The 71,400-nt window shown below is 50.8% G+C and overlaps 1 protein-coding gene across 1 annotated transcript; it reads right to left on the reverse strand.

The window, feature by feature from the left end:
• Nucleotides 1-12,564: 12,564 nt before the first annotated feature.
• On the reverse strand, nucleotides 12,565-37,321 carry LOC125438526 (cytochrome P450 2C31-like). Its single transcript, XM_048506957.1, has 10 exons — nucleotides 37,296-37,321; nucleotides 35,796-35,904; nucleotides 34,331-34,493; nucleotides 31,931-32,080; nucleotides 24,156-24,316; nucleotides 21,910-22,086; nucleotides 19,216-19,357; nucleotides 17,359-17,546; nucleotides 15,166-15,307; nucleotides 12,565-13,452 (listed from the first exon to the last, which is right to left on the reverse strand). Exons 1-10 carry the CDS (start codon nucleotides 37,319-37,321, stop codon nucleotides 13,274-13,276), a joined length of 1,437 nt encoding a protein of 478 aa, XP_048362914.1. The 3' UTR covers nucleotides 12,565-13,273.
• Nucleotides 37,322-71,400: the final 34,079 nt, after the last annotated feature.

Here is a 71,400-nt window from a genome sequence, read left to right on the forward strand (position 1 = left end):
AGGAGTTTGTCAGCCAACTCTTTACGACTGAGAAAAGAGGGGTATCAATCCAAACTCCTCCTCCTCAGTGGCGCAGGAGGTTAAGAGCTCGTGTATCTAATTGGAGGAACCGGGTTTGATTCCCAGCTCTGTCGCCTGAGCCGTGGAGGCTTATCTGGCGGATTCAGATTAGCCTGTGCATTCCCACACATGCCAGCTGGGTGACCTTGGGCTAGTCACAGCTTCTCGGAGCTCTCTCAGCCCCACCTACCTCACAGGGTGTTTGTTGTGAGGGGGGAAGGGCAAGGAGCTTGTAAGCCCCTTTGAGTCTCCTGCAGGAGAGAAAGGGGGGATATAAATCCAAACTCCTACTCCTCCTCCTCCTCCTCCTCCTCTTCCTCCTCCTCCTCCTCCTCCTCTTCTTCTTCTTCTTCTTCTTCTTCTTCTTCTTCTTCTTCTTCTTCTTCTTCTTCTTCTTCTTCTTCTTCTTCTTCACCTGGACGTGTTTCTTGTAGTCTCCTAAGGTGTCCACATCATCTCCTTGTTTGCTTAGGCCAACTAGTCATGGAACATACAGCTAGGGTGGCATTGCTTGTGATTTTTCCAGACCAGCTGCTGCCCATATTTGTCATTCTTTGTGAAAAAACTGTCTAGAGTTGTTGTTGTTGTTGTTGATGGTGATGATGGTGATGATGGTGATGAGGAGGAGGAGGAGGAGGAGGAGGAGGTGGTGGTGGTGGTGGTAGAAGGAGGAGGAGGAGGAGGAGGAGGAGGAGGAGGAGGAGGAGGAGGTGGTGGTGGTGGTGGTAGAAGGAGGAGGAGGAGGAGGAGGAGGAGGAGGAGGAGGAGGAGGAGGTGGTGGTGGTGGTGGTGGTGGTGGTTTATAGACCGCCCTCCCTTGAGGGCTCAGGGTGGTGTACAACATATAAATAGAGCACATATATCAGATTAATTGGCAATGCCAATTGGCAATGCCAGGTCTGCCCATTCCTGGAGATTCCATCTTACTGAAACACACGTGGTACCAAATCGGCCGGTCACTTGTGATAGGGAACGGCATTCTTTAGATTTAGGTTTATAGACCTAAATCTAGGTTTATAGACCGCCCTCCCTTGAGGGCTCAGGGCGGTGTACAACATATAAATAGAGCACATATATCAGATTAATTGGCAATGCCAATTGGCAATGCCAGTTGGCAATCCCATTTCCTGGAGAGATTCCATCTTATTGAAACACACGTGGTACCAAATCGGTCGGTCACTTGTGATAGGGAACGGCATTCTTTAGATTTAGGTTTATAGACCTAAATCTAGGTTTATAGACCGCCCTCCCTTGAGGGCTCAGGGCGGTGTACAACATATAAATAGAGCACATATATCAGATTAATTGGCAATGCCAATTGGCAATGCCAGTTGGCAATCCCATTCCTGGAGATTCCATCTTATTGAAACACACGTGGTACCAAATCGGTCGGTCACTTGTGATAGGGAACGGCATTCTTTAGATTTAGGTTTATAGACCTAAATCTAGGTTTACTCTCGACTACTAACCCTCCTTGAGGGGAGCTCAGGCTGATTACAACATATAAATGAAACACATATCAGATTAATTAGCGTACCAATTGGCAATCTCAGTTAGCAGGTACCCTGGAATTCATCTTATTAGAGCCACATGTTCAAGTCGGTCACTTGTGATAGGGAACGGCATTCTTTAGATTTAGGTTTATAGACCTAAATCTAGGTTTATAGACCGCCCTCCCTTGAGGGCTCAGGGCGGTGTACAACATATAAATAGAGCACATATATCAGATTAATTGGCAATGCCAATTGGCAATGCCAGTTGGCAATCCCATTCCTGGAGATTCCATCTTATTGAAACACACGTGGTACCAAATCGGCCGGTCACTTGTGATAGGGAACGGCATTCTTTAGATTCAGGCTTCTTTCTTTTGACTTGTGACATGAATGTGAATTGAATCTACTTCAGTAAATGTAAGTTTTACCTTGAGTTTATTTATTGCACATCGTATTACACTTCTACGACTGTGCAACTTCTCTATATTAACTAATATACATCTGCCAATAGAGACTTCCTGGACCAGTTCATTCTAACGCTTGAACTCACGTCAGCATTTTAAATGTGTTAGTTATCTCAGAGATAAGCTCTGAGGCTGGGAATAGTGTTTCCAATTCCAGGTTGGGAAATACCTGAAGATTTTGCAGATAGAGCCTGAGAAGGTGTCAGAAGATTGCACCTGGCTGATTGAGATGCATTTCTGCCTCAATGTAATCACTACCAGATATAGGTAACCAGCCTGCTATATGTTACCACAGCTGTAATGGGACATTCTTGCCTTGATCTTTATTTTATGGCTTCACATGCTGAGTAGATAACTAGACTTACCCCTGACACTTTCTGGTCCCAAGGGAAATGGGATGTTTCTGTTGCTCTGTGGGGGCAGGAGGGCAGGTGGCTTTATTTCTATCTATCGCCGACCTTGGGGCACCTAAGCTCTGAAATAACTCTTTCTGTATAATTTGCCTTTCAGCATTTCATTAGCCTACCTTTCTATCTTTCTCTATTCTTGCTGTTGCTCTGTTTGTAAACTCTGCCTGTTATTTATCTATGTTTTAGGTCGTAAATCTCTGCCAATGGATATTTTTTAGTTATAGTTAAGTATTCAGTCTCTGCTTGCATTTTAAGCTGCGCTACTGGAAATTTTAAGTTATTGTTTTAACTTTTACTTTTGCATTCTCAGTTTATTGAGGAAGAAGAGGAAGAAGAGGAAGATGAGGAAGAAGAGGAGTTTGGATTTATATCCCCCCTTTCTCTCCTGCAGGAGACTCAAAAGCGCTTACAATCTCCTTGCCCTCCCCCCCTCACAACAAACACCCTGTGAGGTAGGTGGGGCGTGGGGCTGAGAGAGTTCCAAGAAGCTGTGACTAGCCCAAGGTCACCCAGCTGGCGTGTGTGGGAGTGCCCAGGCTAATCTGAATTCCCCAGATAAGCCTCCACAGCTCAGGCGGCAGAGCTGGGAATCAAACCCGGTTCCTCCAGATTAGATACACGAGCTCTTAACCTCCTACGCCACTGCTGCTCCAGCAGGTGCAGAACTCAATAAACATCAAAATATATTTTTCTAAGAACCTTTTTAGTTTTCAGTCATTTTTTGCATGCTTAATGACAAAATCCCAACCCACGTTTCTTTTGAAGGAGTGGCCGGAAGCAAGCTCATCCGTTACAGGGGGGGACTTCAATGGGGTATAATGTCACAGAATTCATATTCCAAAGTGCCCATTTTCTCCAGGGGAACTAGTCTCTGTTGCCAGGAGTTTTAATAGTGGGAAATATCCAGCTCCCACCAGGAGATTGGCAACCCTAGTTGGGAACCCTAGTTTTGTTTTGTTTGTTTGTTTGTTTCTTTGTTTTAAAAAAGCATTATCAAGTTTCCAGCTGTATTGGTCAGGCAGCATTCTTGCAAAACTGGCCTAGTACACTAGCCTAGCCTTTTTGGGTGATGAGTTAGCTTACTATCTGCAGAGATAGCTTTTTTTCTTCTTGTGAGAGCGTTCAAAAATCCCTCCCATTTCCTGTGATACGCACAACAACCCTGAGTGGGTGGATCACCTAAAAGGGAATAACATTCAGCTATGCCTTCCTGATCCCCAGCAGCAGAGGGCAGCACAGAGCTTGAGGGATATATCCTCTGTGCTATTACAGGCTTCTGTAATTCAGCAGGAGCTGCAGTGGCGTAGGAGGTTAAGAGCTCGTGTATCTAATCTGGAGGAACCAGGGTTTGATTCCTAGCTCTGCCGTCTGAGCTGTGGAGGCTTATCTGGGGGATTCTGATTAGCCTGTACACTCCCACACACACCAGCTGGGTGACCTTGGGCTAGTCACAGCTTCTCGGTGCTCTCTCAGCCCCACCTACCTCACAGGGTGTTTGTTGTGAGGGGGGAAGGGCAAGGAGATTGTAAGCCCCTTTGAGTCTCCTGCAGGAGAGAAAGGGGGGATATAAATCCAAACTCCTCCTCCTCCTCCTCCTCTTCTTCTTCTTCTTCTTCTTCTTCTTTTTCTATATACTGAGGGTTTTCATGGTCGGCAGAAGAACTGAAATCTCCTTCCATAACAAAGGGAATGTGCTGCCCCCTGCTGGTTCAGAATCCTTCCTACAACTGTAGCTTTTCGTTCCCGCTGATAACTTTAATTTCCAGCTATTTATTTATTTTCTTTCCTTTATACCTCTCCAACACCAATCCTATGAGGTGCATTAGACTACGAAAGTTTGAGACTCGGGATGAGTGGAGATTCAATTCCGGAATCTCTTCAGTTCTGAACAAAATTCAAGTCTAGCAGCTCCTTAAAGACCAATAAAGTGTCTGAGGATTCAGCTTTCACAAGTCAAAGCTCAATTCGTCAGTGGGCTTTGACTCACAAGCCTGATACCCTTGGAAATCTTGTGAGTCTTTAAGGTGCATTCTAAAAAGATCTGAACTTCCTAAAGAGAAATGATAAGACCAGGGGCATGATGCCCATTGGGCAAGGTGGGCAGCTGCCCAGGGCATCACCTTCTGGGGGGCACCAAAAATGCAGGGTTTGTTTGGGGATATTTTTAGTGGTTTTCCGTTTTTGGCCTGCAGGGGGTGCATTTTTAGACATATTGCCACCAGAATTCCAGCATATCATCAGGAGACTGTCCTTATGCTACCCCCCAAGTTTGGTGAAGTTTGGTTCAGGGAGTCCAAAGCTATGGACTCCCAAAGGGGGTGCCCCCATCCCCCATTGTTTCCAATGGGAGCTAAGGAGATGGGGACTACCCTTTTGATGGTCCATAACTTTGTCCCCACTGAACCAAACTGCACCAAACTTGGGGGGTAGCATAAGGACAGTCTCCTGATGACACGCTGAAATTTTGGTGGTGATATGTCTAAAAATACACTCCCTGCCGGCACCAATGACCTGGTGCAAAAAAAAATTTGGTCGTGGTGGGGTGGCCGCCCATGGGGGGGGCATCCAACTCAGGTTTTACCCAGGGCTCCAGTTTGCCTCGTTACATCCCTGGATAAGACTCCTATTTTGGGGTACTGTGGAGAGACAGCTGCGATATTTGGCGTGAATTCATATTAAGATTTAATAAAGAGCGCACATCTTGTGAAGTTGGGAATATAAATAGGCTGGCCAACTCAGGGTTAGGAAATTGCTGGACATTGGGGGGTGGGGGCTGGGAAGAGCAGGTATTGGGGCGGGGGGAGACCCCAGGGGGGTATAATCCCATAGAGGGAACCTTCTAAAACAGTCATTTTTCTCCAGTGGAATTGATCTCTGTAGTCTGGAAATCAGTTGTATTTACAAGAGCTCTCCAGGTCTGACATGGATGAGAATTACATTTAGCCTAGAAGTCCCAACATTCCTCTGGTTTCAAGGTCCCCCATAAACAGTGTGTTTTAGGCCCTTTGATGCAAACCACTGCTCTCTGTGTGTTTCCTACCTCTGAGGCAAATCTGAGACAGCATGGCATAGTGGTTAAGAGGGGTGGACTCTAATCTGGAGAACTGGATTTGATTCCTCCACACGAGCAGCAGATTCTAATCTGGTGAACTAGGTTTGTTTCCCTGCTCCTCTGCATGAAGCCTGCTGGGTGACCTTGGCCCAGTCAAGTTCTCTCAGAACTCTCTCAGCCCCACCTACCTCACAAGATATCTGCTGTGGGGAGAGGAAGGGAAAGGAGCTTGTAAGCTGCCGTGAATCTTCTTAGAGGGGAGAAAGGCAGAGTATAGATCCAAACCCATCCAAAACCCACGGTTATGGAACCACGTCCCAGGAGCAGCAGTGGCGTAGGAGGTTAAGAGCTCGTGTATCTAATCTGGAGGAACCAGGTTTGATTCTCCGCTCTGCCACCTGAGCTGTGGAGGCTTATCTGGGGGATTCAGATTAGCCTGTACACTCCCACACACGCCAACTGGGTGACCTTGGGCTAGTCACAGCTTCTCGGAGCTCTCTCAGCCCCACCCACCTCACAGGGTGTTTGTTGTGAGGGGGGAAGGGCAAGGAGATTGTAAGCCCCTTTGAGTCTCCTGCAGGAGAGAAAGGGGGGATATAAATCCAAACTCTTCTTCTTCTTCTTCTTCTTCAGGAGGCAGATAAAGACAGTTTGATTCATGGTGATATTTGATTAGTTCTTCTGTCTGTTATAGGGTTGGTCTTCAACATACAGGCTTCAACATACAGGCTTACACTTTAACACATTTTAAAAATTCTGAAGCTCTGAAGAAGAAAGGATGAGACTCTCATTTTGGAATACATTAAGGGACAGATATATGACACGATATTTGTTATGACATTAATTAAAACCTTTGGGTTTAAAAGGAGAACATGTATTTTGAAGTTTGGGGTATAAATACGGTGGGCCAGCTCAGGGTTAGAAAATACCTGTAGATTAGGGGGGCAGAGGCTGGGGAAAAGAGGGTTTGAGGAGAGACCCCAATGAGCTGCAACGTCATAGAGCCTACCTTCCAAAGCAGCCATTTTACTCCAGGGAAGCTTATCTTTATTACCTGGAGATCAGTCATAAATCCAGAAGATCCCCACCTAGATCTTGGGAACCCTAGCCAACAGTTTATAATTACTGATCACAACTAATGAGTTTTATGTAGTTTATTGTATTTTATTATTATGTACTTTGCAAGCCACCTTGAATTCCGGTAAGGCAGAAAGGTGGCTAATACATGTTTTAAATAAATAAATAATCATCAATAACAATGATGAAGGACATATTAAGGAAAGAAATTCTGTGTACAGTACTGAACCCTGCATTGAATGAGTGGCTTATAGTACCATCAAGTCCAGAGGGCTAAATTTGTCCAGCTACACCAAGGAGCTTCGGATATCTGTTAATCACCTTTTTCCCCCGTCCCAAATTCTTTAATCCAGGTATTCCTTGGCGTGCAATGCTATAATTCTCTCACCAGGTGTACAATGCTATAATTCATAGGTGTCAAACTCACGGCCCTCCAGATGTTCATGAACTACAATTCCCATCAGTCCCTCCCAACATGAGCATTGGCTATACTGGCAAGGGCTGATGGGAATTGTAGTTCATGAACATCTGGAGGGCCGCGAGTTTGATGCCTGTGCTAAAATTCAAATTACTTCTAACCTGGTTTCTCAACGGACTGATCTACATTTTCCGGACAACTTACGACAAACAATATATGAATCTGAACTATTGCAGCATCAAGAACATTATCGCCTGTTTGAATAACAGCAGCCGCAATGGAGTTCATGAAAGGATGAACAAAAAATAGGTTCCTCGAGCGAGCAATTAAAAACATGGTGCAATGCATCAGCAGCAACCATCAGGGTTACACGAGCACAGTGTTAAAGAGGTATACAGACAGCCACAGCAAGCGCTTAAAAGTTAGCCTGTCTCAAGGCAATGTTCAAACACAAGACTCAACATGATCAGACAACGTCTTAAGCCCACAAACACAAGGCTTACATCTCCATTTAAAGGGGCGGACGGCTCTTTGGAGCCTGCACGGGCTTGCATAGGGACATTTATTTACCCACCCATCTAGTTCAACCCAGTGGTGGGATCCAAAAATTTTAGTAACAGGTTCCCATGGTGGTGGGATTCAAACTGTGGCATAGCGCCAATGGGGCTGGGCGGGGCACGACGTGGGCGGGGCCAGGCATTCCGGGGGCGGGGGCATTCTTGGGCGGGGCTGTGGCAAGGACGCAGCCGCTGCGCCGGTCCTTGGGCGGGAAACGAATGCACGCAGGCGCAGGCTGCCACGCACGCCGGTGCACCTCCTGCTAGACTGCTTCAAGTTCTGCGTGCTACTGCTGAGAGGAGGGGCGCAACTAAGGCAAAAATCACGTGGCAAAATCACCCATTAGTAACCCTCTCTCGGCACACACAAATAATTAGTAACCTACTCTCGGGAACCTGTGAGAAACTGCTGGATCCCACCTCTGGTCCAACCCCCTGCCAACACAGGAACTATAATTATAATATTCTTGGCAAGGAGGGCTCCAACCATAATTAAAAACCTTCAGCAATGAAAAATCCATCACCTCGTGAAGAAAACTGTTCCAGTGGTAAACACGTCTCTCCTTCGGAAGTTCTTCCTCAAATTCAGACAAAACCTCCTTTGCTGCAGTTTATACCGATTAGTCTGAGTCCTGTCACCCAACATGACTGAAAAAAATATCTGTCCTCATCTATTGTTAGAAGGATTTGTAATAGGTTGACTGCCCGGACTCAAAGGGTGCTTATCAATGGCTCATCTTCATCCTGGAGAGAAGTGACTAGTGGGGTGCCACAGGGTTCTGTCCTGGGCCCAGTGCTATTCAATATTTTCATCAATTACTTGGATGATGGAATAGAGGGCATGCTAATCAAATTTCCAGATACACCAAATTAGGAGGCCTAGCTAATACCCCAGAGGACAGTGTAGCAAAATGCAAAGTGATGCACATAGGGGAAAAAAATCCAAACTTCACATACACGCTACAGGGGTCAGTGGTTTCAGTCACAGACCAGGAAAGGGATTTGGGCGTCTTAGTTGATAGTTCCATGGGAATGTCAACTCAATGCCTGGCAGCTGTGAAAAAGGCAAACTCTATGCTGGGGATAATTAGGAAAGGAATTGATAATAAAACTGCAAGGATTGTCATGCCCTTATATAAAGCCGTGGTGCGACCGTACTTGGAGTCCTGTGTCCAGTTCTGGTCGCCACATCTCAAAAAGGATATCGAAGAGATAGAAAAAGTGCAGAGAAGGGCAACGAGGATGATTGAAGGAATGGAGCACCTTCCTTATGAGGAGAGGCTGCAGCGTTTGGGATTCTTTAGTTTGGAGAGGTCTGAGGGGGGATATGATTGAAGTCTATCAAATTATGCATGGGGTAGAAAATGTTGACAGAGAGAAATTTTTCTCTCTTTCTCACAATACTAGAATCAGGGGGCATTAATTGAAAATGCTGGGGGGAAGAATTAGGACTAATAAAAGGAAACACTTCTTCACACAACGTGTGATTGGTGTTTGGAATATGCTGCCACAGGAGGTAGTGATGGCCACTAACTTGGATACCTTTAAAAAGGGCTTGGACAGATTTATGGAGGAGAAGTCGATCTATTTTGTTATCAGATTGCAAATGCCTTAGCAGACCAGGTGCTCAGGAGCAGCAGCAGCAGAAGGCCATTGCTTTCACCTCCTGCACGTGAGCTCCCAAAGGCACCTGGTGGGCCACTGCGAGTAGCAGAGTGCTGGACTAGATGGACTCTAGTCTGATCCAGCAGGCTAGTTCTTATGTTCTTAGGGTCAGAATTCAAAATGACCTGGACAAATTGAGAGCTGGGCCAAAACTAACAAAATACATTTCAACAGAGAGAAATGTAAGATGCTACACTAAGGCAGAAGAAAATGAAATGCACAGATATAGGATGCGGGTCACCTGAACTGACAACAGTACACTTGAAAGGGATCTGGGAGTCTTAGGAGACCACTAGCTGAACACGAGTCAGCAGTGTGATGCAGCAGCCAAGAAAGCCAATGCAATTCTGCATCAATAGGGGTATAGTATCCAGGCTGAGAGAAGTAATAGTTCCATAATGTTCTGCATTGGTGAGGCCTCACCTGGAATACTGTGTCCAGTTCTGGGCACCACAATTCAAGAAGGATATTGACAAGCTGGAACTGGTCCAGTGGAGTGCAGACAAAATGGTTAATGGTCTGGTTTCATGCCCTATGTAGAGAGACTTAGGCAGATTCCACATGGGCCAAAACCATCATGTTGATGGTTTGATTGCAGGACCCTAATAACTGCAAGGAAGTTTTCCACAACAGATAAGGCTGGTAGGCATCCGCAGCATTTCAGGGAACTCATCCAACCAACCCTTCCAAGGGTAATCTTCATGCAGTTTAATACGGGGTTAATTCTTTCAAGGCCCCAGGCTTACAACTGGCCCTTTGAATTGTGCCCGGAAGCAAACTGGCAGCCAGGGGGAAATATTTATATCGGTGAAGCAGGTGAGCTGCAATTTCACATCAGCCAGCCATTTTTGTCTGCACTTTGCACCATCTGGAGCTTTACCATTGTTCTCAAAGGCAGTCCCACAAAGGGCAGCTGGGTCTCATCTGGCTGTGGGGATGTGAGTGTGGATTTGAGATCCCAGCTTCCTGGTGGGACCTGGAAACCCCTAGAGCAGTGGTGGTGAACCTTTGGCACTCCAGATGTTATGGACTACAATTCCCATCAGCCCCTGCCAGCATGACCAATTGGCCATGCTGGCAGGGGCTGATGGGAATTGTAGTCCATAACATCTGGAGTGCCAAAGGTTCGCCACCATGGCCCTAGAGATTATAGTGTAACCCCCATGCTCAGAATGGGTTGACCCAGAAAGGGGTGGAGACTCAAAGCAGCAGGAGGCTGCAGAGCTCATGTAGTTTGGAGGAGACAAGGCTACCAGACTCGGACCTTGGTTTGTATAAGCCAGGGGTAGGGAACCTGCGGCTCTCCAGATGTTCAGGAACTACAATTCCCATCAGCCCCTGCCAGCATGGCCAATTGGCAGCATGGCCAATGCTGACAGGGGCTGATGGGAATTGTAGTTCCTGAACATCTGGAGAGCCGCAGGTTCCCTACCCCTGGTATAAGCCCTTCACGCCTTGTTAAGGTAAACTGCAATGTTGTTGGGAACTAGTGGGAAGGTAGTTGTTTGTTTTTGCTATGTTGTAAATGTTGGAGTTTATTGTTTCAGGGTTTCTTTTTGGGGTTGTAATGGGTGAGAGTTCTCCTGGAAACCTTCACCGTGTTGAATCCTGTTCACCAAGCCCTTGGAGTCTTCAGGAGCCAACCCACTTGCAGAGAAGAATTGGACTTGGCCGTATCAGTAGACTGTAACTAGAAGGACTTGAAAATGCAACCTGAACAGGACCTTGAAGTGTGCCGTTAAATGTTGATGTTTGATGTTATGTGTTAAGAAAGTAAACCGTTTTGTTTTTAAAATTTGTTGTTGCAAACTCATTCCAAGTTCTGCCCCACAGAACCCACAGATAGAGGTTACAATAGCACATCTCCAGATTACAGAGGTCATCTTCCCTGGAGGAAATGGACGCTTGGAGGGTGGGCTCTCTGGCTGAGGTCCCTGTCCTCCTCAAGTTCCATCCCCAAATCTCTAAGAGCTCTATCCAACCTGGATCTAGCAACCCTATCCCCCAGCCTCCACCTGTGGCCAGGGGGAAACCCAGCAACCCTACACTCTACATTTTCTCCGCCAAAACTAATCTGTGTGGTCTGGTGATGTTTTAATTCTGGGAGATCTCCAGACCTCACCTGGAAGTTGGCCACCCTTTAGTTAGGCACAAATTACACTGCTTACCTATTTTTTTCATTTCATTTCCTTCTCAGTTCAAGTTCAAGCATTTGGTCCTCACCTTTAAGGCCCTTCATAGCCCCAGACCCGCCCTCCGCGGGCCTAACCCGGAAAGACTCACGGCCCCTTCCGCATTAATTGATAGTGCTTTCAAACCACTTTCTAACAAATTGTTTGTGGCGGATTTTGGCGCATTCAAGACAGCTTCAAAGAGCACTGGAAGCAGTTTGAAAGTGCATTATTCTGCACGTGCAGAACGAGCCTACGTTTTGGGGCCCAAATCTGTGCAGGGCTGCCCAGAATTCTCTTCTGCCATCCACTCAGATGGCGTACCTGTCCTCCGGGAGGGACTGGGTCTTCTAAGCCAATGTGCCAGGTGTACAGAATGACCTCCCAGAGGCTGTGTGCCAAGACCCATCTCTGATGGCTTGCAGAAGTCTACCCAAGAACCACTTTGCGGCAGAGAGGACCGTCAGTGTTCTTTGGTTGATCCATTCGTTCAAGCCATCTTTCCCTTAGCCTTCCTCGACTGTTCCATATTGTCATAATTTCCGGTCATGTTTTTCACTGTTGTTTATCAGAGCAGCCACCTTGGGCTTTCAGAAAAGCGGGATACCCATTTGTAAATTGGGGAAATGAATACGGAAAGACCCAAGCCCTTTCTATCTTGCCATCACCCTCTGGAGCAGTCCGGGAGGTTGGGACGCCAAAAATCACCTGGCTTGTCCTTTGCTCGCAGCACAATAATGAAACTTATTAGGCCAACCAGACAACACCTGCTCCTTATCAGGCTCCAACCTTGGAGAGGGCCGCTCTGTGGCTTAATGCTTGCATCTTTTGGGAATGTTTTCACTTTAGAAAATGACCACTGGGGAAGAGGAGGTTGGCTGGGCATACAGACGTCTACTGTGTACGTCAGTGGTGGTGAACCTATGGCACGCGTGCCAGAGGTGGCACTCAGAGCCCTCTCTGTGGGCACGCACAAACAGAGTTCATCATGTGGGGGGTGGAAAATCACACACACACACACCCCACACACACATCTAGGCTGGCCTGGGCCGTTGGGCATGACGTGCACGCACCGCGGCGAGCAGGGAGGACTCGGTTGGCGGGTCCGGTGCCTGTGCTCTGGTTGGCTGCTGCCCGAGGGGGGGGCAGAGACAGAGGAGGCAGAGATGCTCGAGAGGTATCTCTAAACTGAACTAAAACCTCAGTATTCAGGTTAAATGGCCGTGTTGGCACTTTGCAATAAATAAGCAGGTTTTGGGTTGCAATTTGGGCACTCGATCTCGAAAAGGCTTGCCATCACTGGTGTACATGAATGCCAGGTTCGGCAAAAACCTTTGGTGTGTACCAGTTCATACTTCCATGCAATAAACCTGATTTCTGCATCCTGAGTCGGGTTATTGAAAGGAGGTCGACAGACATGACATAATATCACTCTCCCACCCTGTATCTCCCCGTCTGATATAGAATGATAGTCATGTTCCCAACACACATCTCCAAAGCAATGGATTCCTAGGTCTTCTGAGGCCAATTCTTTGAGTGTGGAACATCTACAATGTCCTTCAAGATATAGGGCTGCCAGCTCCAAGTTGGGGAACACCTGGAGGGCAAGGTTTGGGGAAGGAGGGAGACTTCAGTGGGGGCATAACACCATAGACTGCACCTTCCAAAGCTGGAATGTTCTCCAGAGAAACTGGTCTCCGTCAGCTGGAGATCCATGCAGACTTCCTGGTACCAGCAGACCTCCAGGTACCACCTGGGGGTTGGCAACACTACTGAGGACAGGAATGCCCGAGAAAAAATGAGAAGCAAGGACAGGAGGGCAAAGAGAGGCTGGTTTCACAGTGACATAAGAGGTTTCACAGTGACAAATAAGGTCTTCTGTCTGTGGTTTTTGAAGCGCTGCAGCTTAGCGAGGAATCGCACAGATCTTGTAAGGACGGGGATAGACCACAGCCCCTATGACGGGTTCTGTGTCCACGTCTTTCACACCCTCCGGGAGGCGGAATGTGAATGCTTTCAGGAGCCATGCAAAGAAAATGAAGAGCTGAGTCCGTGCAAATAGCTTCCCCACACACGCCCGGTCTCCTGTACAGGGGAATAAAGGAAAAGGCAGTCAGTATCCCATTTTACCAATTCTTGTAGATTAAGGTGACCAGATTGTCACCTTTTTAAACCGGGACCAGGGTGGGCGGGAGTGCGCACGTGCACGCGCAGCCGCAGGAGCACACTGCCTTTTGGGGCGCTCCGCCCAGAAGGCAGTGCGGCAGCCTTCCAAAAATCAGGACAGTAAAAAAAAACGTGGGACGCGGGACAAATTGGTTTAAGGTGGGACTGTCCCGCCAAAAGCGGGACGTCTGGTCACCTTGTTGTAGATGTTACAATCAAGAGTGCACACTGCATGGTGCCTGTGGTGTGCCGGGACATCTGATATGCCTCAATACACCCGTTTAATGGCACATACTGCCGAGAGTTCACACCAGATGCATCTATGCATAGTAAATCTGAAGTGTGAAGTCACTTCAAATAGGATCATGTACACGGCACATGGTGTATACTCTCTGTGTATGTTTTTGTTATATTTATACTCCCCAGCGGTGAAGCTACAAGGGATGGGGGTGCACCGTGCACCGGGTGCACGCCTGGGGGTGCAGAAAATCACCCCAGGCCCCTCCCCCTTTCCCCCATCCCCCACGGCGCCTCCCCTTCCCCCTTCCCACACTTACCTTAGTTCCTTTCCTTTTTGAGAACTTTTTTCAGGCTGCAAAAGGCCTGTTCTCAGTAAAAACAGCCTGAGGAACTACAGTTCCCAGGAGACCTTGGGGCTCACAAGGTCTCCTGGGAAGTGTAGTTCCCATCAGGCTGTTTTTCTGAGAACAGGCCTTTTGCAGCCTGAAAAAAGTTCTCAAAAAGGAAAGGAACTAAGGTAAGTGTGGGAAGGGGGGAAGGGGAGGTGCCACGGGGAGGGAGCCGCACGGGGGGGGGGATATAGTATGCGCACCAGGTGCAGTTTGGCCCAACTACGCCTCTGATACTCCCCCTTTCTCCCCAAACTTAGAAGAGAGGAAAACGGGAATGAGAATGCGAGGGTTGGTTTCATTGTTCTTGCCTCCACATTTACCATCACAACAGCTCTGTGAGGTAGGTACAGTTGAGGCAGCAAGACCCAGAAGAGGCATCGCCACATCAAGAGATGCTTTACCATAGAGATCCAGGGAATTCTAAGTTGGGGGGTGGGGGGTGCAGTTCTGCATCTCTTTTGCTCCCTCTAGTGGTCAGTTAAATATAACACAAGATTGTCAGGCATAAAAAGCTGCCATTTGAATCTACAGGGAAATACACTGGAGTAAAACCAGTGGAGGGAACAACACGCATGTGGAACTGAACCCCATCCCACCAAAGCGTCTTCCCAGGGAAATTCGTCCGTCTTCATTTTTTGATGTCTTCCACCATTTGTTAAGACTATTTTGTTGCTTGGCATTCCCCCAGTAATTCTTACTGGCTTTCCTTCCTGGTTTTGTGTGTGTGTATATATATATATGTGTGTGTATACACACATACATACATACACACAAGCTGAGCTATTTGTTTTATATACACTTTATTTTACATGCCATTTTCATGCTCTCTGACTTTAAAACCATATTTATGTAAAAGGGGGGCACAGAATATTTTAAAAAATAAAATAAAGACCATCACTGGTTCGGTAAAACTTCTTGCTCATTCATGAACAACCCACTGAATGTTGGTCAGACTCAATGGCAAAATCAGGGCACGTGTTAAAGACGTCAATGCATTTACCTGCTGCAAATGGGAAGAATTCATCTCTAATGATAAAATGTCCATCTTTATCCAAGAAGTGGTTAGGGTTGAATTTCTCAGGTGTCTCCCATTTTGTGGGATCAAGGAGGACCGAACATAGATCTGCAATCACAAGAGTATCCTGCAAAGAAGAGAAAAACAGGCTCACACAGATATTCGTGGAAAGATCTGATGCACCTATGGGTGTGAAGACAACGTGGATGTATTGTTGAAGGCTTTCACGGCCGGATTCAACTGGTCCTGGTGGGTTTTCCGGGCTGTAGACCACGGCCACACGGCCCAGAAAACCCGCCAGAACCAGAATAACATGGATGAATAGCTCTTTGGTTGGTTCTTTCTTTATGCTAGCCTCTTCTTAGAATGTCTCCCTATCACCCCCCTCCCCTTTTATGTTGCTTGAATTCCTAAGAATAAATTTAGTTGCTATGGATAAACACACCGTAAATCCAATGTTGTGAGGCCTGACTCACAGATGCTTACTCTGGAATAATTTCTTTAGTCTTTCAGATGTTGCTGGACTCCTGTAAGGTTGCAGTTCAACCTTGGAAAAGTTCCTGCTGGGGTTTCTGGTGGAACGCCCAGGAAGGGGAATCTCTTATCTTGCTTTCGCTAGCTTGCCTGTGTGAAACTGTCTGTGGTCGAATCCCCACTACCGTCTTAGCCAGGTTTCAGAACACAAACTAACCAGGTTTGAGGGACAACCTCCCCGGTCGAATCCCCACTACCGTCTTAGCCAGGTTTCAGAACACAAACTAACCAGGTTTGAGGGATGACCTCCCCGGTCGAATCCCCACTACCATCTTAGCCAGGTTTCAGAACACAACCAACCAGGTTTGAGGGATGACCTCCCCGGTCGAATCCCCACTACCGACTTAGCCAGGTTTCAGAACACAAACTAACCAGGTTTGAGGGACAACCTCCCCGGTCGAATCCCCACTACCATCTTAGCCAGGTTTCAGAACACAAACTAACCAGGTTTGAGGGATGACCTCCCCGGTCGAATCCCCACTACCGTCTTAGCCAGGTTTCAGAACACAAACTAACCAGGTTTGAGGTTGTTTGTGTTCTGAAACCTGGCTAATACAGTAGTGGGGATTCGACCGGGGAGGTCGTCCCTCAAACCTGGTTAGTTTGTGTTCTGAAACCTAGCTAAGACGGTAGTGGGGATTCGACCTGTATGAGATTCTGTGTGAGAACCTGAATTGTTTATCTTCTTTTGGCGGGAGCTTGTCTGAAGCCCGTATAAGCGGCTGTTTGAGATCTGGGGGTTAGTTCTCGCATTGCCTGTATCTGACTAAGAATGCCAGCTCAATAAAGAACTTAACACGTTTGCTTTTGACTGGACCTTACTCGTTCGTTACAACTCCCATTTCAATGTGACTGTCAAAGGAACTTTAGGAATATGTGGAAAGAAATGGAGAAATTATTCACATCTAAGGAATGAAAAACAGCAACACACTCTCAGGTGCCGGAATGCACAACCCAAAAGGTAGCGTGCTACTACAACTCTCAGGATCTTCCTCACATGCAGAATAATGCACTTTCAATGCGCTTTCAATGCAACTGGATTTTACTGTGTGGAATAGCAAAATCCACTTGCAAACTATTGTGAAAGTGGATTGAAAGTGCATTATTCTGCATGTGCAGGAGGGGCCTCAGTGCAGAGGTGGGGTCCAGCAGGTTCTCACAGGTTCCCGAGAGTGGGTTACTAATTATTTGTGTGTGCCGAGAGGGGGTTACTAATTGGTGATTTTGCCATGTGATTTTTGCCTTAGTTACGCCCTCCTCTCAGCAGTAGCGCGCAGAACTTGAAGCAGTCTAGCAGGAGGTGCACCGGCATGCGTGGCAGCCTGCGCCTGCGTGCATTCGTTTCCCGCCCAAGGACCGGCGCAGCGGCTGCGTCCTTGCCACAGCCCCGCCCATGAATGCCCCACCCCTGGAATGCTGGGCCACGCCCCCGCCGTGCCCCGCCCAGCCACATTGGCGCTACGCCACAGTTTGAATCCCACCACCATGGGAACCTGTTACTAAAATTTTTGGATCCCACCACTGCCTCAGTGGTACATACAAAAGCACTTTCTAATTTCTGGCCATTTCAGGTTGAGGGCATACAACCACAGTCTGCCTCTTGCATGGAAAGAGGAGGGTGGAACTGTAAATCAACCCTGGTACCTTTGGGATTAAGTTGCCAAGGATGTTCACATTCTCCGTACACAGTTTGAGCAGCCCGAACAACTTGACATTGCTGAAGCGCTGGACCTCATTTAATACAGCCCGGGTATACGGCAGTTTCTTCCGATCGTCGTAGCAGACTACTTTGAAGGATTCGAGACCGTTGTCTAGCTCATCTTGGACTTTCGCTGACAGAAACAAACACAAAGTATTGCAATTCAGAGGTGGGAAACCAGAGGTGGTGAAGCAGCACATTTATCTCAAGTTCAGGGCTCAAACATACAATATGCCCCAAACATGTCAGGTCACAGGTGTGCAACTGGACTCGCAGTCAGGGGAAGTCACCTGAAATAGTGCTCATTCATTTGCAAGAGAATATTGCAAGAGAATATTGCTTTGGTTTTCCTTCCATGCTACTTTTTCCAGTGAAAACTTCAGGGGGCCTAGGATGTGTCCTAGGGTTAGGGTTAGGGTTAGGGTTAGGGTGTAGTGTTAAATTAAGCCACAAACCGCACTCCTGATGGTGGCCTTCTTTCAGTTCCCCAGCACCTGGTCTGCTAAGGCATTTGCAATCTCAGATCAAGAAGGATCAAGATTAGTAGCCAAAGATCGACTTCTCCATAAATCTATCCAAGCCCCTTTTGAAGCTATCCACAATGTCCATATTTGGAAACACGTCTTATTGTGACACGCCTCTGAAAATGCTGGCTGGCAAAAGGTTGGGGGCAAAAACTTCCAGATCACGGCCACACAGCCCGGAAAACCCACAACAGCCAAACTATGAAGCTGGCTTAGCTAGGGGAACTGTTCAGATGAACAATGCGAAATGTCCTCTCTGCTATCCTCCTACTGCTCTTTAAAATTCTGTAATGGTCAGGAGGGAAGTTTTTCCACCCACCCAAAGTGTGCTACCTACCAGGACGAGACAGAAAGCGCGTGATGCCTCTGTCCCTAAAAGGGGGTGCTGTTTGTCCTCTGGGCAGATGGAAAGGCTCGCCTATTTCAGATGTTATAATGAAACCTACCTGACCACTATGGTCTTCTTCAGAGATCCTGCTTCAGGTGACCCTGCCTTCTGAGGTTGGCAAGGGGCAACTCAGGTGTCTTCTCAGGTGAGGGCACCAAAACTCTGGAACTTGCTCCCCAGAGAGATTCTTCTGTTCCTTTCTGTTGCCATCTTCTGCCAGTGAGTGAAGAGTTTTTTGGTTTCGTTTTGATACTCCCTCCATCCTGACCAATGTTTTAATTACTATTTTTAATGCTTTTAGGTGTATTTTAGCTCTGGTTTTGATTGTTTTTATGATGTGTGTGTTTTGTTTTAATGGTTTTTAGACATGATTTTATTAAGTTTTTGAAAGAAAGAGAGAGAGAGAGAGAGAGAGAGAGAGAAAGAAAGAAAGAAAGAAAGAAAGAAAGAAAGAAAGAAAGAAAGAAAGAAAGAAAGAAAGAAAGAAAGAAAGAAAGAAAGAAAGAAAGAAAGAAAGAAAGAAAGAAAGAAAGAAAGAAAGAAAGAAAGAAAGAAAGAAAGAAAGAAAGAAAGAAAGAAAGAACTGGCAAAGCGAGACTGCCTGGTAGTGGGGATTGCTAAGAGTTCTGCAACTGGGTGTGTCTGCTGTGTGCTCACTGCAGTGGGGAGGGAGAAACTCCGATGAAGAGGACAGTTTCACAATGAACAGGTTTGGATCTGCGTGCAAATTTCAAGTGGGGATTCGACCAGGGTGACGATAAAATCGAAGCAAACAGAATTATGTAAGCTGCATTGAATCGCCACTGGGGAGGAAAGTGCGGTATAAATGAAGTAAATGAAATAAAAAATAAACAAGCATTCTTCGCATGCTGCATGCACACTTGTCTCACCTTGGATATCAGGATGAGCCACCATGTAAAGCAACGCCCAGGACAGGGTAGCAGCCGTGGTATCCGTGCCTGCAATAAAGAAGTCAGCAACGCTTTGTACCAGGTTGTCCTCATTAAATGTAGAAGTGGAGTCCGTTTTCTCCTGTTGACCACAGTTAGAAACACAACATTACAAGCCAAAGTGATTCAGCTGGTGCTGGCTGAATTAGAGCCATTGTCTGTTGCCTGTTGCGCAGCAGTGGCGTAGGAGGTTAAGAGCTCATGTGTCTAATCTGGAGGAACCGGGTTTGATTCCCCGCTCTGCCGCCTGAGCTGCGGAGGCTTATCTGGGGAATTCAGATTAGCCTGTGCACTCCCACATATGCCAGCTGGGTGACCTTGGGCTAGTCACAGCTTCTCAGAGCTCTCTCAGCCCCACCCACCTCTCAGGGTGTTTGTTGTGAGGGGGGAAGGGAAAGGAGATTGTAAGCCCCTTTGAGTCTCCTACAGGAGAGGAAGGGGGGATATAAAGCCAAACTCTTCTTCTTCCTCTTCTTCTTCCAAAGAATGATTTTAAAAGCATCATTCTTTTTGCTGCATGGCATGTTTGTATCACAGAAAAGCCAGAATGCTGTGAATTGTGGGCCAAGAACGAAGTAGTACATTGAAAATGGAATTGTACCAACATACATGGCATATAAGAGAAGCACACAACTGAAGGTTCAATTATCTATCTATCCATCCATCTATCAATCTCTATCTCTCTATGTATAAGAGCCAGTGTTGTGTAGTGGACTCTAACCAAGGCCCTTTCCGCACACGCGCAGAAACGAGCCTCCACCAGCATAATTTATGCCGGTGGAGGTTCGGGGACCGTTCGGCAGACTACGCGCGCGAAAGGGCCCCCCACTTCCCCCCAGCCAGAGAGGGCGTAGCTCTTATGTCAGTCCTCTCTTCACTTGACCTTTTTTCATGTCCAGCGTCGCTCTGGAGGGCTGCAGGGACCCGCCCATGCTGCCCTCCAACCTCCAGGGGTCGGAGGGCAGCGTGGGCGGATCTCTGCAGCCCTCCAGAGTGACACTGGACATGACGGTCAGTGGAGGCGACGGGAAAAGCGGCATCTTCCCAGCGGTGCGGTTCGCACCACGCCGATGGGAGGACGCCGCTTTGCAAAAACCTCGCTCATTCAGTGAGGTTAAAAGCAGCGGCTTCCATGTCCGCCCCGGCGTGCTATAGGACGGGCGCTGCTGGGCGATGCAGCCTTCAGGTGCGAATAACAGCAGCCCAGGGATCGGCAGTTTTGCTGTCCCTGGGCCTGTTGCAGGCATCGCCTCTGCGCGCGTGAAAAGTGGGCCCTAGTGAACTGGGTTTGTGTTCCCTGGTCCTCCACTGAGAGGCAGGCTGTGGCAGACCATCTCCAAAGGTCTCTTGCCTTGAAATCCCTACACTACAAGGTTGTGCCAAATGTATAAGCTTCTGTTGAAATTCGAAACAGAGGAAGAACAAGTGAAAGATTGTATGATAAAATGGGCCAGTAATTTTGGACATAATATACAAATGGATCAATGGGAGAAGATGTGGCTAAAGGGTCTTTAAATTTCCATTATGTTCCAGTGTCAAAGAGAATTTCTAAATAGTGATGTATCACTGGTATTTGTCACCGGAGAAATTGGCAAAAATGTATAAAAATGTTATGAATGTGTGCTGGAAATGCAAACATCATGAACAGTCTTTTTACCATTTATGGTGTATTTGTAGTGAAGATTTAAAAATGAATACAAATATATATAATAATCTAAAGAATTTTAAATACTAATATACGACCGAAAACAAAGGCTTTCCTTTTGGGTCTGATGGACACAGTTTGAGAAAAATATATGTGAAATTTTGTTTTTCTATATGACATTGGAAGTGAGAATACTATGTGTGCAAAAATAAAAAACGTCACCTATACCTACTATAGAAGAATGGTTTGTGAAGATACTTGAGTTGCTCTGATGGCTCAAAAAGCTAAGCTTGCCTCTTTTATTAGAGTAGACTGATAGACTTTTTGCTTAAAACAGAAGAAAATGAACTGATGATCTGTGAATTTGAGGACTGGAAAAATAAGAAAATGGACATGATAGTGAAAGGTGTGAATCCTACTTAATTATTAATAATTTATAGGAATTATAGGAATTATAATTTCATAATCATACCTGGGGAGTAAGTGGTAAATCTTCAATTGTTATATTTGGCACTGATAAAATTGGGAGCCCTCTCTTTCCCCTCTATAGTAGAGTTGTGTTGTGTGTGTGTGTGTATATTCTTAGTTGTTTATTTGTTTCCTAAAAATGTTTATAAAAACTGTTCAATGAAGAAAAAAGAAAATGAAAACTCTACAGGGCTGCTGTCAGCAGTGGCTTGATAGCACACACATATATATGCTCACAAACCCAATGTGGAATGGTATAGTATAGGTCAATTTCATCAGATCTTGGAAGCTAAGCTATATCGGTAGTTAGAAGGGAAACCACTAGGGGTCACTATAAACCAGCTGACTTGACAGCATTTCTCTCACACACACACACACACACACACACACTTGGAGATTAGGATTTTTCCCCTTACAGACTAGCTTTTCAAAGACAAGGAATGTTTCGAGGGAGAGCTGTATTTAAATATGTAATACCCACACATATTGTCATATTCACATATTACAACACAGAAACTTACTGTTTTCATTTGAGCCAAATAGTAATCAATATAGCCCCGGCGCTCATGGGGAGGTCCATTCTTCTTATGGTTTTCCACCTCCTTCTGGATAAAGGAACGTATCATTTCACAGGACTTTATCGCTGACTGGTGTGGTCCAGGGATGTATTTCATAAGTGAAGGAACCATGTTATATAACTGCAGGAAAGACAAAAGAAAATGCATCTGAGCTTTGGCAAACTGATCCTGAGTCACGGTCACCGCTAAAGAAAGAGATACTCGGGATTACTGTTTTAGAAATGAGACAAAAAGAAAAATTCTTAAGGTTCAGGGCTTTATATGGGTCCAATCTACACATCACAAATAAGACGTCCTGGGCCGGTTTTTCACGGTGAAATTGCCCCTCTGTTAGCACGAGAAATGCCCCGGTGCAATGGAGAGTTCTTCACTGCCCCTGTTGCTGCAGCGTGTCTGCCACACTGTTGCCCCGGCGCCACACCGGAACATTGGCTTTGCTACGTGGCTTTCCAGAACCACCAAAATGGAGATTCTTTTTTAATGCCCCTGTGTTGCTTCAGGGGCTTCCCTGCCATGAAGAACTCCATGGCAGCAGCACCAGGGGCATTTTTCCCGCCTTGCTGCTCTCACCCACCCCTCCAAAACAAGAGAATCCCCCCTCCCCCCATGCACGAGAAGTTTGCAGGGGGGAAGGACGATTGTCTCTGTTTTTTAAAAAATTAAGTACTGAAAGGTTGATTCCGCACTTGCGTTATCGACCTAAGTTCGAGCTGCGTTCGACCTACGTGCTCCGCACAACCACTGGGATCAACGTGGTTTTGTACCAGCTTCGCCCCGTGTAACAGTCAAATTTCCGACTCCAGTTGGGAACTACTACTTTTTCAGGGAACCACACTTGAACTCAACCCGATTCCAGTAAAGTGCGGAATCTCTGGTGCCAGGAGTCCCCCATTCAGCCAATCACAGCGGAGTGTTTCGGGCATGTGTACAGCTGGCCAATCAAAAAATGCCCCCTTCTTCCCTCCATTTCTGTGGCAGTTTTTTTTACATAACGTGTGTGGGGATAGATGGAACATGGCCGTAGAACAGCAGCCAATCGGAACGGAGCAGCAAAGAGGCACAGGATGATTCCGCCCTCCGAGCTGGGATCAAGCTGGTTGCAGTGGGGAACAACAATGGCTTCGACCTAGGTTAGTACCCTTCTCAGGGAACTGGGTCGAACCTATTTTACTCGTGTGCGGAATTGCCCAAAGTGAGTGGGGGGAATGGGGCAAGATTCAGCCAATCCGAACGCAGGAAGTGGAGGCTGCTTGCACATGCCTGGAAGAGACCACATAAGAGCTCAGTGGTTATGGGAAAGCCCCGGGCTCGTGAGGAACCAGCGGGGTCTTCCTGCATTGGCCCTGACTCCACTTGAGGAAAGAGCCGGGCAGCCGTGGGGAACTACAAGCAAGGTGGGAAGTCCCGCAGCAGGAACGCTCCCAGATATGCCACAGGGCATTTCAAAAGTGAAAAATCAGCCCTGAAGTCGCAAAAGAAAATGTCTTGGTTAGTGACTCTGCACAGCTTTTTCCCCAAGATGTCCTCAGAAGCCTGAGTTCTGATCAAGCCATCTTATTTTAGGATGCTTTAAGGTACACTTTTTTGCCTGCGAGACATCCCCTGCCTGGGTGTGCAGAATGCAGAGCTCAGGAGGCATCTTATTTTTCCCGCCCAACAGTTAAGCTCTTTGGTTGGTTTTTGAAGGCTGCTGAAGGGATTCTCCCTGCCTCCATTTGCTGAAGGTTGCCCCAGGCAGTGGCGTATTTGCCTACAGACAAGGGGTATCCCTTGCCCCCAGGCGCCACTCTCCTGGTCATGTGAGGGGGCTCAAAATTGTCCCCTTACGTGACCAGGAAGACGGCAGTGGGGGTATGGAGCTGGGCGCCCCTGACCCCACCTATGTCAATGACACATGGGTGGGGTCGAGGGCACTCGAAGGCGATGAGGCAGCAAGACTTCCTGCTGCTGTTGTCTCCGAGCACCCTCAACCCCACCCATGTCATCATCAACATGGACATGGGCCGGGTTGAGGGTGCCTGGCTCCACCCCCCAGGGGGGGCACCTGGAGACAATGTGTCTCTGGGCGCCATTTACCCCCGGCACGCCTCTGGCCCCAGGACCTTTTCTCTGCAGGCTCCAATCCCGGCTTGCTATTATGCAACCCTGTTCTCTCCTTAGAAAAGAAGAGGGAATCGGCGACCACTCACCAGAACTCCAAGAGAGCCCCCGAACTTCGTAATGGCATTAATGTGTTCCGTCAGCGTGTGCAAGGCTTCGTTCTCGATGGGGAACGGGTGTCCGAATGCAGCGGCGCAAATCATTTTGGAGACAGAATGCAAGATCGGCCATGAAGGGTCTGTAGGCTCCCCTGCAGACATAACAGCTGTCAGTCACAATCACATCCATCATTCCACGCTGTTCCCAGGGCACGGGGGGTATATAGGGTCATTGACTTCATCTTAGGACCATTCATGCATACCGAGGGTACTTATCTGCCAATCTTTGCTGACACAGAGGAATGTGTGAAGAAACACATGAACACCTGAAGCTGCTTTATACGGAATTAGACCATCGGTCCCTAAAGGTAAGTACTGTCTACTCAGACTGGTAGTGGCTCTCCAGGGTTTCAAGCTGTCTTACACAACAACTACCACATGATCCTTTTAACTAGAGATACCAGGAACTGAACCTGAGAGCTTCCACTGAGCCAAAACCCTTCCCTGAAACCTTTGTGAAAATTAGAAATTGTTTATAAAAGGACAGTCATCCACAAACATTTCCAGGTTCGCAACTACACTTTTCCAAGACAACAGTGACCCTAACAGATTGTCAGTTTCCTCAAGATAGAATTAACAGAATATGACCTAATACAGTGGTGGCGAACCTTTGGCACTCCAGATGTTATGGACTACAATTCCCATCAGCCCCTGCCAATTGGCCATGCTGGCAGGGGCTGATGGGAATTGTAGTCCATAACATCTGGAGTGCCAAAGGTTCGCCACCACAGACCTAATATGACCCCATGTATATTTATCAAAGCCTTATGCACTGATTGGAAGTTCATATAGGAAATGACAAAGGGTGGCTCTAGGGATCACTGGAAACTCTATGGTAAAACCATAGGGTTTCCAGTCAAGTCTCAGTCCTTCCCTTTATGACTTCCTGAATGAGCTTCTGGCGAGTACACGAGTCTGCTTTTATTTTCTTAATTTTTCTCCTCCCGTGAAGTTGGTCGTAGCAATAGTGTACTTGTGTCCATCTCTCTTCCAAAGCCCGCTGTTCGCAAACTGGATTAGGACGGCTGGGCACAGCAAAAGGAGTTTAGTCTGCCCACCCAAACCAGAAACAGTCCACCGAAGGAACTATATGCTCAGCAGAAGAAGAATATGTGACCATGCAGTCTCCTGCAATAGACCAAATTATTCTCCTGTAATGTTTCTGTCTGGGATAACAGTGGGCCTTTCCCCACTTACCTTAAGCCCCTCGCTACTTGAGGAGAGTAGCGCGGGGTCCCCTGGCACTCCCCACGAGAGGGCCGGCGACAGCGCAGCTGCCCTGACGCTGACGCTGTCGCGCCCCCTCAGCGCGAGGCATCCCTGGCGCTCTTGCAAAGGGCGCCTTTTGATGGGATGCCGCGCGCTGGGAATTGCGCACAGCGACGGCGGCCGAGGGAAAAGTGGGGAAAGGCCCAGTGAGGGGAGGGGGTGAAACAGCTTCCTCTGCATTCTGCTACGAGGGAAGCCACCCTCCAGGTGGAACATGGGGGGCCCCTGGAATTACACCCCATCTCCAAACTACAGTTTCCTTGTGCAAAATGGATACTTTGGAGGGTGGACAGCGGCCCTTTCCGCGCAGATACATTTAAGGCAGGAAACAAAACGTTTCCTCCAAGAAGTTCTGCACAGTTTTTACCCCAAAATGTTTTATTTCCAGCCTGAAAACATTTTTAAGTGCATCCTCAAGAATAGCAATTCTTATGCTGAAACGTTTTCAAAACGTTTTCACTTGCTGTACAATGTCTTTAGGGCAGAGGCGTTCCTCCCATTGGGCAAAGTGGGCAGTTGCCCAGGGCACCCCCTTGTGGGAGGCGCAAGAACTGCAGGTTCGTTTGTGGGATTTTTTTCCGTTTTTGGCCTGCAGAGGGTGCAGGTTTTAGGCTAGCAGCACCAAAATTTCAGGGATTTTTCAAGAAACTCTCCTGATAACATCACCCAGGTTTGGTGAGGTTTGGTTTAGGGAGTCCAAAGTTATGGACTCCCAAAGGGAGTGCCCCCATCCCCCATTGTTTCCAACGGGAGCTAATAGGAGATGGGGGCTACAAACTCAGGTTTTGCCCAGGGCTCCAGTTTGCCTAGGTACGCCACTGCTTTAGGGCGTTTCCCTGCCTCTCTGCAATCCCTGGACATACCACTCCTGTTACTGACTGTCGACAGGGACACACCATTTCTGCTTTTAACTGTCAACATGGAACATACCAATCCCATTTCAATTGTCATTATGGAACACACCATCCCTTTTTTTTAATTGTCAACATTGAACTCTGCATACCCATTTCTCAAGTGTGGACAGATCTGCGAACACCTAAATCTGTGGAGAGGGCGCATACTGAGCAAAAGGAGATTTTTCTCCAAACTTGGAGAAACTCTCCGAGTTTCCAGACAAATCTAAAAAAAAATTTTTTAAATACACTGAGGGAGCTGAAGAGCCCACAATAAGAAGGAGAGAGGTAGAAACAGTGCCAGATTTACCTTGGCAGCCCGAAGCCTAGGGCCTCAAAATCTAGGGGCCTCCGGCCAAGGTGTAAAATATTTCTGACCCTGTCATAAGCTTTTCTTACACATGCATTCATAATGCACTGTAGTCTCCAAACAACCCTTCAGTAATTTTCAATTACAACGGTATTTCACAATAACACCTTAAGTCCTTTAGAGGAAGAATTACGGAATTTTAAACACCCGTCATCAACCTCGGCTTTACTCAATTTTGTCTAAAACTCTCTTCCGTCTCCCTTTTAGTTGTGAGGGTGAGGGATTGGAAGGGACCTCACAAGTGGAATAGCCGAGGGCCTCTCTTCATCTAAATCCAGATCAGATTGAAGGGTTGAGCCTAGTAGGTCAAATTACAGTGGTGGCGAACCTTTGGCACTCCAGATGTTATGGACTACAACTCCCATCAGCCCCTACAATTGGCCATGTTGGCAGGGGCTGATGGGTATTGTAGTCCATAACATCTGGCGTGCCAAAGGTTCACCACCACGGAGTTAAAAGGACCAGGCAGTAGCTGACGCAAAAGGCCTCCACCTGAGACCCTGGAGAGCGGCTGCCAGCCTCAGAAGACAATACGGACTTTGATGGACTGAGGGTCTGATTCAGTATAGGGTTGCCAAACTCCAGGTGGTAGCTGGTGATCCTCCCCTATTGCAACTGATGTCCAGGCAGGGGCGGAGCAAGGGGGAACTGCCTCTGCCCTGCCCCCACCCCGGAAGGCCCCAGAAGGCTCTCTTGCCCCGTGGGCGCTACGCCACTGTCTCCAGGCAACAGAGATTAGATCACCAGGAGAAAATGGAACGTTGACTCTATGGAACGTAGACTCTATGGCATAGGTGTCAAACTCGGCGCCCTCCAGATGTTAGGGACTACAGTTCCCATCATGACATAGGTGTCAAACTCGGCGCCCTCCAGATGTTAGGGACTACAGTTCCCATCATCCCCTGCCAGCATGCTGGCAGGGGCTGATGGGAACTGTAGTCCATAACATCTGGAGGGCCACAAGTTTGACACCTGTGCTCTATGGTCCCTTCCTTTCCCAAGCCCCTCCCTTTTCAGGCTCCAACCCCAAAATCTCCAGGTATTTCTCAACCTGACACTGGCAATCTTAGGCCCCTTCCGCACATGCAGAATAATGCACTTTCAATCCACTTTCACAATTGTTTGCAAGTGGATTTTGCTATTCCACACAGTAAAATCCAGCTTCAAAGTGCATTGAAAGTGCATTGTTCTACATGTGCCGAAGGGGCCTAAGTTTAGTATAAGACAGCTTCATGTGTTCATGCAAGCATCCAGCCGAACATCCTTTTTCCCACAATGCCCAGCTAAACGTTGAAGCCCACAAGTATACAATGAAGCCCACAAGCCCCATGAAGCCCACAAGTATGCAATGAAGGCAACGGCCAACCAACAAGTTGTCCCAGTGGCATAGCGCCCGGGGGGCGTCTTGCACCAGATGCACGCCGTGGCATGGGCAGGGCGGTGCATTCCAGAGCGTGGCAGGGGCATGGCGGGGCGCAGGGCACAAACGTTCCAAGGGGCAGTTCCCGCTCGCTACGGCTCTGAGTAACCCCCAAATGACAGGTTTTCAGAGATATACTTCCTCTGAACATGGTGGTTCTATTTCACCATTCACTGCTATTGTCCAGCGACAGGCTTGTCCACCCCCACATCTCTATGACCTTTCCTGCATATCACGTATCGGTTCCAATCCAAACTAATGACTATTCCCTTGGCCATTGTTATGAACATGAAAATGCAACCAGTTCAAACAAACCGTGTAGGTGTCTCTTCCAATATTGTGTTACCACCATCACCAAACATTTGGCCCCCTGTACAGTTACTCACTTTTCTGCATCATTTAAAAACCACAGAATTTCTCATCTGGGGAATCAGAGTTCCATGTAATGGTAGAACAGTTTTGATCTTAAATCTGAAAATACAGGACAATCTAAAACTGCATTGCCATTAGCATTTATTCGATCTGAACCACAGGTACATAATCTGTCAGAGATGGTATACTTTGGTATCTTCCCGTTAAAACTGCAAACTGCAGAGCACTCAACCATGCCAACATAAATGTCCTTCTATACCAGGGGTAGGGAACCTGCGGCTCGAGAGTCGCATGCGGCTCTTCTGCCCTTGCACTGCAACTTCATGAGCCGAGCCGAGCCACCGGCTTCATCCTTGCCTGCCCTGCAGGCAGCGAAGCATTCACCAATTGCCCGCGGCCATCTGGGCAGTGCCCCGGGCTTCCCCTCTCGCCCACCCTGTTCGAGCGGGGCAGGTGCTTTCCCGGCGGCCGGCAAGGCCAAGCCACTGGCCCCATCCTTGCCCGCCCTGCAGGCAGCAGGGCGGGCGCATCCATGCGCTTCTCAGAATGAGTGGAGTAAAAGGTAAAAAAACCCAATATATACAGTGTTATCTTTATTTTAAATGTCAAAAAATTATTTGTGGCTCCAAGTGTTTTCTTTTCCCGTGGAAAACGGGTCCAAGTGGCTCTTTGAGTGTTAAAGGTTCCCTACCCCTGTTCTATACCTAGTGTGGCATAGAAGTTCAAGTGTCAGGCGAGGGTCTGGCATCAAGCATTAAGCACCAGGGGGAGTGGGGAAGCTCGAGCAGTTGGCAAAATACTCTAGTTTTCCCTAAGCAATCAAGTAGAGGCACCCAGGGCCAGGCGGAATTATCTCAGTCTTCTGACCTTGAGTCCATCCTGCATTCCTGTCTTTCGTGCCTTCTGTAGTGTGGGACAGAATCACAGGTTAGGGAGAGGGGAGGAATGGGGATTGATATATTGGGGTTGTTTGAATGTTCCAGCACAGGGGTCGGCAACCTTTAACACCCAAAGAGCCATTTGGACCAGTTTGAACCAGGGTATAGGTCAGTGGTGGCGAACCTATGGCACGGGTGCCAGAGGTGGCACTCAGAGCCCTCTCTGTGGGCACGTGCAAACAGAGTGCCCCATGCACACATCTAGGCTGGCCTGGGCCGCTGGGCTCGATTATTAGCATTAAACCTAAGACCTAGTTTTGGGGAAGCAGTGTAGGTAACCCTGTTAAGCGCTGTTAAACCCCACTGATTTTCATGCGAAGAACTAAAGCATGATCCTTTACCTGGGAGTAAGCTCAGTTGCTGGCAATGGGGCTTGCTTCTGAGTATACCCTCCTAGGGTCGTGATTCACCCGTTGGAAGAGTTGCACGGTTGCTTCAAAGCAAAGCCACCCACTACCACCAAGCTTACTCCCGAGTAACGCACGCCTCGGAGCCAACCGTTTTTTCTAAACTAAAACCTCAGTATTCAGGTTCAATTGCCGTGTTGGCACTTTGTGATAAATAAGTGGGTTTGGGGTTGCAGTTTGGGCACTCGGTCTCGAAAAGGTTCGCCATCACTGGTATAGGTTCTCAAAGGGGGTCTGGGCTTCAGGGTCCTCTTCCCTCCTTCCCACTTCCCGCCATTGAGCTGTCCCTTTCCCTTGTCTCTTCACACCACCACCCACATTCTCTGCTGCTGCGGCAGCTCCAGACTCGCCCTTTCCCACTTCCTTAAATACCCTCTGCCCTCTCATTCCTCTGCCTCATCCCAGCCGCTTCTCCAGCCCATCTTCTACAGCCGCCTCAGCTGTGGGCTTGCTGGGCCTAAACCACCTCTCTCCCCTGCCTTCCCCTTTGAACAAGACTTCTGAGGCCTCTAAGGCCTTCACCCTCCCTGCAAGAGGCTCCTCTGCAGCCTTCCCATCTCCCGCAGTGCCAGCTGGTGCGGGACTCAGTGGGGTAAATCCGGGCGCTGCAGCCGAGCCCGGACACCCGTTTGGGGGAAGTGACCTGTACGAAGAACTTCCCCAAACCGGGATATTTCCCTTTGTCAGCCCATTATATTTCTACCATACCTTTCTGTAAGAGCTTCAGTAGTCATGCTTCTATAATAGAAATTCTTCAGGTGGCATTTTATCAAATAGCTCCATTCTCTTTTTCCCAGGGCAACTATCCTTTTATTATATTGACGTAGCTGTCTCTTTGGAATTCATTCAACTTTGAGCTCTGTCCTGTGCATGTTTACTCAGAAGTAAACCCCATGAGGAGCCATGAGCTTCCTTTGAAATAAGACTGCATACAGTTACAGAAATAATTTCCGGTTGGCCGCCTGCCTGCACACATTCTCCTTTTCAGCCTGAGGGGGTCACAATCAGACAGGGGTCTCAGTTTCCTTGCTATCTTCTTGCTGTACAGACACGTGGAACAGCTGCTGTACAGAACTATGAGCATAAAGGGCAATGGAGTGTTCCTCAGGGCAGGGACAGGAAGCAGACTGGGGTCTTCATCACCAATCTGTTGGGTAGAAGTTCTCCCCCTGGAAATGAGCAGGGAGAGTGTCTTTGCTAAAATCCTTTCCATGCCTCTCAAGAAGGAGAAGGAGAAGAAGAGGAGGAGGAGGAGGAGGAGGAAGAGGAGGAGGAGGAGGAGGAGGAGGAGAAGGAGAAGAAGGAGAAGGAGAACGAGGAGAAGGAGGAGGAGAAGAGGAGGAGGAGGAGGAGGAGGAGAAGGAGGAGGAGAAGGAGAAGGAGAAGGAGAAGGAGAAGGAGGAGGAGAAGAGGAGGAGGAGGAGAAGGAGAAGGAGAAGGAGAAGGAGGAGGAGGAGGAGGAGGAGGAGGAGGAGGAGGAGGAGGAGGAGGAGGAGGAGGAGGAGAAGGAGGAGGAGGAGAAGGAGGAGGAGGAGAGAAGGAGGAGGAGGAGAAGGAGGAGGAGGAGGAGGAGGAGGAGGAGAAGGAGGAGGAGGAGGAAGAGGAGGAGGAGGAGAGGAGGAGGAGGAGGAGTAGAAGAAGAAGAAGGAGAAGGAGAAGGAGAAGGAGAAGAGGAGGAGGAGGGGGAGGAGGAGGAGGAGAGGAGGAGGAGGAGGAGTAGAAGAAGAAGAAGGAGAAGGAGGAGGAGGAGAAGGAGGAGGAGGAGTTTGGATTTACCCTTTCTCTCCTGTAAGGACACTGAAAAGGGCTTACAAATTTCTTTTCCTTCCTCTCCCCACAACAGTCACCTTGTGAGGCAGGTGGGGCTGAGAAAGTTCAGAGAGAACTGTAACTGTCACCCAGCAGGCTTCATGCGTAGGAGCAGGGAAACAAAGCCAGTTCACCAGATAAGTGGTTGAGTAATGCCTGGGGCGGGGGGGGCGAGTAGGAACAGTCCGCTGCAGATCACTCATCACAGCTTTTCAAACTCTCACCTACCCTTTTCATTTGCAAACGTCTCCACCAGCTGTCGGCCCTCCTCTCCGATTTGATGAGACAGATCTTTCGTCTCGATCACCAGTTTCTGCAGAATGGCCCTTCCGAAATGTCTCTGCTGCCACCAGGTTTCGCCATTGGAAAACATAATACCTGCAGCAATCAAGAAGCAGCGGTATGATAACAGCCCTTTCGGCACCAACCCTTTAGAATGAGTATTGTTTTAAACGAAGCAGGAAATAAAACATTCCCTCCATGGAGTTCTGCAACTGTTTTCACCCCCAATGCTTTATTTGCAGCCTCAAAGGGTTTTAAATGCATTCCTTTTTAAAACGGTTCTCCGGCTGAAACGTTTTGAAAACATTTTCATAAGAACATAAGAACATAAGAACAGAAGAACGAGCCTGCTGGATCAGACCAGAGTCCATCTAGTCCAGCTCTCTGCTACTTGCAGTGGCCCACCAGGTGCCTTTGGGAGCTCCCAGGCAGGAGGCAGTGAAAACAGCCTCTGAAGAACATAAGAAGCGAGCCCTCTGCTGGATCAGACCAGAGTCCATCTAGTCCAGCACTCTGCTACTCGCAGTGGCCCACCAGGTGCCTTTGGGAGCTCACAGGCAGGAGGTGAAAGCAATGGCCTTAAGAACAGAAGAAAGAGCCTGCTGGATCAGACCAGAGTCCATCTAGTCCAGCACTCTGCTACTCGCAGTGGCCCACCAGGGAGCTCACAGGCAGGAGGTGAAAGCAATGGCCTTCTGCTGCTGCTGCTGCTCCCGAGCACCTGGTCTGCTCAGGCATTTGCAATCTCAGATCAAGGAGGATCAAGATTGGGAGCCATAGATCAACTTCTCCATAAATCTGTCCAAGCCCCTTTTAAAGCTATCCAGGTGAGTGGCCATCACCACCTCCTGTGGCAGCATATTCCAAACACCAATCACACGTTGCGTGAAGAAGTGTTTCCTTTTATTAGTCCTAATCCTTCCCCCCAGCATTTTCAATGGATGCCCCCTGGTTCTAGTATTGTGAGAAAGAGAGAAACATTTCTCTCTGTCGACATTTTCCACCCCAGGCATAATTGTATAGACTTCAATCATATCCCCCCTCAGCCGCCTCCTCTCCAAACTAAAGAGTCCCAAACGCTGCAGCCTCTCCTCATAGGGAAGGTGCTCCAGTCCCTCAATCATCCTCGTTGCCCTTCTCTGCACTTTTTCTATCTCCTCAATATCCTTTTTGAGATGCGGCGACCAGAACTGGACACAGTACTCCAAGTGCGGTCGCACCACAGCTTTATATAAGGGCATGACAAGTTTTCAGTTCCTTGTGCGATCCATGTTTCCTACGCTTCTCTGCTCCCCTGAACTTCTTCCTCGTGCTATCTTCTGAGCTCACTCCGTACCCCTTCGCCTGTTTATTTCAATAATTTATGTTTGTTTTTTTATAAGGGGGGAGGCTAATCTTCAACACTTTGAGCGTACAAGGTGCAGAGAATCACATCGCGAGGCTGTGAAGCATTATAGCCTCGATTCCACATCTAGCTAAAAAAAAAGCGGAGGGAAATCACATAATGGCAGCCGGGAATCATTTTGGGGGGATGAGTGCAGGAATACATTGTGGTAAAGGGGAGATTGAAAACGTTTTCCAAACATTTTCAGTGATTTGTGCAGAAAGGGTAATTGAGTATGAAGAGGTCAACAACTATATCTGGTCCTCAAAGCAATTTTATCTGGCACCGCCTAATTCAGTGGTGGCGAACCTATGGCACGGGTGCCAGAGGTGGCACTCAGAGCCCCCTCTGTGGGCCCGCGCAGAGTGCCCCTCCCACACATCTAGGCTAATCTGGGCCGCTGGGCTCGATTATTAGCATTAAACCTAAGACCTAGTTTTGGGGAAGCAGTGTAGGTAACCCTGTTAAGCACTGTTAAACGCCACTGATTTTCATGCGAGGAACTAAAGCACAATCCTTTACCTGGGAGTAAGCTCAGATGCTGGCAATGGGGTTTGCTTCTGAGTAAACCCTCCTAGGGTCGTGATTCACCCGTTGGAAGAGTTGCATGGTTGCTTCAAAGCAAAGCCACTGACTACTACCAAGCTTACTCCTGAGTAATACATGCCTTGGAGCCACCCGTTTTTTTCTAAACTGAAACCTCAGCATTCAGGTTAAATTGCCATGTTGGCACTTTGTGATAAATAAGTGGGTTTTGGGTTGCAATTTGGGCACTCGGTCTTGAAAAGGTTCGCCATCACTGGCCTAATTAGACTTAAAATGTAGTGAAAAACATGATCAGCTCTTACCAGAGACCACAACAGAGAATGAAAACTCATCAATACTCGTCTCTGCAGATAGGGCCACTCGCACCCAAAACGATATTGAAAAGTGGGGTGGGAACGTTCTTGACCAAAGCTTACCCTTTTCATTTCCCAGAAGCTTAAAAAAAGGGATCAGCGGTCGTCCAGATAGTGCGTCAGAGTTGTTGACCAGGGCATCTTCCACAGCTTCATATCCAGACAGCACAACCACAGGGTTGTGCCCTATCCACAGGGTGAAAACTTTGCCATAACTGCTAGCAAGCTGCAAATGTGGGTCAAAGCAGAGAAAATGGATTGACTTTCGGTAGAAGAAAGGTTCACATCACAAGCTATTACATCCATATAAGTGCATGAAGAGGAAGAAGAGGAAGAGGAAGAGGAAGAGGAAGAAGAAGAAGAAGAAGAAGAAGAAGAAGAAGAAGAAGAAGAAGAAGAAAAGAAGAAGAAGAAGAAGAGGAAGAAGAGGAAGGAGAAGAGGAGGAGGAGGAGGAGGAGGAGGAGGAGGAGGTTTGTATAGGACCAAAAACCTCATGTCTCTATCCTTATGATTATACTGTAAAAAATGTTGTACCCGTGGTTCCTCCAATTTATTCAATCTAACGTTGGAAGAGTGTTCCAAGATTCTTTGTTTTACAGGGCGGAGGGTATAACCTTCATAAGGATAGAGACAGGAAGTTTTTGGTCCTATACAAACATGAGGCCAGAAGCCCATTTGCAAATCCACGTCAGAGTCTGTTAAGAGAAGAGGCCAGAGTGATTTGAGTGGCTGAAGAAGACTACCCAGTCGAAAGTATTGGATTCATCCCAGGTCAATACTTCCACCTCCATCTCAGATTGACCATCAGTCAATGACTGGTTCTCAGAACTGTGCACACTCTACAGAATATGATGATCGCATCACAGAATATGATGATCTCATGATAGAGACTTGTTGCCTGTGAATTGGTTTAGGGATTTCCCTCCAAGTGTATGTGTGTTTGTGCTTCAGATTCATCTGTTGTCCACCTCATGTATAGTGCACAAGTTTAAGGATATTTATGTTTTAAATATTCTCATTAAAATGGAGTTTTTAATCTTGTATTAGAGCCAGACAGGGGTATTGTGTTTTTGCTGTTGACATTTATACTGTCTCAGGCTCCGCTTTGTATGTAATTAGCCCAAGGTAACCCAGCAGGAATGTAGGAGTGCAGAAACATATCTGGCTCACCAGATAAGCCTCTGCCACTCAGGTGGAGGAGTGGGGCTCTCCAGATTAGAATCTACCTGCTCTTAACCACTATACCACCCTGGCTCTTGGTATTAGCAATGACTGCAGTAAATCGATGACAGTCAGTGGTTAAAACGTTGGAATAGGATATAGGAAACCCAGGTTTGAATCTCTACTCAGCCATGGAAAGTTGCTAGGTGACCTCGGGCCAGTCCCAAACCCTCAGTCTTGTGTCTGGCTAGTTGTCGAATGGGAGACCACCAAGGAATACCAGGAATGTGATATGGAGGCAGGCAATAGCAAACCACCTCCAAATATCTCTTGAAAACTCTAGAGTCACCATACGTCACACCATACTCTTCCACCAGCGGGACCTTCTAATTCTAGCATTGTCCCTTTCGAGGACTGCACAGTGGAGGGGGCAAAGGTGCTGGCAGCCAGCCATCCCTCAGCTCTGTGGGTGCCCCTGATGCCAGTGGGGGGGCAAATGTGAGCACAGCCCCATGCTGCCTCTGCAAGAGGACATTGCCCCCCAACCCCGCACTGGGCCGAAAGCAAAATTTAACAACTGGTTCCGGTGGCGGGATTCAAATAATTTAACAATTGGTTGTTTACAAGCACCATTTTAACTACCGGTTCTGCCGAAGTGGTGCAAACCGGCTGAATCCCATCACTGGCCGTAAGTCTAGCATGTTGGCCGTGATGATGGGATAATCATGTGGAGATTTGCTTCGGATCAGCTGAGTAACATACACAAGGACCAGTCAGACTCAAGATCATGATCAACAAACACAAGAGAAACTTCCTCCTACATGCGTATAATCTTTCATTCAGCTTCCTTAGTCTTTGTTCCCTGCTGGTGAGGCAAGAAGAATTCTTGTGATACCAGAAGTCACAGAAACCAAAGGTCGAAGAAGCCAAAGAAACCAAAAGGGCTCAGGGTCGTACAACTTGATAAAATCCAATAAAATCTAGTCAATAATACAACAGCACTAATAAATCCTACTGGGGGTGGGGGTGGGGGGGTAATTAAAATATACACTATTCCTTTTCAGCTACTATTATACTGGAAGAAGGAAAAAAGCCAAAAAAGGGGCGGGGGAGGGGGAGGGGAGAGGAAAAAGGGAGGAGGGGGTGGCCAAACATTTTATTGTTGTGGTACACCAACTTAATGGCTTGATAAATGTGAGGCAGTGTGGCACAGTGGTTAAGAGCAGCAGACTCTAATCTGGAGAATCATGTTCGCTTCCCCGTTCCTCCACACAAAGCCTGCCGGGTAATCTTGAGCCAGTCACAGTTCTCTCAGAACTCTCACAGGCCACTCAGAAACAGGTAATGGCAAACCACCCCCGAACATCTCTGGCCTTGAAAATCCCACGGGGTCACCAAGAGTCAGCTGTGACTTGATGATGCATGCGCGCGCGCACACACACACACACACAGTGCCTGAAGTTCCAGATCCTACAACTGGTATTGCTGATAAAGTGTAATACATCAGTTATATATATATATTTTGTAGGGTAACCTTTCCTGTTCAATGCTCTCTCTGTTTTATACCACAGCAGGACTGATAATTGCTGGGTAAATTAATTTGCCATTCAGAAGGCAGAGGACATATAGGGCCTGATTTGGACAGGTCAGATAGGGAGATATGAATCATAGGCCCCTTCCGCACATGCAAAATAATGCGTTTTCAAACCACTTTCACAACTGTTTGCAAGTGGATTTTGCCATTCCGCACAGCTTCAAAGAGCACTGAAAGCAGTTTGAAAGTGCATTATTCTGCATGTGCGGAATGAGGCATATAGAGTCATAGGCCGCTTCCGCACGGCCACACTGGGGGTTGGGTCGGCGTACATGAAGACGGCGCCGTGCTGCACCATCGCCCGATCGACTTACCTTCCCTGCGACCTTCCGACGTGTCGCCGAGGCCAGGGGACACGCCCCCTGCCCTGCGCGACCGCTCCGGAGTTGCAGGGCAGGGGGGCGTGTCCCCAGGCCTCGGCGACGTGCCAGAAGGTCGCAGGGAAGGTAAGTTGATCGGGAAAGGGGGGGTGGCGCCTTCCAGCCACTGCCGTTCGCACGGCAGCGGCTGGAAGCCGCCGTTTTCCAAAAACCTCGCTCGGGGAGCGAGGTGGGAAAAAAATGGCTGACTTCGTGCCCGCCTGGGGGGGGCGAAGGTGGGAGAAAATGGCGGCTGTGAAGCAGCACAAGCGGCCCTTATGTCTTGAACAGCTCCTAGGGAGACTGACGTTTTTTGCCATCCCTAGAGAGGCGTATGCTTGACCTGACTGCAGAAAGGGCCATAGAGTTGGAAGAGATCCCAAGGGCCATCAAGTCCAACCCCCTGCAGTGCAGGAACACACAATCAAACTGAATGCATGAGGCTAAATAGAATGAACCGGGGGGAGGGGGGGCGGAGCTGAGAGGCATGGGGAATTCCATCCTCCCTGCATGCACACTGAGTCCAGGTGAGGCTCTCTGTTACCCCACTGTTGTCAAGTCTGGCGCTGCTCCAGCCTCGGCTGTGGCAACTATAGTGTCTGGGAAGTATTACAGACCTGGAGAGCTTCCCAAATTCTGCTGCCACTGCCATCGGCCCCTGAGGGGCTTCCTGGACTCCACTGCTGCAGCTGGGACCGGAGGGGCTCCCCAGATTTCTGCCACTGCTACAACTATGAGCAGAGTGACTTCTGGATGGCAGCAACAATTATGGTGCTTCTTCAGGACAGGGGAAATAAGCCTGGTGTCTGTGGACGCGCCGACAAAATCGCTATTTGGTGGGAATTTAGCCTCTCGATGCCTTTTAAAGGTCTTTTAAAGTTTTCTAGTTTTTTCCGCAAACCTGGGGGAATCTCCCAAGTTTGTAGAACCATTTGTTCACAACGTGCCCCCGACCTGCAGATTTTGATATCCGCAGATTGGGCCACACTCGGTTATTCGAATATAAAATTGCTACACAACATTGTACAGGTTGGGATCCAGTTTTTGGAATGTTCATCTACATCTGTGATGGTGAACCTTTTCGAGACCGAGTGCCCAAATTGCAACCCAAAACCCACATATTTATCACAAAGTGCCAACTCGGCAATTTAATCTGAATATTGAGGTTTTAGTTTAGAAACGCGTTACTCAGGAGTAAGCTTGGTGAAGCAACCATGCAACACTTCGAATGGGTGAATCACGACCCTAAGAGGGTTTACTCAGAAGCAAGTCCCATTACCAGCAACTGAGCTTACTCCCAGGTAAACGATTGTGCCCAGACCAGCCTAGATGTGTGTGTGGGGGGGGTGATTTTCCTCCCCTCCACATGACGGACTCTGTGCACACGTGCCCACAGAAAGGGCTCTGAGTGCCACCTCTGTATATATATATAAACCTGCAGATAGGTAAAATAGCAATGCAAGCACAGAAAAAGAATAGAAATGTCCTTCCATCTGAGATAGTTTTGCATTTGCGTTATGATTTTAATGCAAAGGAGCCTTTTGGACTGGGATCCACCCTCTTCTACCTACAGGACAGCAATCGATGTTACATCTTCAACATTATACGGCCACATTCCCCTGCGTGTGTCAGCCAAGCTCTTAACAGTGGGCGTGGGCGGGGTGGGAGAGCACACCAAGATCAGAATAACAGAGTTTCAAGGAGTGTCCCTGTTTTGATTTCTGAAATGCTGGGGTATATTTTGGACAGAGCTTCGGAGATATGTTCGGTCCGAGCTTTGGAACATAGAATCATAGAGTTGGAAGAGACCACGTGTTTGGTTCCAGATAGTACAGCAAGGTGTGACAGAAAATGATCACTTGGCAAAAACCGGAAGGATTTGCTGCGTTATGTCTCTGACACTGAAACAACAGAAATTGATTGGGGGCCTTTCCCCACTTACATTAAGCCCCGCGCTACTTGAGGAGAGTAGCCCTGGGTCCCCCTGCACTCCCCACGAGAGGGGCGGCGACAGCGCAGCCGCCCTGATGCTGCCGCTGTCGCGCCCCCTCAGTCTTCGCAGCGGCATCCCTGAAGGCAGCTCACCAAAGCCTTTTGATGACCCCGCACAGAAGCGGGAATTGAGGTGCGTGCCAGGGATGTTGGGAAGCAGCCCAGCGACATAGGGGGGATAGGGGAGAGTGGGGAAAGGCCCTGGGACCGACCCCCCCTTGAAAATAACAGATTTATCGTGGGCAAAAGATCCTTTTTTATTTTCATTAATAGTGTATAATTTAAACAGTTTTGCTATTTCTGATTGTTTGGTTTCCATTTCAGGTGTCTGGAAAGGTGGCATGACATGTTTTAAGTAAGTATATTGTGATTATTATTTTTTTGCTAAAATGTACCTCAGCACTAGCATTGGAGTTCAGATGCTGTCAGAAAGGGGAAACTGCATTTTCATTCCAATGACAGAAGTCAACCAGTCCCAAAGATGAGTTTGAGAAACCAGAGAAGTTTGCAGAGATTTGGGGAAATAAGTCAAAGTGTTCCTAGAGAATCACAGAAGTCTCTCAGATTGCTGCTACTGTTCCCACAACAGACTATTTCTGGTAATGAAGAAAAGACTGTCTGTTTCAGAGACACCAATGAAATTGAGAGAAAAACAATGTCAGGGTGTATGGATTGTAATGTTCAAGAAAGACAGAATGCACTCATAACTCAGGCCCCTTCCGCACATGTAGAATAATGTACTTTCAATCCACTTTCACAATTGTTTGCAAGTGGATTTTGCTATTCCACACAGTAAAATCCGGCTGAAAGTGGATTGAAAGTAGATTGAAAGTACATTATTCTGCATGTGCGGAAGGGGCCTCAGCCTTCCTGTACAGCAATCAGTCAGTTCCAAAACTCGACATAACTGTCCTGTTGTGTCTCCAACATACACACACCAACAGGGCAGTGGTGGGATCCAAAAATTTTAGTAACAGGTTCCCATGGTGGTGGGATTCAAACTGTGGCGTAGCACCAATGGGGCTGGGCGGGGCACGACGGGGGCTTGGCCGGGCATTCCAGGGGTGGGGCATTCCTGGGCGGGGCTGTGGCAAGGACGCATGGCAACTTTCGTGCCAGATCCATGGGCAGAGGAGAATGAATGCCCCGCGAAGCGCCGGGCTGCCACGCACGCTGGTGCACCTCCTGCTAGACTGCTTCAAGTTCTGCGCGCTACTGCTGAGAGGAGGGGCGTAACTAAGGCAAAAATCACGTGGCAAAATCACCAATTAGTAACCCCCTCTCGGCACACACAAAGTAGCCTACTCTCGGGAACCTGTGAGAACCTGCTGGATCCCACCTCTGCAACAAAGGTTAAATGTTAAAAAGCACTTTTAATGGCATGTGTACATTCAGGTGAGAAGCGATACTGACTGGATAGTGCCTGTTTCATAAAGGGTGGGAGGGAATTCCACTTTGCTCCAATCTGGATGGCCTCAGATGGCAGCATCTTGTCAGGTCTCGGAAGCTAACCAGGGTTGGCCCTGGGCCCCTTCCGCACAGGCAGAACAATGCACTTTCAATCCACTTTCAATGCACTTTGCAGCTGGATTTTACTGTGCAGAATAGCAAACTCCACCTGCAAACAACTGTGAAATGGGTCGAAAGTGCATTATTCTGCATGTGCGGAAGGGACCCTGTTGATTAGTACTTGGATGGGAGACCACCAAGGAGGTCCAGGGTGGCCATGCAGAGGCAGGCAATGGCAAAACACCTTTGTTGTTTGTTGCCTTGAAACTCACACAGGGTTGCCATGAGTCGCTTTACACAGAGAGAAGTACTTTGGATATCTTCAAGGTAATTCTTTAGTATCATAGGCCCTTTCCGCACGGGCCAAATACAGCGCCCTGGGGACAGCAAAAACGCCGTCCCTAGGGAGCTGTTTGCATGTTCCCCAGCAGTGCGAAGCCGCCATTTTCCCACCTCGCTCCCCGAGCAAGGTTTTTGGAAAACGGCTGCTTCCAGCCGCTGCCGTGTGAACGGCAGCAGCTGGAAGGAGCCATCCCTCCCCCCCTTGCCCGATCGACCTACCTTCTCTGCGACCGTCCGGTGCATCGCCGAGGCCTGGGGACACGGCCCCTGCCCTGCAACTCTGGAGCGGTCGGGCAGGGGGGCGTGTCCCCTGGCCTCGGCGACGCGCCATACAGTCGCAGAGAAGGTCGACAAGGAAATCGATCGGGCAACAACGCTCCCGATGGCGCCCGTCTTCCCTTTCGATTACCGGGACCCGTTACGCGCTGTGAAGCGGTCCCAGAGGTGATGAATTGGCGTCATGTACACCGACCCAACCCCCAGCGTGGCCGTGCGGAAACGGCCATAATTTCTTGAATTTCCTGTCTGGGCAGTGGGTACAAGGGGTTGGATCTTAAAGAAAACTTCTTTTCATGGAATGGGGGGGGGTTGGGAAAAACCACTGTCCCTTTCCTGCAGCAAGACCTCCTTTCAGTGGTGAATATTTTTGACAAGCCAGACGGGAAGGCTAAGCCGAGATTCCTAATGTAGGCAACACATTTGCCCAGGGGGTGTGCAAATCCTGGGAACGTTCAGGACTTTTGTGAGCAAATTGGGTGGGATTTGAGATATCAAACAACCCTCCCCCCCGTCTGCGGCTTGTTTACTGGCAACAAGTAAAAGAGCAGGCCACTCGAGGGAGCTTTAGGAAGTGAAACCGTCTCAAGGTCACCCAGCAAGCTTCCATAGCAGAGTGAGGATTTGTAATCTCCCCGATCTTCCTCCAACACTCTAACCGCTATGCAACACTGCCTTTTAAAAGTAAAATTGCCTGCCTTGTCTGCGGTGTTGTTTTAATTTATTAATTATTTATGGTTCAGGGGGTATTTTAATGTTTAGTCTTGTTTGTCACACAGCAGTGGGTTAAAGATAGCTCTCATGGATGTAGATCCAAAATAAGGATCTCTGGTGGGGTGGCTAAGAGCGACAGACTCTAAACTGGAGAACTGGGCCCGATTCCCCACTTTGGTTTCCCACTCCTCCACATGAGCAGTGATAATCAATAAAATCAGCAATATAAAATTTTACATAGCAGGGGGGGTTAAAATACCTACCATGGATATAAGTATTTCTAAAATCCTATGTGAAGGGAGAGAGCCGGTGTGTGTAGTGGTTAAAAGTGGTGAACTCTAATCTGGAGAATTGGGTCTAATTCCCCGTTCCTCCACATGAAGCCTGCTGGCTGACACAGCGTTCTCTCGGAACTCTGTTTGCCTCACCTGCTATTGGGTGAAAGGGGGAAAGGGGGTTGTAAGCAGATTTGATATTCTTTATTGCAGAGAAAAACAGGCTATAAAAACTCTTCTTCCTTTCTACTACTGCTTTCCATTCTTTCTATTACTTTCCATTCTATGATTCTAGTCTGTGGCCCCTTCCGCACATGCAGAATAATGCACTTTCACTCCACTTTCGATGCACTTTGCAGCTGGATTTTACTGTGCGGAATAGCAAAATCCACTTGCAAACAATTGTGAAAGTGGATTGAATGTGCATTATTCTGCATGTGCGGAAGGGGGTCTATGATTCTTTCTTGCCCCTTTCTGTAACCTCTCTCCAGCATCTCCCTGTTCATCCATGCCCTCTTCTCTTTCCTCTGCTCTTTGCTTGGGTGCTCATGCGCATAGTGACCAGACGTCCCGCTTTTGGCGGGACAGTCCTGCTTTTAAGCAATTTGTCCCACATCCCGCGGGGTTTTTTAAATTTCCCGATTTTTGGAAGGCGGCCGCACTGCCTTCTGGGGCGTTCCCCTTTTCCCACCCTGTCACAGGGCGGGAAACAGGGGAGCGCCCCAGAAGGCGATGCGGCAGCCTCCCGCGCACACGGCCGCGGGAGCGCACTGCCTTTTGGGGCGCTCCCCGGTTTCCCGCCCTGTCACAGGGTGGGAAACGGGAGCACCCCAGAAGGCAGTGCGGCAGCCTCCCGTGCACACAGCCGCAGGAAGCGCACTGCCTGCTTTGGGAGCTACCCCAGTTTCCACGCCCTGTCATAGAAGATTGAAATTGTAAGAGGCCAGAGGGAACGGTGTGGTAACCTCCCGCCCTTCTCTGGGGAGCTCCCGTTTCCCTGGGGTGCCCTGTCACAGGGTGGCAAACCGGGGAGCGCCCCAAAAGGCAGTGTGCTCCTGCGGCTGCAGGCACGAGCGCGCGCGTGCACACGTCCCGCTTTAAAAAGGTGAAAATCTGGTCACCTTACTCATGTGTCATATCTCACACCATATCCCAAGTCCACCATTGCTCAGAAGTGGCTTGGGGAGGAGGGATCTAAGCTTTTCCACGGGGAAGGGGAAGAAGGCAAGATTGATTCTTTGAACTTCTCCCCATTCATAGAATCCAAAACTTAAGAACATAAGAACGAGCCTGCTGGATCAGACCAGAGTCCATCTAGTCCAGCACTCTGCTACTTGCAGTGGCCCACCAGGTGCCTTTGGGAGATCACATGCAGGAGGTGAAAGCAAGGGCCTTCTGCTGCTGCTGCTGCTGCTCCCGAGCACCTGGTCTGCTAAGGCATTTGCAATCTGAGATCAAGGAGGATCAAGATTGGTAGCCATAGATGGACTTCTCCTCCATAAATCTGTCCAAGCCCCTTTTGAAGCTATCCAGGTTAGTGGCCATCACCACCTCCTGTGGCAGCATATTCCAAACACCAATCACACATAGAAAACCGGCATATCCCAGCACCGGGATAGAACCTCTCTCCCTGAAAAGATTGCATTAGTTTCCCAATGGAGACAAAATCAAATGCTGACATTATATGTGAATGTGTGTTCTTGTGGGATAGAATGTAGGACTTGCCCTTTTATTCTTGACCACATAAGCTTATGGTGCGGGGGGGGGGGATGGTGGCAACCCCGTGATGTTCTCAAGGCAAGAGACATTCAGAGGTGGTTTGCCATTTTTTGCCCCTGTGAAGCAGCCCTGGGCTTCCTTCTCATTCAGGTACTAACCAGGCCTGACACTGCTTAGCTTCCAAAATCTAGGGCAGTGGTGGCAAACCTATGGCACGGGTGCCAGAGGTGGCACTCAGAGCCCTCTGTGGGCACGCACAAACAGAGTGCCCCTACCCCGGGTCGCTGGGCTCAATGGTTAGCATTAAACCTAAGACCTAGTTTTGGGGAAGCAGTGTAGGTAACCCTGTTAAGCGCTGTTAAACCGCACTGATTTTCATGCGAACTAAAGTGCAATCCTTTACCTGGGAGTAAGCTCGGTTGCTGGCAATGGGGCTTGCTTCTGAGTAAACCCTCCTAGGGTCGTGATTCACCCGTTGGAAGAGTTGCACGGTTGCTTCAAAGCAAAGCCACCGACTACCACCAAGCTTACTCCTGAGTAACACACACCTTGGAGCCAACCATTTTTTTTCTAAACTAAAACCTCAGTATTCAGGTTTAAATTGCCGTATTGGCACTTTGCGATAAATAAGTGGGTTTTGGGTTGCAATTTGGGCACTCGGTCTCGAAAAGGTTCGCCATCACTGATCTAGGGCAAGTCTGGGCCATCCAGGGATCAGGAGTCTCATTGTAGATCCTTTTTAGGCATAAATGGGTTTCAGGGTCAGTATTCCTAGGGCAGTATTCAACATCACAAGGAACACAGAAACACTGCCAGCCTACGTTTCTTTCTCCTGCCTCCTACGTGTAATAAAACACAATGCATTTGTTCAGCGTTGCTGAACCGTGACCTCCATTATCACCAACCGCCCAAGATCAGCTACGTGAGCCAGAGCAGGGAACAGCAAAACCCAACGATGTCACGTGACACAGTGTTATGCTGCCACCAGGTTGCTTCCGGTGGGCATTTGTGTAGTTTCGAGGCAGGAAAGGGGGTGCCGCAACAAACATGGCAGCCTGAAAAGCATGTGTCCTCACAAAGCAATACACACAGCGTGTGTCCTCACAAAACAACACACACGCCGTAAGCAAAGCATTTCCCTCGCTTCCTTCTTCTCAGTCGGGGCCAAACACATAGCATGCCAAAGAATGTGCCCCATTACAAACAAACCTCTGGCAATCAGGTAATACAGTAATTAGACACAGTTGCCCCAAACTAAGTCTCTCCCACAAACACATGCCAATGCTTGTCACAAGCATAAACAAAGGAGCAGAGAAAGCAATATCAGGGCAGCCGGCAGCCTACTCTATAATCCTCAGAACAATGAAGAAAGAAGAGATACCCTCCTCAAGGAAATTCGAGTTCAGTACCTTCATAAAGACCAACTAGATTTTCACAGTGTATGTTTTCTAGTCCCTTCGTCAGATGCAATGGAACTTTGACACTTATGTCCTGAACATCACATCCCCTCAGGTGTTAATGGACTCGAATCTAGCTGTTCTACCACAAACCAACATGGTTCACCTCTGAAATGCCCTTCTCAAGGAGCCCCTGAAGATTGGTTGGACTTATTATTATTATTTTTAGAAGATGTTTGAGGGGGGAGCCGGCTGAGGGTCCTCCCACTTCAAGAAGGGAGCGAGGACTTCTCTCTTCCTCTAGAACCCCCCCCCCCTCTCTTTTCCACAAGGCAACAGGGGTGAGTAGAAGTGGGAACTAACTTCCGTCTACCAAGACAGCAGAGTGAACTAGGGGGGAAAGAGAGCAGGTGTGGGGAGCTACCCAGGGCAGGAGAGAAACCGATAAGGGAGCAACAGTATGCCGTAGAGGGGAAAAGGTGGGGGGAAAGAAAGGGAGAGAGAGAGGGAGAGAGAGAGAGAGCCACACAGACCTCAGCCACACAGCCCAGAAAAGAAGAAGAGTTTGGATTTATATCCCCCCTTTCTCTCCTGTAGGAGACTCAAAGGGGCTGACAATCTCCTTGCCCTTCCCCCCCTCACAACAAACACCCTGTGAGGTGGGTGGGGCTGAGAGAGCTCCGAAGAACTGTGACTAGCCCAAGGTCACCCAGCTGGCGTGTGTGGGAGTGCCTAGGCTAATCTGAATTCCCCAGAGAAGCCTCCACAACTCAAGCGGCAGAGCCGGGAATCAAACCCGGCTCCTCCAGATCAGAGTGCACCTGCTCTTAGCCACTGCTCTTAGCCACTGCGCCACTGCTGCTCACAGCAGTGAAAACCCACAACAACCAACTGAGGAAAATGTTTCTCCAAGCAGAGCGGCGTTTCACAGCACCCGTCCTACCAAGCCGGGCTCCCTTATTTCCCAGTACTGTTGTTCTGTCTTTATTATGTGGGGGGTCCCCCCCCCACCCCCCCCCCCCCCCACCCCCCCCCCCCCCCACCCCCCCCCCCCCCCACCCCCCCCCCCCCCCACCCCCCCCCCCCCCCACCCCCCCCCCCCCCCACCCCCCCCCCCCCCCACCCCCCCCCCCCCCCACCCCCCCCCCCCCCCACCCCCCCCCCCCCCCACCCCCCCCCCCCCCCACCCCCCCCCCCCCCCACCCCCCCCCCCCCCCACCCCCCCCCCCCCCCACCCCCCCCCCCCCCCACCCCCCCCCCCCCCCACCCCCCCCCCCCCCCACCCCCCCCCCCCCCCACCCCCCCCCCCCCCCACCCCCCCCCCCCCCCACCCCCCCCCCCCCCCACCCCCCCCCCCCCCCACCCCCCCCCCCCCCCACCCCCCCCCCCCCCCACCCCCCCCCCCCCCCACCCCCCCCCCCCCCCACCCCCCCCCCCCCCCACCCCCCCCCCCCCCCACCCCCCCCCCCCCCCACCCCCCCCCCCCCCCACCCCCCCCCCCCCCCACCCCCCCCCCCCCCCACCCCCCCCCCCCCCCACCCCCCCCCCCCCCCACCCCCCCCCCCCCCCACCCCCCCCCCCCCCCACCCCCCCCCCCCCCCACCCCCCCCCCCCCCCACCCCCCCCCCCCCCCACCCCCCCCCCCCCCCACCCCCCCCCCCCCCCACCCCCCCCCCCCCCCACCCCCCCCCCCCCCCACCCCCCCCCCCCCCCACCCCCCCCCCCCCCCACCCCCCCCCCCCCCCACCCCCCCCCCCCCCCACCCCCCCCCCCCCCCACCCCCCCCCCCCCCCACCCCCCCCCCCCCCCACCCCCCCCCCCCCCCACCCCCCCCCCCCCCCACCCCCCCCCCCCCCCACCCCCCCCCCCCCCCACCCCCCCCCCCCCCCACCCCCCCCCCCCCCCACCCCCCCCCCCCCCCACCCCCCCCCCCCCCCACCCCCCCCCCCCCCCACCCCCCCCCCCCCCCACCCCCCCCCCCCCCCACCCCCCCCCCCCCCCACCCCCCCCCCCCCCCACCCCCCCCCCCCCCCACCCCCCCCCCCCCCCACCCCCCCCCCCCCCCACCCCCCCCCCCCCCCACCCCCCCCCCCCCCCACCCCCCCCCCCCCCCACCCCCCCCCCCCCCCACCCCCCCCCCCCCCCACCCCCCCCCCCCCCCACCCCCCCCCCCCCCCACCCCCCCCCCCCCCCACCCCCCCCCCCCCCCACCCCCCCCCCCCCCCACCCCCCCCCCCCCCCACCCCCCCCCCCCCCCACCCCCCCCCCCCCCCACCCCCCCCCCCCCCCACCCCCCCCCCCCCCCACCCCCCCCCCCCCCCACCCCCCCCCCCCCCCACCCCCCCCCCCCCCCACCCCCCCCCCCCCCCACCCCCCCCCCCCCCCACCCCCCCCCCCCCCCACCCCCCCCCCCCCCCACCCCCCCCCCCCCCCACCCCCCCCCCCCCCCACCCCCCCCCCCCCCCACCCCCCCCCCCCCCCACCCCCCCCCCCCCCCACCCCCCCCCCCCCCCACCCCCCCCCCCCCCCACCCCCCCCCCCCCCCACCCCCCCCCCCCCCCACCCCCCCCCCCCCCCACCCCCCCCCCCCCCCACCCCCCCCCCCCCCCACCCCCCCCCCCCCCCACCCCCCCCCCCCCCCACCCCCCCCCCCCCCCACCCCCCCCCCCCCCCACCCCCCCCCCCCCCCACCCCCCCCCCCCCCCACCCCCCCCCCCCCCCACCCCCCCCCCCCCCCACCCCCCCCCCCCCCCACCCCCCCCCCCCCCCACCCCCCCCCCCCCCCACCCCCCCCCCCCCCCACCCCCCCCCCCCCCCACCCCCCCCCCCCCCCACCCCCCCCCCCCCCCACCCCCCCCCCCCCCCACCCCCCCCCCCCCCCACCCCCCCCCCCCCCCACCCCCCCCCCCCCCCACCCCCCCCCCCCCCCACCCCCCCCCCCCCCCACCCCCCCCCCCCCCCACCCCCCCCCCCCCCCACCCCCCCCCCCCCCCACCCCCCCCCCCCCCCACCCCCCCCCCCCCCCACCCCCCCCCCCCCCCACCCCCCCCCCCCCCCACCCCCCCCCCCCCCCACCCCCCCCCCCCCCCACCCCCCCCCCCCCCCACCCCCCCCCCCCCCCACCCCCCCCCCCCCCCACCCCCCCCCCCCCCCACCCCCCCCCCCCCCCACCCCCCCCCCCCCCCACCCCCCCCCCCCCCCACCCCCCCCCCCCCCCACCCCCCCCCCCCCCCACCCCCCCCCCCCCCCACCCCCCCCCCCCCCCACCCCCCCCCCCCCCCACCCCCCCCCCCCCCCACCCCCCCCCCCCCCCACCCCCCCCCCCCCCCACCCCCCCCCCCCCCCACCCCCCCCCCCCCCCACCCCCCCCCCCCCCCACCCCCCCCCCCCCCCACCCCCCCCCCCCCCCACCCCCCCCCCCCCCCACCCCCCCCCCCCCCCACCCCCCCCCCCCCCCACCCCCCCCCCCCCCCACCCCCCCCCCCCCCCACCCCCCCCCCCCCCCACCCCCCCCCCCCCCCACCCCCCCCCCCCCCCACCCCCCCCCCCCCCCACCCCCCCCCCCCCCCACCCCCCCCCCCCCCCACCCCCCCCCCCCCCCACCCCCCCCCCCCCCCACCCCCCCCCCCCCCCACCCCCCCCCCCCCCCACCCCCCCCCCCCCCCACCCCCCCCCCCCCCCACCCCCCCCCCCCCCCACCCCCCCCCCCCCCCACCCCCCCCCCCCCCCACCCCCCCCCCCCCCCACCCCCCCCCCCCCCCACCCCCCCCCCCCCCCACCCCCCCCCCCCCCCACCCCCCCCCCCCCCCACCCCCCCCCCCCCCCACCCCCCCCCCCCCCCACCCCCCCCCCCCCCCACCCCCCCCCCCCCCCACCCCCCCCCCCCCCCACCCCCCCCCCCCCCCACCCCCCCCCCCCCCCACCCCCCCCCCCCCCCACCCCCCCCCCCCCCCACCCCCCCCCCCCCCCACCCCCCCCCCCCCCCACCCCCCCCCCCCCCCACCCCCCCCCCCCCCCACCCCCCCCCCCCCCCACCCCCCCCCCCCCCCACCCCCCCCCCCCCCCACCCCCCCCCCCCCCCACCCCCCCCCCCCCCCACCCCCCCCCCCCCCCACCCCCCCCCCCCCCCACCCCCCCCCCCCCCCACCCCCCCCCCCCCCCACCCCCCCCCCCCCCCACCCCCCCCCCCCCCCACCCCCCCCCCCCCCCACCCCCCCCCCCCCCCACCCCCCCCCCCCCCCACCCCCCCCCCCCCCCACCCCCCCCCCCCCCCACCCCCCCCCCCCCCCACCCCCCCCCCCCCCCACCCCCCCCCCCCCCCACCCCCCCCCCCCCCCACCCCCCCCCCCCCCCACCCCCCCCCCCCCCCACCCCCCCCCCCCCCCACCCCCCCCCCCCCCCACCCCCCCCCCCCCCCACCCCCCCCCCCCCCCACCCCCCCCCCCCCCCACCCCCCCCCCCCCCCACCCCCCCCCCCCCCCACCCCCCCCCCCCCCCACCCCCCCCCCCCCCCACCCCCCCCCCCCCCCACCCCCCCCCCCCCCCACCCCCCCCCCCCCCCACCCCCCCCCCCCCCCACCCCCCCCCCCCCCCACCCCCCCCCCCCCCCACCCCCCCCCCCCCCCACCCCCCCCCCCCCCCACCCCCCCCCCCCCCCACCCCCCCCCCCCCCCACCCCCCCCCCCCCCCACCCCCCCCCCCCCCCACCCCCCCCCCCCCCCACCCCCCCCCCCCCCCACCCCCCCCCCCCCCCACCCCCCCCCCCCCCCACCCCCCCCCCCCCCCACCCCCCCCCCCCCCCACCCCCCCCCCCCCCCACCCCCCCCCCCCCCCACCCCCCCCCCCCCCCACCCCCCCCCCCCCCCACCCCCCCCCCCCCCCACCCCCCCCCCCCCCCACCCCCCCCCCCCCCCACCCCCCCCCCCCCCCACCCCCCCCCCCCCCCACCCCCCCCCCCCCCCACCCCCCCCCCCCCCCACCCCCCCCCCCCCCCACCCCCCCCCCCCCCCACCCCCCCCCCCCCCCACCCCCCCCCCCCCCCACCCCCCCCCCCCCCCACCCCCCCCCCCCCCCACCCCCCCCCCCCCCCACCCCCCCCCCCCCCCACCCCCCCCCCCCCCCACCCCCCCCCCCCCCCACCCCCCCCCCCCCCCACCCCCCCCCCCCCCCACCCCCCCCCCCCCCCACCCCCCCCCCCCCCCACCCCCCCCCCCCCCCACCCCCCCCCCCCCCCACCCCCCCCCCCCCCCACCCCCCCCCCCCCCCACCCCCCCCCCCCCCCACCCCCCCCCCCCCCCACCCCCCCCCCCCCCCACCCCCCCCCCCCCCCACCCCCCCCCCCCCCCACCCCCCCCCCCCCCCACCCCCCCCCCCCCCCACCCCCCCCCCCCCCCACCCCCCCCCCCCCCCACCCCCCCCCCCCCCCACCCCCCCCCCCCCCCACCCCCCCCCCCCCCCACCCCCCCCCCCCCCCACCCCCCCCCCCCCCCACCCCCCCCCCCCCCCACCCCCCCCCCCCCCCACCCCCCCCCCCCCCCACCCCCCCCCCCCCCCACCCCCCCCCCCCCCCACCCCCCCCCCCCCCCACCCCCCCCCCCCCCCACCCCCCCCCCCCCCCACCCCCCCCCCCCCCCACCCCCCCCCCCCCCCACCCCCCCCCCCCCCCACCCCCCCCCCCCCCCACCCCCCCCCCCCCCCCCCCCCCCCCCCCCCCACCCCCCCCCCCCCCCCCCCCCCCCCCCCCCCACCTCCCCCTCCCCCCCACACCCCCCCACCCCCCCCACCCCCCCCCCCACCACCCCCCCAACCCCCACCCCCCCCCTCACCCCCCACCCCCACCCCCCCCCCCCCCCCCCCCCCCCCCACCCCCCCCCCACCCCACCCCCCCCCCCCCCCCCACCCCCCCCCCCAACCCTCCCCATCCCTCCCCACCCCCACCCCCCCCACCCCCCCACCCCACCCCCGCCCCCAGACCCAACCCGCCCCCCCCCCCTCCCCCCCCCCCCCCACCCCCCCCCCCCCACTTAATACTTTCAAATAACTTAATTTTGTTTGTAGAAATCAAAAGAAGGATACTTTCCTTAAACAGGGAACTTTACCATGTTTAAACATGTTTTTAAAACAGCCCGACAGGGAGAATGATCCCGTTTTCTACCTTCGCAAACCAGCCACGTAGGAAACAACAGGACTTTATGATTTTTGGACCTAATGGAATTTCTAACAGAAAAGCAGACCCAATTAGTAACCCCCCTCTCGGCACACACAAATAATTAGTAACCCACTCTCGGGAACTCGTGAGAACCTGCTGGATCCCACCGCTGGGCAGAATCCTCCATATCATTTCTCAAATGCAATCTTAACATATGGACAGCCCAATCCTGGTGGAAGAAGGAATCGGCTGTCAGAGCCTGTTCAAGACCACACAGGTGTGTTTACCTACCCCACTGGTGTAAGTGGCATTCCCAATTGCCCGGTTGCCCAGTTTTGAAATTCTGTTGATATGCAAATGCCGAATCATGTATCTGTTTTAATCATTCCATCAAAATTATATACATTTTTAATTTGAAATAAATTTGATAGAATTGTTACCATTGAGACTGATTTAACAAAATAAATTGCAGGTTATTATTCTGAACACACATACTGCATCCAGGCAGACCTTGCTAAAATATGGAAACGCAATGAGCGCCAAAGAAATAAGACTGGTTCATTAAGAGCAACAAATTATATACTTTAATTAGACTTACAAACAGTGACGTGGATACATTGGTGCATTACCATATTCAGTGCTCCAAGATATAGGAAGCAGCTATGGTCAAGATATGAAGTGGTCAGCTTAAATGTTGTACTTGGAAATTATCATACCGATTTCAGTTCATAATAATAGCTTGTCCTACATTATAAATGTGCGGTCGTGTATTTCACCTCTTCTCTTGTTAAAAATAATTAGCATTGCATTATTGGTAGTACAATTTTTCCCAATGGAATAGGGTCACCAACTTCAAGGTGGAATCTAGCTTTCTCCAGATTTCCAGACTACAGGGGTCAGTTTCTCTGGAGGAAATGGCTGCTTTGGACGGCAGATTCTGTGGCATCAAATCTCTGCTGAGACTCTAGAGCCGTGGTGGCGAACCTTTGGCACTCCAATTGGCCATGCTGGCAGGGGCTGATGGGAATTGTAGTCCATAACATCTGGAGTGCCAAAGGTTCGCCACCAATGGTGTAGCGGTTAAGAGAAGATGGATTCTAATCTGGAGAACCAGGTTTGATTCCCTACTCCTCCACCTGAGTGGCAGAGGCTTTTCTGGTGAACCAGATGTATTTCCGCACTCCTACATTCCTGCCGGGTGACCTTGGGCTAGTCACAGTTCTTTGGAGCTCTCTGAGCCCCACTTACCTCACAAGGTGTCTGTTGTAGGGAGAGGAAGGGGAAGGAGATTGTAAGCCACCTTGAGTCTCCTTACAGGAGAGAAAGGTGAGGTATGAATCCAAACAACTGCTACTCCTCTTCTTCTTCCCCGGTAACTTTTCCCATAATTTCAGAAATTTCCCAAGTCAGATTTGGCAACCATGTGACAGAACCATGTCATAACCTGCATTTTTTTTAAAAAAAAATCACAGAACTGTTTTCTGCAATTAGTGACATTATCTCTACTTCAAACTCACTGGCCGTGGCCTGGGTACCAGAAAGCAAAAATTTGTTAGCTGAAGCCACTGGAAAGAACACTGCTTGGAAAAGAGGCCCCTTCCGCACACGCAAAATAATGTGTTTTCAAACCACTTTCACAATTGTTTGCAAGTGGATTTTGCTATTCCGCACAGCTTCAAAGAGCACTGAAAGCAGTTTGAAAGTCCATTATTCTGCTTGTGCGGAATGAGCCGTAGAGTTGGAAGGGACCATACAAGCCATCACTTTCCACTGCAGAGTCTTCCTTGGTGGTCTCTTATTCAAGTACTGACCCTGCTTAGTTTCTGAGCTCTGATGAGATTAGACTATATTATACCATTCCATATCCACGTATGAACCCATAATCTCTCTGCAGCTGTGAGTGTATTGAATGAATTGAAGTGGGGTCTTGATTAATAACATTTAATGATGTGTGGGTAGCCTAATTCTTCTTCTTCTTCTTCTTCTTCTTCTTCTTCTTCTTCTTCTTCTTCTTCTTCTTCTTCTTCTTCTTCTTCTTCTTCTTCTTCTTCTTCTTCTTCTTCTTCTTCTTCTTCTTCTTCTTCTTCTTCTTCTTCTTCTTCTTCTTCTTCTTCTTCTTCTTCTTCTTCTTCTTCTTCTTCTTCTTCTTCTTCTTCTTCTTCTTCGCTAACATAATAATAAGACCAAACCCATCTGAGACTGGAGCTTCCTGGAAAAGATTATGATTCTTCTGGCTGGCAGATGTTACTTTTAAGATATGTGGAAATCCCCACTAAAAATGCTTTGATACTAAGAACCCGCCATCCCCATGGCAACTGTGATTGCTTCCCATTTGATCAACCTATAGCTCTGCAATTAATTTAAATACCATAAGGACATTACCATTGTCTCCCTGTAAAGGAAAAGTGCCTCTAAGAAGACTCCCCTTTAATTCCCCAGTGTTCAGAGAAGTGGAGGGGACATGAAACTAAGGCCCTGTCCGCACAGACACTTGAAAACATTTTGAGGCAGGAAATAAAACGTTTCCTTTAAGGAGTTCCACATTGTTTTTACCCCAAAATGTTTTATTTCCAGACTGAAAACGTTTTAAATACATCCTCAGGAATAGTAGTACTTTCGCTGAAGCATTTTAAAAAACCTTTTGACATGCTGTGCAATCTCTTTAAAATGTTTCCCACGCCACTCTCCAGTCCCTGCATTTCCCACTCAGCACCGTTTTCTGAGCTTGCTCCGTTCTGTCTCACCTGTTTATTTAGGCCCTTTCCGCACAAGCCTAATACAGCGCCTTGGGGATGGCAAAAACACCATCCCCAGGGAGCCGTTCGCATGGGGGGCGCAGCTGCTTCGCAGCCACGCCACCCTCGCTCCTCCTGAGCAGCGTGAAGCTGGCGTTTTCCCACCTCGCTTCCCAAGTGAGGTTTATGGAAAATGGCGGCTTCCAACTGCTGCTGTACAAACGGCAGCAACTGGAAGGCGCCTTCCCTCCCCCGTGTCCAGTCGACCTACCTGCTCTGCGACCGTCCAGTGCATCACCGAGGCCTGGGGACACGCCCCCCATGCCGTGCGACACCAGAGCAGTCGAGCAGAGCAGGGGGCGTGTCCCCTGGCCTCGGCGACGCGCCGGATGGTCGCAGAGCAGGTAGGTCGACTGGACGACGGCGCTCATTCGTGCGAACAGTCTCGAAGGGGTTGGGTCAGCGTCATGTACGCCGACCCAACCCCCATTGTGGCCGTGCGGAAATGGCCTTTGTCAGTTCCCGGTGGGTGGGGGGACAGTGAAATCTATGAAGCATCATTTAAATGAGCTACAGAGCAAATTTGCAGCACGAAACATTGAAGCTCTGAAGCATCGAATCCACTAAAACCTGGAAAAATGACAAAATTTCAGCCAGGAAGGGTTTCAAGGAGGTGAGTGTGGACAAATAGGGGGGGGGTTCAAAAACATTTTGCAAATGTTTTTGGCGACTTGTACAGAAAGGGCCTTAATCTTTCCATCTTACACACTATCCACTTCTCCACCATTGTATAGTGCAACTGGTTACTTCTGTTGGCAGAATTGTTTCCACGGAGTAACGAATTAAGAAATTAAGCCGACAAGGAATAAAATCAAAGAAATTTTTATTCAGGCCAACAGATGGGCAAGCTAGAGTTAGAGGAGCCACACGAAAATGGCTACGGTCTTTTTCTTTTATAGGATAGAAGGCAGGTTACAACAAAATGGAAGAAAAGTATACATCCAAAGTACCCTCATCATCAATCAATCATTTAGAAAGGAGGAGATTTTCTCTTTCCCCAAAACATTTGGGGCTGGCTAAAACCCTTATTGGAAGATGTCAGTATTCCGCCCTTTGACATCTTGTGAACTAAGGCCCTGTCTCACCTTATCAGTATTGTTCTTTGCTGCCCTATTTTTCAGACAAAGAGCCTAAACATTTAACCATGTTCTCAACTCTGTATCAGAAAAGGGGCAGCCTCAAGGTACTTGTTAGAGACATTAAGACCTCAAAAACAACTTAGTCCACAAATTCTGTAGGAATGAGGACAAGGGGCATTCTTCAGGGTTTTTTTTTTTATAGAGCAAGTCTTTATTGGCATAGACAACAGTACAACAATAATAAAAACAGATTAAAAGCATATACAATACAGGATATACGTGTTAGGACGAAGGAAATCTACTGGCATTTAGTAATTTTTTACTAGAACCAGAGGGCATTCATTGAAAATGCTGGGGGGAAGAATTAGGACTAATAAAAGGAAACACTTCTTCACGCAACGTGTGATTGGTGTTTGGAATATGCTGCCACAGGAGGTGGTGATGGCCACTAACCTGGATAACTTTAAAAAGGGCTTGGACAGATTTATGGAGGAGAAATTCGATCTACTTAACCACCAATCTTGATTAGCCTTGATCTGAGATTGCAAATGCCTTAGCAGACCAGATTGCTCGGGAGCAACAGCAACAGAAACCATTGCTTTCACCTCCTGCATGTGAGCTCCCAAAGGCACCTGGTGGGCCACTGCGAGTAGCAGAGTGCTGGACTAGATGGACTCTGGTCTGATCCAGCAGGCTAGTTCTTATGTTCTTATGTTCTTATTAATTTCCAGGAGAAAGTTTGCCACTATCATACAGAGAGAAGGATCAGGGTTGTCCAACAAGTAGTGTAATCTAATTAAATCGGGGAGATCGGGTAAATGTAAAGGAGTGAGATTCACATACTTGGATCTGATTTCCTTGAATCTGAGACAGTGAAGTAATTGGTGGGCCAGAGATTCAACTGAGCCATCATTACATGGGCACAATCTTTTAGCCTTTTCTTGCTTATTAAATCTGCCATGTAACAAGGCAGAAGGCATAACATTAAACCTGGCGAGCATTATGGCTCTCCTTTGAACAGGGTTTATTAAGCAATACAGGTAGTGTGCCCATTCTTCAGGGTTGTTACAATTCTGGTTACCCTGTTTCCCCTAATATAAGACATCCCCGAAAAATAAGACATAGTAGAGGTTTTGCTGAAGTGCGAAATATAAGGCATCCCCCGAAAGTAAGACATAGCAAAGTTTTTGTTTGGAAGCATGCCCGACGAACAGAACACAGAAAAATAAGACATCCCCTGAAAATAAGACATAGTGCATCTTTGGGAGCAAAAATTAATATAAGACACTGTCTTATATTCGGGGAAACACGGTAGCAACAGTGAAAGAACAATTAGCAAACAGGCCTGAATGAATTCTTTGGTCAGCAGCTTTATGGTTGCCAACACCCCATTACATAGAAAAGGAAGAACTAATGAGGGGTAACAGTCTTACATATCTTACTTATAGGGTTCTTAGTAGTCTTAAAAGTCCCATAAGCTGGCTCTGCACCTACAGAATGGCATTAAGTTCAGGTTAGTGAGTCATAGCTGGACAATTCTGCCTCAAGGCTGGCCTGAATCCCCTCCAGAATTTTCTTGCACAAACACGTACCAGCGATAGGAAGGATGAGCGATGATTGACATAAATTACTCTGCTGCATCCTGTTTCCCACACCAGCTAGCTGCCACCATGTAGCTCCGATAAATAGTTCTCACAGCTATTTGCCCTCTAGTAGCCAGTATGCAGAGCTGCCTACCCTCTAGGGATGTAGAAGACATTCTCATATTTGCTGGCTGATTAAAAACATGTTTTGAATGGGTCCTTTTAAGCCAAAGATCAAATAACCAACTGCAAACAAATCCCACCACATGTGTGAATGAACAAAGAAGAAGAAGAAGAAGAAGAAGAAGAGTTTGGATTTATATCCCCCCTTTCTCTCCTGCAGGAGACTCAACGGGGCTTACAATCTCCTTGCCCTCCCCCCCTCACAACAAACACCCTGTGAGGTGGGTGGGGCTGAGAGAGCTCCGAAGAACTGTGACTAGCCCAAGGTCACCCAGCTGGCGTGTGTGGGAGTGTACAGGCTAATCTGAATTCCCCAGATAAGCCTCCACAGCTCAAGTGGCAGAGCTGGGAATCAAACCTGGTTCCTCCAGATTAGATACACGAGCTCTTAACCTCCTACGCCACTGCTGCTCCTTTTAAAGAATAATCCCTTTCAAATACCATAACAGAATAAAGGCGAAATGGACTGTTGATTCTATCATCTTATTTTAAAATATTCCTCTTCTAACATTCCTTCACTGTTTTTTGTGGCAATGACCAATGACACTTATTTATCTTTTTACCTGCACCTCAAGGTAGTTAGCATTACGATCCACCCCTCTTTTGAAACACAAAGCATCCTGCTTTGTTTGTCGAGCTGTCATCCCACAATGCAAATTTGTCGGGGAAAGATTACAGTACACGCACCGCTTAAAACAATTTCAATCCAGTTGATCCTTTTAAACCTTTGAGGCCCGCCTGAGTTAAATAAACATCGCGCTGTATTAAAAACAGGTGCCGATTCTGAAAGAAAGGCACACAGAAAGGAAATAAGAAAAGAAAAAAAAGAATGACAAGGAAACGTTCATTCTGACCGGAAGGGAGCACTCAGTTTCTGTGAAGGAAATAATATTTGCTAGTGCTGAGAGGAGAAGATGACAAGGAGGGATGTGGAAATATTTAATCTGGAGAAGAAGAGGTTTGGGAAACCTGAGTGCTCTTATTAAGTATTTGAAGGGTTGTCTCTTAGAGGAGGGCAGGAAGTTGTTCTTAGAGGAGGGCAGGAAGTTGGCAGCATAGGACTTACAATAATGGGGTTTAAATTGCAGGTGGAAGGGTACTGGCTGGATATTAGAGGGAGAACATTTTCCAATAAAAGTAGTTCAGCAGTTGAATCAGCTGCCTTTAGATGTGGTGAGCTCCTCCTGTCTGGCAGTCTTCAAGCACCGGCTGGATGGACACTCATCAGGGATGTTCTAGGCCAGTGATGGTGAACCTTTTCGAGACTGAGTGCCCAAACTGCAACCCAAAACCCACTTATTTATCGCAAAGTGACAACACGGCAATTTAACCTGAATACTGAGGTTTTAGTTTAGAAAAAACGGTTAGTTCCGAGGTGTGTGTTACTCAGGAGTAAGCTTGGTGGTAGTCAGTGGCTTTGCTTTGAAGCAACCGTGCAACTCTTCCAACGGGTGAATCACGACCCTAGGAGGGTTTACTCAAAAGCAAGCCCCATGGCCAGCAACCGAGCTTACTCCCAGGTAAAGGATCACGCTTTAGTTCTTCGCATGAAAATCAGTGGGGCTTAACAGCGCTTAACAGGGTTACCTACACTGCTTCCCCAAAACTAGGTCTTATGTTTAATGCTAATAATCAAGCCCAGCAGCCCAGGCCAGCCTAGATGTGTGTGGGGGGGGGGCACTCTGTTTGCACGTGCCCACAGAGAGGGCTCTGAGTGGCACCCGTGCCATAGGTTCGCCACCACTGGTCTAGGCTGATACTGCATTGAGCAGGGGATTGGACTATCTGGCCTTCCAACTCTATGATTCTGTGATTCCATGATTCTTCTAATCCCCATTCCGTTCCAAAGGACGGATTAACATTCCTTCTCCTATCTTATTATAGGGTGGAAAACCACAGCGACAAATAGGGTTGTCATCTGTGGGTTAAGAAATATCTGGACATTTTAGGGGTGGAGCATGAAGAGGGGAGGGTTTGGGGAGGGGAAGGACTTCAGTAAGGTGTAATGCCATAGAGTCCACCTTCCTGAGAGGCCATTTTCTGTTGCCCGGAGATAGGCTGTCATAGCAGCTCTCCAGCCACCCCCTGGAAGTAGGCACCCCTAACAACAAAGGATAGTGTTAGTCCAGCGGCCCCTTTGCTGGTTGAACGGCCCTTTCACGGGGGTCGCTTCAGACTCTCTGCATCAGTGTTCTCTATCTGTAAAATGGATAAATGTTAGGGTTGGGGGTCACCACAACATGAGGAACTGTATTAAAGGGTCACGGCATTAGGAAGGTTGAGAACCACTGTGCTATTTCATTTCCAGGTCTTGGAAGGAGGAAAGGAATACATTCCATTTAAAATAGGCACCGAGGTCTCTGGAGAAGAAGAGACCTCTCAATAGAAATAAATTATAGACAAAATGTGGAGAGAAGGCAGCGTGATGGTCTAGCCCAATCTCATGTGCTTTAGGGAGCTGAGCAAGGTTAGGACTTGGATGGGAGACCATCATGGAAGTTATCAGCAGAGGAAAGCAATGGTAAATCGCCTCTGTTTCTCACTTGCCTTGCAAGCCTCTTCCTTTCTGGGCTTGCAAGAAGTCAATTGCAACTTGTCAGCACTTATGTATGTAAAGGAGGTCCCTCAGACAGTGGTGGGATCCAAAAATTTTAGTAACAGGTTCCCATGGGGGTGGGATTCAAACTGTGGCGTAGCGCCAATGGGGCTGGGCGGGGCACGACAGGGGTGTGGCCGGGCATTCCAGGGGCGGGGCGTGACTGGTGAGAGGTCTGGAAGGGGCTACTTAACCGCTTCATGTGGAATCCCTTAGTAGGAAGCTAATGCACGCAGGCGCAGGCTGCCACGCACGCCGGTGCACCTCCTGCTAGACTGCTTCAAGTTCTGCGTGCTACTGCTGAGAGGAGGGGCGTAACTAAGGCAAAAGTCATGTGGCAAAATCACCAATTAGTAACCCCCTCTTGGCCCACACAAATAATTAGTAACCTACTCTAGGGAACCTGTGAGAACCTGATGGATCCCACCTCTGCCCTCAGACATTAAAAAAAAATCCTCAGAGAGCAATAATGTAAAGTTCACGCATATCCTCCAAACACAATTTCACAACCAAAACCACAGAAGGGCCATGAATTTGTCTAATCTCCTCATCTAAAATCATCAGTGGCCCTGTCCGCACAAACCCTTCAAAACATTTTGAGGCAGGAAATGAAACGTTTCCTCCGTGGAGTTCCACCTTGTTTTAACCCAGGAGTTTTATTTGCAGCCTCAACACATTTTGAATGAAATGCCCTTTTAAAACAATTCTTTAGTTGAAATGTTTTAAAGGCGGCTTCATTTGCCGGTGCGGTCCCTTGAAGGGAGCAGCAGTGGCGTAGGAGGTTAAGAGCTCGTGTATGTAATCTGGAGGAACCGGGTTTGATTCCCAGCTCTGCCGCCTGAGCTGTGGAGCCTTATCTGGTGAATTCAGATTAGCCTGTACACTCCCACACACGCCAGCTGGGTGACCTTGGGCTAGTCACAGCTTCTCGGAGCTCTCTCAGCCCCACCTACCTCACAGGGTGTTTGTTGTGAGGGGGGGAGGGCAAGGAGATTGTCAGCCCCTTTGAGTCTCCTGCAGGAGAGAAAGGGGGGACAAAAATCCAAACTCTTCTTCTTCTTCTTCTTCTTCTTCTTCTTTCCTGTGCCTCTCTGCCTTGTCTGAACTTCTTCATTGGCACGATTTTCTCAGCCCACTCCGTTTCTCTCACCTATTTTTCCTGCAGGTTTTTCCTGTTTTTCCTTCAGGTTTCTCTTTTTGAGGCGGGGGAAAGCTAATCGTTGAAGGATCAACTGGAGAGGGGGCAGAATTGCAGCACTCCACCGTGAAGCACAGAAGCAACGTTCTCAAACAAAAAGGGAGAAAAGGGGGAGAAATCACAAAATGGCCACCAGGAATCTTTTAGCGGGGGTGCAGACATACATCGTGGTAAAGGGGAGGTGGGATTGAAAATGTTTTACAAATGTTTTCGGGGATTTGTGCAGAAACAGCCCATGACCCCCTTCGCATATTTGGTAGAAAATTCCCTAACCAGGGGCGTTTCCCCATTTGCCACGACCCCGCTATGCCGCGCGCTGCTCTCAGCGCGCATCTTTTCTGGCGCGCGCCCGGGCTTCCCCACGACCCCGTGCTCTGCGCGGGATCATCAAAAGGCACCGTTTGGAAGAGCGCCAGGAATGACGCGCGCTGTAAGTAGACACCAGCAGCGTCGAGGCTGACTCGCGTTGTCACCGCCCCTGTAGTGGGGAGTGCCGGGGGACCCCGGGCTACTTGCCTACAGTAGCGCGCAGCTACTGGTAAGTGGGAAAACGCCCCATGTTTTGTGTATAAAGTACAGTTGATCTATTCTGAATCTACTTCCAGTCAGTTGAAATCTGCCACCTGCAGCTATTTTAAAATGGAGAAAAATTTGTTCAATCTAGACATCGTTTCACAACCCTCTGTTGTGGAATTTAATGTTTTAATTGTGGCTGCATACCGAGGTGATATTTTCATAGGGCTAACCACTACATCCAAGATCTGCCTATATGTTTCTCGCCTGCCCTACCTCCAGGCAGCTCCAAGCATCATAAACGGTTCTTCACACCCGACTTTCTCCTCACAATAACTCCGGGAAGTAGACCGGGTTGAAATGGAGCAACTGGGTCAAGGGCAGTCAGTGAGTTTCATAACCAAGTGGAGATTTGAATCTGAGTCTACCAGAACTTACTGTACAATCTAAAGCGGGGGCAATGCTTCATCGGAAGCAATGTGACCCACACACAAGCTCCATGGCTGTCAGCACCACACGAAGTGAACAAGTAGTTTCAGCCAATAAATAATTGTTATTTGCCACACCTTCATTTCAACTTTTAAAAAGCCCAGTCTCTTGTCTGAGGCAGTGGTGGGATCCAAAAATTTTAGTAACAGGTTCCCATGGTGGTGGGATTCAAACAGTAGCGTAGCGCCAATGGGGCTGGCCGGGGCATGACGGGGGCGTGGCCAGGCATTCCGGGGGCGGGGCATTGATAATTACTCTGTTACTGTAAAAAAACTCTTGCTGTAAAAAAAAAGTTCCTAATTTCCAGCTAGTATCTTTCTGTCCATAATTTAAACTCATTAGAGCAAGTCCTATCATCTACTGCCAACAGAAACAACTACTTCTCTAATTGACTGCCTGTCTAATACTTAATATTTTCAAATACTTAATTTTGTTTCTAGAAATCAAAAGAAGGATCCTTTCCTTAAACAAGGAACTTTACCATATTTCTAAAACATGTTTTTAAAACAGCCCAACAGGGAGAATTATCCCGTTTTCTACCTTCGTTAACCAGCCACATAGGAAACAACAGGACTTTATGATTTCTGGAGCTAATGGAATTTCTAACGGAAAAACAGACCCAATTAGTAACCCCCTCTTGGCACACACAAATAATTAGTAACCCACTCTAGGGAACTGGTGAGAACCTGCTGGATCCTACTTCTGGTCTGAGGACAACATTGGCCATGCAATTTGGAATATCAAACAAGCCCAGACAAAGATGGATTGCACTCTCTGTAACAGTAAAAATATGATATAGAGCCCCTGTTCTGTTCCCCAAGTAAAATATTCTAGGGGCCCTGTACTCAGCCAGAACAGAGTGGGAAACTCAAGTAAAGATATAACAGTTTTTTTAAGAGGTTTATTGCATAGAAGAATTAAGACCCTAACTCCTTCCAGGGTCTGACTAAAATAAAGTACTTGCTTGACTGGAATACCTTGATCCTTTCTTGACTTCTTCCAAGAAAGTCCACTTCGTCATTGGGAAAGGGATTTTGCTATAAATATAGCTGCTTGAAAGCCACCTCCGTGCAAACCCAAGAATCATCTTTGAACTTCTCTACAGGGCAGGAATGAGATTCTAGATTGTGCATGGGGTGCTTCCGTTTAATTTCCCATTAAATTTAGAACACCACCCCTAAATGAACCAGAATCCCCCCCACTACCGTCTTAGTGGGTTCAGAACACAAACTAACCGGGTTTGAGGGATGACCTCCCCAGTCAAATCCCCACTACCATCTTAGCCAGGTTTCAGAACACAAACTAACCAGGTTTGAGGTCGTTTGTGTTCTGAAACCTGGCTAAGATGGTAGTGGGGATTAGACCGGGGAGGTCATCCCTCAAACCTGGTTAGTTTGTGTTCTGAAACCTGGCTAAGACGGTAGTGGGGATTCTACCAATATTTGAAGCATTTCACCTGCTCAATTGGATGCCCATGGAATTTTAAAATATAAGTTTTTGTTGTGGCTCCAGGCTTTCTAAAAAGGCTGTATCAAAGATAAAAGAGCCTATCTAAGATGAGAGAGACCTCGCCAAAGCAGGAGAAACCCCAGAAAGTGGATGGTTGGGAGCCATCAACACATGGATACTCCAAAACCTCACTTCAGTTTGGATACCAGCCGGAAACAAAACCACCTTGTAGAAGCAACCTTGGGTTTCTACCTTGCTTTTGACTAATAATTCCTCCCTGAAAAGGATATTGGTTCGCCATAGCCAGTGGCATTCCTGCCTAGGGATAGGGGGTACCCTATGTCCCTGGGTGCCCCCATTTGGTCACGTGGGGGGGGGGGCACCAACATTTCAGGGTCGTTTGTGTGTATTTAAAATTTTTACGTGTTTTTTCACGTTCCAGCCTGCAGGGGGCGCATTTTTAAGGTAGATTTAAAAGAAGAATCTGAGCTCCCTAGTTTAAACACCGTTGAAAGTGATGCTGTTTGGGGGTGGATTCCACTGGAGGTGTTTTGTGAGAGATGCTGCTGACATTTGTTTGGTAAATGTTTTGCTGGGGGTGATTTGTGAGAGATTTACATGCTTAATACCCACTTGCACTGGCTTGGAGTTGTTTCTCAGGCTAACAACCTACCTCATAGGGTTGTTGTGATTAGGAAATTAGGAAAAGAGTTGGTGGGGAGAGAGCCATGTATGTTTTGCTGGGAGTGGGAGGTGTTTTGTGAGCTGGTACAAAAATCATTGTTTGGTCATGGTGGGGGAGGGTGGCTGCCCATACGCCAGGCGGGGGGGTGCCAAACTCAGGTTTTGTCCCCGGGCGCCAGTTTGCCTAGGTACACCCCTGGCCATAGCCCACACAAAATTACTTTGAACAAAATGGCGGAATACAAATTTAGTAGCTCGTGAACAGACAGATCTGCCCTCTGGGCCACCTGCTCTTGGAACAAAAAGCCGACTCCAGCACAGAGCGGCCTGTCGGAACTTGCTTCATTATGTGTGTGAATCGGCACAGCAGGGCCCAGAGGTCTGACTGTGTTTTCCTGTTATGAGTTTCTGGAGCAGGTGATCTTGGGCTGCAGAGTCTGGTTGGAATCGGAGTAACCATGAGTGCCTTACTAGCACATGAGTGTGACTAAGTACCAACATGTGAGAGACCTGGTAGAGCAAGTAATTAAAACCACTTAAAGGGCAGCTAGGAATCTTCTCAATGCTTAGATGACCTCTCGAAGTGACAGTGAATGTCTTGTGGGGTTTTTTAAAAAATCCATGAAAGAAAAAAAAATCATGTGTTTTAAATCTCAGCCGGTGCATTGGCTGAGAACCATTGTAACATTCTGCCACTTGCTTGCTGTGCAACAACAGATGTAACTAGACTCTAGTTACATCTGTACTCGACGGTACCCTGGGCTGCCATTCTCCATTAAGATCTTAGGTGCCAAAAAGAGGTGGGATCCAGCAGGTTCTCACCAGTTCCCGAGAGTGGGTTACTAATTGGGTCCGCTTCTCTGTCTCCACGCCCTCGCCTCCCCGAGAGGCATCCTGCCTTTGAACGTGAAGGTTCCATACAGCAATTGCGACTAATAATGTAACTCCCTGAACCGGGTTAATCCCTTTCAGGTACTGCAATTCATTGATTCTCAGCCTTTCGTACCTTTTATCTCCCCAGTCTCTATCAAAGAACCTGCTGTGTTCAGATTTGTGAGTTGGGCATTTTCTATAATGTGATGATGATTTAGAAATGACCTGGTGCAAAAAAATTTTGGGGGTCGTGGTGGGGTGGCTGCCCATGGGGTTTTACCCAGGGCTCAGGGTTGCCTAGGTACGCCTCTGCCCCTTTGATGAGAGGGGGCTGGCGAGGGAACCTGTTACTAAAATTTTTGGATCCCACCACTGGTGCCAACCCAAGTACCAGAGCGCCAGGGATTTCTGGCATTTGGGGAAAGACCTATCCTGTGGCACAGCCATGCTGCTTCAGGTCATTAAGGACTGAGCAGGCACAGAAACAGAAGGTAGAGCTTTGCACCGTCATAGAATCATAGAGTTGGCAGAGACCACCAGGGCCAGCAAGTCCAACCCCCTGCAATGCAGGAACACACAATCAAAGCACTCCTGACAGATGGCCATCCAGCCTCTCTTTAAAAACCTCCAAAGGAGGAGATTCCACCACACTCCAAGGTAGTGCATTCCACTGTCGAACAGCCCTGACAGTCAGGAATTTTTCCCTGATGTTTAGGTGGAATCTCTTTTCCTTCACCTTGAACCCATTACTCTTTGTTCTAGTCTCTGGTGCAGCAGAAAACAAGCTTGCTCCCTCCCCAACATGACATCCCTTCAAATATCTAAACAGGGCTATCATATCACCTCTTAACCTTCTCTTCACCAAACTAAACATCCCCAGCTCCCTAAGTCTCTCCCCATAAAAGGTCTGGAATCCATGCCCTACAAGGAGAGACTTAGGGAGTCAGCCATGTGCTTTCCAAAGGGCTGTGAACGGTAATGGAATCTGTCAGTTGGGGCTTCAAATCAAGAAGATTTCAGGCTTCCATTGAGAGGGAAGAGGACTGTTGGAATTTCCAGCCTTGCTTGCATGCAGCAGCAGTACAAGCAGCAGGGAATTCTGGGAAGCTGCACAAACATTCTAAAGGTGACAGTTAAAAACAGTTGGTAGTTCTGTTGTTCCCTGACTCACTGAGAGAAAAGAGGTTTCTCTGTGTACTGCTAACCAATGCTATGTAAAAGTGTCTTTGACTTAAGGGACTGTATAAGCCTACTATCACAACCAAAACAGTAACAAAACGATGAGCCGTGAATCTAACGATATATATGTGATACTTTGTTGATATATATACTGTTTATTTTTCTCTCTCACTTAAAGTTCTCTTCATGTTTATGAACTTCTGAGGTAAAACGGCTTGTCTTTTGAAAGATAACTATTCTTATTTAACGTGCCACACAATCCACATTTCTGCTCATTACTCTGCTTGGTAGGAAGAGGGCAAATGTTAAAACACTGGAGAGAAAAATTTTGCAGGTATAGATAGAAACAGAGGTGGGATCCAGCAGGTTCTCACAGTTCCCGAGAGTGGGTTCCTAATTATTTGTGTGTGCCGAGAGCGGGTTACTAATTGGGTCTACTTTTCCATTAGAAATTCCATTAGGTCCAAAAATCATCAAGTCCTGTTGTTTCCTATGTGGCTGGTTAGCGAAGTTAGAAAACGGGATAATTCTCCCTGTTGGGCTGTTTTAAAAACATGTTTTAGTAATATGGTAAAGTTCCTTGTTTAAGGAAAGGATCCTTCTTTTGATTTCTAGAAACAAAATTATTTGAAAGTATTAAGTATTTGACAGGCAGTCAATTAGAGGAGAAGTCATTGTTTCTGTTGGCAGTAGACGATAGGACTTGCTCTAATGAGTTTAAATTATGGACAGAAAGATACTAGCTGGAAATTAGGAACTTTTTTTTACAGCAAGAGTTTTTTACAGTAACAGAGAAATTATTAATGCCCCGCCCCCGGAATGCCCGGTCACGCCCCCATCGTGCCCCGCCCAGCCCCATTGGCGCTACGACACTGTTTGAATCCCACCACCATGGGAACCTGTTACTAAAATTTTTGGATCCCACCACTGGATAGAAACCCACAAATTGGAAGTGGAAATAATGAATGAATGGGATCTGCAGCATAACAAAGAAGCAGCCTGTCACCAAGAAGGGGAAAGGAGTTTGAAAGTCTCTTTGAGTGTCCTTACAGGAGAGAAAGGCGGAGTATCAATCCAAACTCTTCTTCTTCTACTACTCCCATATCGCGAAGATCACCTGGAGGATGGCAATGCCAGCTTCCACCTGTACTGTTGGAATCACTTGAGACAAAAGCCTTCTCCTGCATCAGCATGTGGGTGGCATTCTGCGCAGATACCAGCACGTGCCCGAAGGGAACCATTGGCAGGAAGCCAGCTGGCACATGGGTGCACATTATTAGGGATGCCAAAGGTGTTCAGCTTTCCAGGAAACACATATGTGCGCATTCATGGAACTAGCAATGCAAATCTCTTCCCGTTCTCCCAGAAACAAGACCTGTTGATGTTGGTAGATAAGCAAGGGTGCCTAGTTTTCTTTGATTCCATTGGGCAGCAGTATTTCCTGGCAACTGGCATTTCTCCTGTCTAATCCATTCATTGCAAGGGAAGGTCTCCCAGCCAATCACCTTTCAAGGTAACCTACAGAACCCTCCCACTCCATTCGGAGGGTTGCTCATCAAAGTCAAGAGCTTGTTATTGAGCTCATACAGTTCAGCTGTGGAACTGGTATGTAAAGTAGGCTGACCAGACGTCCCGCTTTTGGCGGGATCGTCCCGCCTTTAAACAATTTGTCCCGCGTCCCGCTTTTTTGTCCCGATTTTTGGGAGGCTGCTGCACTGCCTTCTGGGGCTTGCTGTTTGCCGCTCTGTGACAAGGAGGGAAACGGCAAGCCCCAGAAGGCCGTGCGCTCCTGCGGCTGCGTGCGCGCGGCCGTCTCCCCGTCCCGGATCACAAAGGTGACCATCTGGTCACCTTAATGTAAAGTGAAACTCATGCATGCCACAAAAAGAAAGCCCTGTCATTGGCGGAGAAGTTACGGAAGTTATGGCTGGCAATGTTATATCATAGACTGTGGTTCTCAGCCTGGGGTACGTGTACCCCTAGGGGTATGCGCCAGAGTGTTTGGAGGTTCACAAAACACTACTTAATGGGTTTGCTACTGTGGGGGTACAAAGGGTTGCCAAGGGGTACATGAGTGAAAGAAGGTTGGGAGCCACTGTCATAGACTGTTGTAGAGAGAATATTCCCAGTGTGGTGTCGTAGTGAAGAGAAGAGGATTCGAATCTGAAGAAGCTGTTTTGATTCCCCACTCCTCCACATGAATGGTAAACTCTTATCTGGTGAACTGGGTTTTTTCTCAGCTCCTCCACATGAAGCCTGCTGAGTGACCTTGGGCTAGTCAGTTCTCCCAGAACTCTCTCAGCCCTACCTGCCTCACAAGGTGTCTGTTGTGGGGAGAGGAAGGGAAAGGAGTTTGTAAGCTACCTTGAATCTTCCTACAGGAGACTAAGGCAGGGTATAAATGCAAAGTCTTCTTCTTATCCCCTTTCCTCCATCTACCCACCTTTATTGTCTGAAGGCGTTCTGTGTATGCTTTGGAACATCATGCTTTAGCTGTAAGAACCAGTACTGCTATGATGAATAAAATAAAATAGCCAGTTAGTCTTTTGTTATTTTAGGTACATTTGGGCTCCACTGAACTATGGAATTTGGTTTTAAAGTCATTTTCTTGAATTCCTTCAAGAAAGCTTTCTTGCTTCATTTTGGGTTAATTATCGGGGAGTGACTTGAACCGACCTGGGCTTAAGTTGCTTGTGTTACTGCACCAAGACAGAGACCCTTTCCGCACGGACACTTGAAAACATTCTCAGGCAGGCAATAAAACACATCCTGTGAGAAGCATCACAATGTTTTTACCCCAAAAAGTTTTCTTTCCAGCCTGAAAATTTTTAAATGCACTTTAGAAGAAGAAGAAGAGTTTGGATTGATATCCCCCCTTTCTCTCCTGTAGGAGACTCAAAGGGACTGACAATCTCCTTGCCCTTCCTCCCTCACAACAAACACCCTGTGAGGTGGGCGTGGCTGAGAGAGCTCCGAGAAGCTGTGTAGGGGTGAGCCCGCGGACCCAGCAGAACCATAGAAGGAGTGCTTGGAATGCCGGTGCCGGCTACGGCCTTCTGGGCACACACGCTCCCCCAACCCCCGCTCCCCTGTGAGTCACGGGTCATGAACTGCCTGACTCGCGGTCACCAGGTGTCCCATACAAAGGGACAAAAGGGCTCTTGCCCTCAGGTGAGGATTAGACCCAGAAGCGGATGCTTCCTCCTGCATGTAGCAGCCCGATGAGATCATGCATCACATGATGATCTCCCGTTCTCCCGACCTCCCGCCTGCCCGACCCCTTTACACGCCCCCAGTGAAACCCTAATAAAAGGTGCGAGGGGCGAGCACACGGCAGAGTTGCCAGGATCACGGGATCCCGCGCTTCCTGCTACTGGCTCTCTCCACCAGATGAAATCTCCGCGTCTCGTCTCTTCCTTGGGGCCTCGTGGGCAAGACTACAAAGCTGTGACTAGCCCAAGGTCACCCAGCTGTCGTGTGTGGGAGTGTACAGGCTAATCTGAATTCCCCAGAGAAGCCTCCACAGCTCAGGCGGCAGAGCTGGGAATCAAACCCGGTTCCTCCAGATTAGATACACGAGCTCTTAACCTCCTACACCACTGCGATTCTTTTGCTGAAAATGTTTTTAAGATGGCTTCATTTGCCTGTGGGATCTCTCTAAGTCATTTTCCACGCTTCTTCTGCAGCACCATTTTTCTGAGCTTGCTCCGTCGTCTCGCCTGTTTATTTTTGGGGGGGAGGGGGTTAAATGAAGGCACGGCCTGTGAAGAATCACATGTAGCAAACTCTGAAGGGCTGAAGCATCGAATCCACTGAGAATTTTTTAAAAAATGGGAAAAAACACAAAATGGTGTCCGGGAATGGTTTTGAGGGGGAGTGCAGACAAATGGGGGAGGGGGATCGAAAACGATTTGCAAACATGTATTGTCGAAGGCTTTCACGGCCGGAATCACTTGTGGTTTCCGGGCTGTATGGCCGTGTTCCAGCCATTGTTCTAGGCCATTGCTTTCACCTCCTGCACATTAGCTCCCAAGGACACCTGGTGGGCCACTGTGAGTAGCAGAGGGCTGGACTAGATAGACTCTGGTCTGATCCACCAGGCTCGTTCTTATGTTCTTAACCTGCAGTTGGCAACCCAGGGTGATGGAGGGGGCAGAGGGCAGCGCAATAGGGGCAAAGCGCTTCCCTCTCATGGACCCCTCCCCCCGAGTTCTTAACCTACCAGGTGTTTCTTTTGAAAGGATTAAATGGTGGTTTAGAATCCCAGGTGGCGGAGTCAAACGAAAGCCCAATTTGTCAAGGTAGCACATCCAGAGATAACAAATTGCAGTGTGATCAGATGGAATATACTCAGCTGCGCCTCTCTGCTCGTGCCAAGAGGGAGTGGATAAGGCTGAAGCCGATTCATGCCGCAGATAATTTGCGGCTTCTTTGTGTTTGGACGCCGCCTGAATGAAAGGGAGCCTGTGAACTCTCGGGGGGGGGGGGGGCTCATTCTGCTTTTCTAGCTGCTGCATCATCTTGCAATCCCGGCTCTGCTTTCAGGGCATGTAGAGGCAGGACTTTCAAAAGCCGGGTTGCAAAAGCCAAGGTTGGGAAATTGGTGGAGAATTTCCTTGTGGGGCTATTTTATTGGGGTTTTTATTGCTGTTTTAATTTAAATACCAATAAATAATTTAATTTAATTATATTTTATTTATGTTCTGGTCGCCACATCTCAAAAAGGATATTGAAGAGATAGAAAAAGCGCAGAGAAGGGCAACGAGGATGATTGAAGGACTGGAGCACCTTCCTTATGAGGAGAGGCTGCAGTGTTTGGGGCTCTTTAGTTTGGAGAGGAGACATCTGAGGGGGGATATGATTGAAGTCTATAAAATTATGCATGGGTGTAGAAAATGTCGACAGAGAGAACTTTTTCTCTCTTTCTCACAATATTAGAACCGGGGGCATTCATTGAAAATGCTGGGGGGAAGAATTAGGACTAATAAAAGGAAACACTTCTTCACCCAACGTGTGATTGGTGTT

Source organism: Sphaerodactylus townsendi, linkage group LG08, assembly GCF_021028975.2.
Source record: "Sphaerodactylus townsendi isolate TG3544 linkage group LG08, MPM_Stown_v2.3, whole genome shotgun sequence".
Lineage (NCBI taxonomy): Eukaryota > Metazoa > Chordata > Lepidosauria > Squamata > Sphaerodactylidae > Sphaerodactylus > Sphaerodactylus townsendi.

Coding starts and splice junctions, on each gene's coding strand:
- LOC125438526 (XM_048506957.1), bottom strand. CDS start 37,321: ATGGTGCAGCACGGCGCCGTCTTCAT. Junction 24,317..31,930: donor GACGTTTGCAAATGAAAAGG/GTAGGTGAGAGT, acceptor TTATGTCTGCAG/GGGAGCCTACAGACCCTTCA. Junction 19,358..21,909: donor ATTTGGCTCAAATGAAAACA/GTAAGTTTCTGT, acceptor TGTGGTCAACAG/GAGAAAACGGACTCCACTTC.